Raw genomic sequence first — 72,089 nt, forward strand, 5'->3', positions numbered from 1 at the left:
CAGTCAGAAAGTAGAAAGTAAGTGTGTGAAGAGCCAGCGACAAGATACACTGCCCAAGAGCACACCCTTACTGACCTATTTCCTCCAGCCATTCCCCATATACCTACAGTTACCACCCAGTAATCCATTCCAATTATGAATCTATCAAATGGATTAATCTACTGATGAGGTTACAGCTCTCATCATTGTCTAAAAACCACACTTCTTAATCTTGCTGTATTGGGGACCATACTTCCCTAACATTAGCTTTTGGATGGGCAATTCTAGATCTAAACCATACCAGGCTTCCTTGATGATGTAGCATTGGTCTCCTCACATGAAGGTAGAGTGGCAAAGTTTCTTCTACTGACAAAAGCTTAATGTCCTCAGCTTCATCATGATTTTTTTGCAAGTCCACATACTAATTTTTGGAATCCAGGGCTTTGGCAATCACTTCTCTTACTTTAACGGTAGACAATACATGGAGCTTGGAATTCAATTTGCATGATAATCCATCCACTGGCAGGATGAAATCCTGAGTTTGGTTTTCAACAATCTTAACCCTATGACTATAGGAAATAAAAGTCTTTTAGGACAGGGATGGTTTTTAGGTGATTTATTCAGTGCTGGAATTAAGAAGTTGAATTTCTGTGTTCATTCTTTTCTTTTCCTACTTTGTCCAGCAACCTTAGGAATAACCATCTAATTTCATAATATTCATAAGTTTTAGAAAAATTTTCACAGGTAACGTGTATGGCTTCCCAGATTCTTTTTTCTAATAGGTATTTGATTATGAGAATCTTGAGGTGATATTTGAGCTGTCTCTATTGTCACTGTTATTTTTAGATTGTATTTAGAATTGCTACTGTCTTTAAATCAGACAAGATTAAACAGCTAATCCAGAAACTCCAGAACCAATTCAGAAAACTCATTGTGAAGGTTAATTTTAATAGTCAACTAGACTTAGCAGAAAGGTACCCAGAAAGTTGGTAGAGCACTAATTCTAGGTATGACTGTGAGGATGTTTCCAGAAGAGATTGGCATGTGAGTTGTTGAATTTGATATGAGTCTGTGCATTTGGATTTAAAGACTTGAGTTAGCAGTTCCTGAATTCTTAAGCATTTGGCCTTATAGTGAGTGGTACACCATTAACTTCACTGCTTCTGAGATCTTTGGACTGGACTCAGCCATGCTGTTGACCATCCTGGTCCTCCAGCTTGCTGATGGTCTATTGTAAAATGTCTTAGTCTCCATATCATGTGAGTGGATTCTATTCTTCTTTATCTATCTATCTATCTATCTATCTATCTATCTATCTATCTATCTATCTATCATCTATCTATCTATCTATCTGATTGATCCATCTGCCATTGGTTCTCTCTGCAGAGAACCCTGACTAATGTACTCATACTTGAGATTTGCATTCTCTAGAGGCACTCTTGATGCCAAAAACTGCTTTGGTCATGCATATTACCTTGATAGATTCTTTTTAGGGACTTGGTTCATGAAATTACAGAGACTGGAAAGTTCAAAATCTGCAATATAAGCTGGTATCCTGGAGACTCAGGAAGGAGCTACTGTTGCAGAATATTTGAGGTCCATCTGATGACAGAATTCTCTTTTGTTTAGAAGAGGTGACTGCTTAGTCGACTGAGTTCTTCAAGTGATTATATGAGGCCCACCCAAATTGTGGAGGGCATTGTGTTTTACTCAAGATCCTCTTATTTAAATTTTAATCAAAAATTTAAAAATAGTTACACAGAAACATGCAGAAAAATGTTTGACCAAATATTTATCTGTATAGCTGAGTCAAATTGACCCATAATATTAACCACTACATATAAAGTAAAATAGGACCATGAAGCTAATAACATAAAACTTACTTTACATAATTTATTTCACATTAACTTTGCCTTCTGCTTTTGTATCCTTCATATCTATTTGTATTTATTTACATTTTTATTATTTGATAACTAAGTTTTCTGGTTTATAAGGTGTCTTCCTATCGATACTCATGGAGATTATAACTTTTTTCAAGTCAACTCTGGGTTTAGCAGTCAACATTTGTTATTCTTGCCCAAAGCAATCCCTGAAGTAACATCACAGAGATTGACACCAATCTGCTGGAGTCTGCCCTAAAATTTCCACAAAGGGTTTGTGGTCTTAATAGGTCATTGACTAAGACCTGGTGAAATTTTAAAAGGGCAAAATCTTTATATCTAAGGAATATCTTATCTTAGATTTTAAAGTCTACACATTTTAAAGGATTCAAAATTATTTGAATTTTAACTTTTTCATTAGTCTAGTTTGACAGTATTCCAACCTACTATAAATACTGTATTAAAAATAACTAGAGTGAATTTAACATTTTTCCATGTAATGATTTCCTGAGTTCATTATCTTTTACTAGAGTTGGGCTTTGATGTAACAGAGAGGTATAAACATCTAAACATCTAATATCAACATCTCCTGGAGAAATGATTGCTTTCCTGGTGATAAACAGGTTTATCAAACTTTCATCAAAGTTCAAGGTATAGTTCAAGACCTCAAAAGAAAATTGTAACTTCCAGCCTTATGGAGGAGAATTTCCTGCTCTTTTAACCATTTTTTTAATTTGTCTTCCTTTAATTCAATCTTTATAATATCTTCAATTGTATGATTTTGTACTACAGAACATTTTAGAAGAAAGTTTCTAGGAAATAACTCTACCTGTGGCACTGAATTATAGTATTTTCTCAGTCATATCACATCTGTGATGCTGCCTAACACCTGCACCATACTTATACTAGTGAATTGCTGTTGCCTGTTCTGTGACTTAATAGTACAGAATATACAGCATATGTTGGTAATTCTTTTATAATATGTTTGAAAATGTGCATACAAACGAATCCTCTTCAGGTGCAAGAGCATGAATTTATAGTGCAATTAACAGTTTGAGCTCACACCTGCTTTAAATACCACATAGGCCTGTATTTTAATTACAAGGTATGCAGTGAGACCATCCAAAGTCTCTATTCCATATGTAGTCTAAAGAACTGGTGCAGAATTCAATTCCAAGTTTTGAGCTTTGTTTGCAACGTCTGTGCATTTTAAACTTTAAAATAGTCTTCTTATAAACAAATCAATTACCTAAGATTAAAAATGAAATGGTAGAGGAAGGAGACAAAGGGAAGGAAGAAGGGGAGAGTAAGGGGAAGTACTAGGAAATGAAATTGACCAAATTACATTGTTATATTGTGTGCATGGACAAATGTGTAACAATATATCCCACCATTATACTTTTCATGCACCAATGTAAAATGAAGGTAGAGGAAAGTTAATTGAATGATTTAATGTTAAATGTTTAAAAATATGATAGATTTCTTCACCTAGGAAGTATTAAATTGTACTTTTGAGTAAAATATTTCTTTAATTTGTCTCTTATTTGTCTAGTTCAGCATATCTTACCCGGATTTTAGAAATCATCTCATACCTGGCTATCTGAACTCTTCTTTATTAAATGCCAGCAGTGTATTAAAGATATTATTGTTTCCTATTTTAAATGAAATTGAATATTTAAATGTTTGAAGAAGTATTTCATACTCTGCATACTAATTATTTTATGGTTATGCTAATTGCAAGTATTTTCTCATAGGTTATAACTAGTCATTTAATTGTCACTGTAGAGTCTTCTCATGAATTAAAAGGTAATTTTAATATAGCAAATTTATTAATGTTTTCCTTTAAGGTATATGATTTTGATTTTTAATGCAAAATATTTTCCTAACCTAAAATCCATCTAATAATTATATTTATCCTCATCTTTTCTTCCTTGATACACCTGAAATTTACGTATTTGTTAGGTCTGAGGCAGTGAACCAGTTTTATTTTCCCCTTTAGACAGGTATTCAGATACTTTCTTCAGTACCATTTATGAATTAGTTGCTCTTTTCCAGAATAAATTAGAATGTTAAATATGTTCTACATATGTCTGATTAGATTTCGATCTAATGATCAAATTTCTACACTTGTACTAAGACCACACTGTATTACTTAGTTTAAAAAGTCTTATTAAAAACATTTTGATATTTTATAAAGCAAGTCTCCTTACTTCATTATTCTTTCAGAGTTACTTGGCTATATTTGATATTTGTCATAATGTAACTTTTGTTATTTGTCTTAATGTAAGCCATTTAGGGTTAGCTTGTCAAATTATTAAAGATATTTATTTTTAATTTAGCTTGAACTAAATCTATACATATCAGTTTGTAGATAATTGCATCCTTATGGATGTGTCTTTTTGTGGTTAATATCTTTTAATTATAAAGTTTTATGTTCATTTGTGTTTATTTTAAAAATTGGGAGCTCTGATTTTTGTGTATACATATTTATAATTATTATACATTCTTGATGAATCATTCCCTTTATCAATATGTAATGATATTGAATTATCTCTTCTAAAAGATATTGGCTTAGAGTCTGTTTGGTCAGATATGAGTATATAGCTACTCCTGATTGCTTTTGGATTCCATTTACTTGGGATATCATTTTCCTGTCTTTTCATTTTGTGTACGTATTTGCCCATGAGATGAGTTTCTTGCAGGCAACAGATTGGTGGGTTTTGTTTTTTTTAATTCGGCCAACCTGTGTATTTCTTTTAATTGAAGAATTAAGATCTTTTATGTCCCAGATTATTATTGAAAGAGATGTACTTGTTCCAGTCTTTTTGTTACTGTTATTTTGTTTTCCTCCTAGTTGTTTTGAATATTCTATCTTTTAAGCTCTCTTACTCATCTTATAGGTTTGGTGGTTTTCTGCACTAATTATGTTTGATTCCTCTTTAATTCTCATTTGCTTCTCTACTCTTTTAGTGATATTTATTCTTTCCAACACTCTCATGATTGTGTTTACCATTCTAAGTCTTCTGGGTGTAGAAATTCCTGAACTATTTTCTATAATTCTGGTTCAGTTGTCCTGAATTTCCTTAGTTTATTATGAAAGATCTCTATTTCTTTTTCAAATTGTGAAGAATACTTTTTGATAAATATTACAATCTAGGTTGACTGTTGGATATTTTTCCCCCAGAGGTTTGAAATATATCTTTTTGCACCCTTCTTGCCTTTAGATAGTCTTTTGAAATTTTTTTCTGTTATTCTTATGGGTTTGTCTTTAAATGTAACTTGGTTCTTCTATCTTGTAACTTTTAATGTTCTTTCTTTTTTCTTCCCTTTTAGAAGAGGTTCTATTATGATCATATTTATGGGGAGTTTTAAATGCATCTTTATCAGATCTTTTCCAAGATTTTGGAAATTTTCTGCAATTATTTCATTCACCAGGTTTCCTAAGCATTAGACATTAGCTATTCTTCCTTTTATCTTCCAATTATGCATGTTTGGGTTACTAATGGTGTTCCAGAAATCTTGAAATTCTTATCTGACTGAGACTTTCTTTCCTAAGATTTGTTTGGATCTTTTTCACCATTTCTCCTTGTTGAATTTTTCATTCACATCCTGCATTGTCTTCCTTAACACATTTAATTGATTTTCTGTATTCTCATGGGATACATTGATTTTTTTAAAAATCATTCTTTTGTTCTATTTATCTGTCCATTTCAAAATCTTTGGAAACTGTTACTAAAAAATTTAAGAGATTTCATATTAATTTTTTTCAAATTCATAAATTTTAGATTTCATATTAATTATTTTCTCATATTTCTCATGTATGTATGCTGAAATCTGCACTTCTCTTGTAACTGATGTCTTCCACTTTTATGAGAGTGCCTTTTTAACAAGTGGGCTTTTCTTAATGATGTGTCTTAGAGTACTGGTATGTTGTGCAGTATTGAGTTGAATTCCAAGTGGATATCATCATGTAAACTTCGTGTGATTTCTTTATCTGTGATTAGTTCGGCTTTGACACAATGTGTACTATATCAGAACCTGAGAGATCTACTTTCTCTGTAACAACTAAAAGTGGTATCCCTCTGATAATTCAGGTTTTGCAGTGCAGATTATGTGGATGCTCCCTCTGTGCTTATTTCTGTAATTACTTGAAAGTAATTCTGATACTGGATGTTTTCACTGAATAAAGGTTTGAAATAGATGGGAGCTCTCCTTACTTTAAATAGAAGTGTCTGCCAGGATTTGAGCTGGGCTGGGATGTGTACTGATGTGGGCTTCACTCCTTCCATGTGTGTTAGCTGTGTACCTCAGAGACAGAGGACCTATCCAATGTGCTTGAGGCCTTGGGCTTGAGTTCTAGCAGCTGAAATAGAGAGAAAAGGAAGAAGGCAGGAACAGAAGGTAAAGAATAAATAGAAGGTAAAATAAAAAGAATAAATAGATAAATAAAACAGAACTGAGAAATAAGTAAATAAAAGAAAATTCCAGTTAAGTAAAATATGGTAAAATTAAAGAAAAAAATAATGAGAAATTAAAAAAATAATAATAAATGATAACAAAATGTATGAAGAATTCTTTCTGTCCAAGGTGCTTAGAAACATTTTTTCCCCGGGTCTTCTAAAGTTGGAATCTTCCAAGTATAGGTGTGTAGTGGGTAAGAGCTGCTGCTTGTTATAATTCCTCTCAGCTCTCAACAAATGAGTTGGGTTAAAGAGCAGGCTATGCTTCCTTTTCTTATCGAACTAGTTAAGGGAATATTGGCCATGCAGGAGGTATATTCTCTCCAGACATAGATTGTGGCTCAGGGTGTAGCAAATTTCAGAGCTGCAGTGAACCCTTCTCTGTTACTGGCTCATTGTGGAATTGGCCATGCTAATTGGATGTATATTTACTCTGGAGGATTTTAGATTGCACACATGAGAGAATGGTAAATTTCCAAGATAAGATGGATTGCCACAATGCCTCAAAGGACAGGGAGAGTAGTTGAACCATTGAGTTTTGTGCTGAAAGACAGGTTAAGAACCAAGTGATTTGCTACTATTGGTCTCCACAGCCTCAAACCTGGTCTTCATGTAAAACTATATGTGACTGATGTTGTTTTACATTATAGATGGCAGAATCTCTGACCCACTATCCCATCCACTCCCCTCTGCATCATAGCCCCTAGTCCCTGCAGCATGCTCAGCAAGCTTGTGTCTGAGACATTTCCTCAAGCCACCACTATCTCATGTGGCTACCAGGAACCCACAGGGACCCTGAGGTGTGATTATGCTTGGTTTTCTGGACCCTAGAATGGTTTAATTCCTAACAATAGTATTCTTCTTAAATTGGTCCCAGTCATAGCACTCTGAGAGTTTGCTGAGAGATGCTTGTGCATACTCTAGGCCACCTACCTATTTAAACTCTTTCTGCAAGTTGCAACCTTCTGCACCATGCTGTGACTTTATCTCTCTTGCTTTCTCATTCCCCCTGTCTCTGGAATTCACCAGGTCTTGTTTTCTGGGCTTATCAGTTCCCAATGATCACCCAGAGTCCCTCAACTTTTTGAGAATTTACACACCTTTTGCTTTGTTTCCATCTTGTTGAGGAGCAAATTAGTGCTGGCTATCTCTGTTCTACCATCTTGAAAAGTGCTTTAGCAGCTTTTAAACGATTCAATAAAATCGCCTTAACCACATAATACTTTTCTTAAACAATGAATAATGTTTGAATTTTGTCAAATCCATTACTGTTGAAATTAAATTTTTCTTCTAATTTTATAATATAATGAATTATATTTCATAATTTTTCTAATAATTTCCAAAGAATGAAAATTACTCTTACCTGGAATAGTAACCCAGTGGTAGTATGTTTGAATAAAAATAACATCAGAAACAGCAAATAAAATATAGTTTTAAAGAAGTAAAAATTAATTTGTATAATTAAAAATAAATAATGTATTCCAAAATACTATAAAATATGGAAATTTTGTTATATAGTGAATATACAAGTTAACTTTAGATATTCATGTTTAAAGATAAATAAATGTCAAAATTGCTACTATATTCATAGAAGAATACCAAGAGTACATAATTTCTAAATAGAGGAAAAGTGGAGTAGAACAGGGGAAATTAGTAAGAAATAAGATGATATATATTTCAGTAATAATACTTTTTAATTAGTGTAATCTTTATGACTTTGTTATTAATGCAGAGTGCTTGTAGAACTATTTCAAATGAATGAGGAAGACAAACTGCCTAAAATAAAATATAAATCAGCAAAACTACCCCCCAAAATCTTTATGAGTAGCCATTTCATAGAAGAGGTAGTGTGAGTAGCTAAAAACCAATTGTTCAATCAATTCTTCATCCCATTTAGCATTCATCCCATTAACTATTATCGGATAGAACAAAATAAAACATTTGGAAGTTCCAAGTGCTGGCAAAAATATGGAGCAATTGTAACTTGCACATTATACACCCAAGTGCACACCCAAGGACTATTCTATTCATGGAAATTCTCCCTAGAGGAGTTCTTATATATGTATATCAAGAGACATACTGAAGGATATCCAAAGAAGAATTATTTTAGAATAGCAAAAAATTAGAAGGAAAGAAAATTCTAAAATTTCTCAGCAGACACAATTATAAAAATGTAATGGTATTAGAGTACAACAAAATAACATTTAATAGTGGAAATGAATCAACTGCAGCTGTATGCATCAACATGCATTTCTCAAAAAATAGGTTAAATATGATAAAATGAATAGCCCTGAATAATCAATTTAGTATTATATCAATCACATAAAATTTTGAAAAAAATGTGCAACTTGAAAACTGATAAAAACAATTCACACATATAGAGAAAAATCTATAATAAAATAAAGAATGGTAACATAAAATTCAGAATATTCATTACGTTGTGGGCAGAAAATGCAATCTGGGAAATGCTTAGAGAAGGTTTGAAAGTATTATTGGTATTTTATATTTAAGCTTTACAAACATAAATATAAAATTCATATATATTTTATAATCTTCATAAAATCTTATACATTGTTATATAAATTATTTCTTCTGTTTTTATTTGAAGTAAAGTAAAATCTTTAAGGATATAAATATTTATTCTGAATCAGGTATTATACTGTATGGTATATATGTGATAGTTTTTAAAAAATTCCAATTTGGCAAATAATAATAGGATGATATACCAATAAATAAGTTTTTGAGTATGCCAAGGCAATGCTGACAACAAAGAGATAACACAGAAGCTGAGAAAAACCAAGAAATGGTGTAATGCAATATTTAGAAACAGATTTGGCCTCTTCACACTTGACTGTACTGGGAAGAATAACAGATGGTTGTATAAAACGAGTGATGGTGGTAGGAGCCCCTGCTGTTCTGTATGGACTGGGACTTTTGGTTCCATTTTAACAGCATTTATACAATGTCAGCTGCCAGTATCTGGACACTATATTTTAACATTGACTATATCAAGTAAGTAAAACACACTTTAGGTAAATAATATTCTCAGTTTAACAACTGGAAACATTAATACTAAAATTAAGTTACCAACCCCAAGTGACATTGTAGGTAGTAGTCGAGTCTGAATTTCAGCCTCCTCACTCTCTCAGTTCTCTGATGTTGTAACACTGAATACAGAGACAGGAATAGTGAAGATGAGTATCCAGAGAGAATTTCAACCTTGGCTCTTTAATCCCTATCATTATACCTTTATCATTTTAGGTATTACTCTTTCACCCCAATGTTCATTTTAATTGGCCCTTAAAGTTCTTCAAAAACATGACCAAACCTTTAGTTTAACATTATAAACTATCTAGCTAACTGTCCTTAGCACATCCTACCCCACTTTATCATAATTTTATTTATGGAGATATCAAACTACACAAACAAAAGAAAAAGTCATATGTGTACCAAAAGTGAGATTTATCACCAGTATTGTGGAAGAATTTGAAAGAAGACTGAAAAAATTAGTTGATCTTTTAAACACTTTTATCCCTACTTTGACACCTTAAAAAAATTAAAATGAATGGATCTAATGAATCTTACTAAGATATATAGTATGAAGTTACCTAATATGAAAAAATTGGGAATGAATTGTGGCAAACAGAAGTAAGGGGAGGATGAGAAGGTTAAGTGGGGACTAAGGAATGAACCAAACACATGCTGTACTGAGTGCAGTAGTATTTTTCCAATACTCATGTCTACCCTGAACCTGTGACTGTGACCTTACTTAGAAAGAGAGTCTTAGCAGAAACAATTGAGGCTGGGTAAGGTCCTATTGTGCAGGGTTGAATGTGACTCATGCCTTTATAATAAGAGTGAAATTTCAAAACAGAGACAGAGGATAAGGTCATGTGATGATAGAGGCAGAGATTGTAATTATGAAGCTACAAGTCAAGGAAATTTCAGGCAGCCATCAGAAGAGGTAAGAGGCAAGGGAGGATGATTCCATTATGCCTTCAAAGAGAATATGACTTTATTGAAATCTTGATTTCGAACTCCAGTTTCCAGAACTGAGAGAGAATGAATTTATCTTATGATTATCCCAGTTTGTTATCACTGGTTATGTCACTCTAGGAAACTAAAACAAATGACATACATAAATATTTTTACATAATACAGTCCACTCTTTTTTATTTAATTTATTTCAAAGATTTATGAGCCATTTTCAACAAATGCAAGGCAGATGAAACTGAGGAGACAAATTAATTCAGAAACACAAAACTCATCATTGCTCTCTAGCAAGGCCACCATCCTGAAGGTAGGACAACAGTTCACTTGCTTGTTCCTTCAGTCTCTGCCTTATCTTAGGGACACAAGTTCTTGCTCAAGTAAAAGTTTTTAGTACTTTTCTGCACTTTTTAAAGAAGGTAGGCTATTTGCTTTTTTTTCTCCCTGTCATCAGTGATATTGTTTTTCTATTCATTCAAAATTTTAATTCTAAGTAGGATTTAAAGATATCCAGGGATGGGAAAGCTGAGTTAGGAGCAAGAATATTATTGTGTGAGCAGGTGCAAAGTAAAAAACTTGTGATATAAGATACTGGAGTTGTTGGGTGATTTGGGTCTTAACAGGTAAAATAAAATGCGTAAGGATGGGAAAGAATTAGGAAGAGTTCTTCCAATCAGGGCACCTGAGAAATTTTCATTGTTAAGGAACTCTGTCCATTTGGTCTTTCAGAGGAGCAAGAAGATGGGTATGATAATACATCGATTTTGATCAACAGAAATGATGGTGAAATTGGGCTAGCAGCTAGTTATTTCAATCCGACTAAAAATCTCACAAGGATTTTCTAATATCTGAGTATGTATTGAGTGGAGGCAAAGCAAAGTCACATCACCTACTTGTTGGTAAATATAGGATCTGAAGAGATTAATGTTTGTCCTGGAATGAATAATAAGCTGATGATAATAGTTAATATTCATAATAGTCAAGAGAACCAATTAAACAACAAAAATATGTGTTTTTCCATGTATGGTTCTCAGAATTTCCAAAAAATCCAGTCAGGCTTGATGATTACTATGCACAAGCCAATTCCTACCAGTTCCAATGAAGACCACACTGAGACTGCAGCTGTCCATAAAGATTAGATTTTGAATGGCTGATGCTGGGCTTCAAGCTGCATGGCTGCTGCCCAAAAGTCAGACACCCCTACTGTTACTCCCACCAGAATATCCATTCTGTGTGGAACCTATCACCTCATTTAGCCAGTAAAGTTTATATTACACACCTGTGCCATGTATTCCAGGCAGGTTGGAGGTATGCAGTTTTGGCTAATTCCTTAAAAGATAAATCACATGGTGGGAAATTTCTTAATCCACAGAAATGTGGTCAAAATATAAGAGTGAACACAATCATAACACATGTACATCTATTACATCTATCAAAATGTACATAAATGAATAAATGAATGCTATGTCCTGAGGATTCACAGAAAGGATCCAACTCTGAAAATAAATTATTGTATTATAGAAACTAAAAGGAAATTTAAAATTTTTAAAACAAAGATCTCAATAGTATACAAGAAAATGTAGCCTCATTTAAAAGATATGCAAGGAATTGTATAAAGAAAAAAATACAATCATGATAATTGGTCTAGAAAAAGAAAATTTGCAAAAAAAAAATTTGACAACATCAAAGTTAAACTTACCACTAGTAGTCAAAAAAGTAAAATTGACCTTTAGAAAATTAAAAAAGGAATAAAAATGACATTATCAGTCATTTGTAGTAATAAAGGTCAAGTATACTCAAATTGATAATTTGAAGAGAATTTAGTAAAGCAAACATGTAATCATGTATAAGGAAAACAATACAGTCAGAATACAGTCATAGCCTAGTGCCACCAACATAGGGAATTGTAGCTATCTATGGCCAAGGAAGAAAGAAAATAGGGTGACTATTGCAATCTGTTAGCCACACCAAGTAGGAGCTACAGGGCAAGGGAATTCAATGTTGTAGGTTGCATAGGCCAAAATTCTGAGATGCAGAGCAATTGGCAAAGGGTGGAGAATGAATTTGTAGAAATCCACCACAGCTACACTCTATGAAGTTTCTTTCAAAATGTTGAAGAAAGGGAACAAAATAAGTAATAATTACTAATGTTATAGAAGATTCAAAAGGTAATTTCATCAATATTTTTATATGTATTATTTCAATTTATCAACCCAGGAACCCTGAGGGATAGGTAGCATTGTTCCAATTTAATAATAATGATAATAATAATAATTATAATAATAATAATTGATAATACAAATAATTTGAATGGTTTTTCCAAGGTCACATGTAATAGTGGACAATCTTGGTCATCTCCTTAATATTCTTTCTCCATTCTTCTGTTTCCAAAAGAATTAATTTATGTTAAAAATATCTATCTGCCCTCCATAATAATGAATTTCAGTAGAACTTCACTTCATTATGAAGTTCCAGGAGTTGGAACTGATGAATCCAAGTATAAAGCTAGCCCTTCATGAAATTTCCTTGCTGACTTATTCTGACATAAGTGTGGGTGTGTGTCTAAAGATGGCTGCCACAGACCAAAGAAATGTTAATTAAATTTTGGGGCTGGGTTTCATTTAGTATATCTCTTGGTTTTGCTAATCACAGGTTATGGATACATCATAGCATAAAGTGTAAAGACAAGTTTTAAATAGACATGGGTCTTGATTTCTGAGCTTTATGTGATAGTATTCAACTGCAGGACACATTCTCCAGTCTTCACATTGATCTGATCGATAAGGAAATGAATTATCTTATATAACTAGATGTCTATGGGTAGAACATACTCTGGGTGAACTTAAGCACTCAATGATGTTCTTGAGGACCCAAGATCTTTCTGTTCCTAGACTACACAGATATCTGCATTATTTTCATTATAAGAATATTTTCCTCTGTGGTTCTCATAGGGCTGAGAGTAGTAAGTGGAGCTATATAAGTACGTGGAACTATATGTTTTTTTTATTTATGCACAGAAGAGTGTCCCTAAGGGACTTTCTAAGAAGAGTTGAGGGGATGGTTGAAGGGATGTTGGAACCAGGAAACAGGGCACCTTCTATGTCTGGAAAGTCACTTACACTGGAATTCTAGTTATGTGAGGTAATTAATTTCTTTATAGACTGATACTTTTTTGGTCTATATTTTTCTTACTTGCAACTAACAGTGTGCCACAAACACAATTTGTTTGCTATTCATAAATTGTGAAAGGGGCAAAGTCAGAGATCCAAGTCCAAGTTTATATTCAAGTTTATTTGATTTCTCTGATTCACTTTTAACCATTAATGATTTGACAAGTGAGAAGAATATAGACAGGTAAACAGTTCAACCTAAGAATTTAAAGTAGTCCCAAAGGAGAATCCAAAATTATTAGAACAGGTGCAATGTTAATATTTAAATCACGTTTTCCTGAGTTTTGGAAACCTTGACATTTAAAGAGACACACTAAGTAATAATTTACTTAAAAATTTAAGAAAGTATGTAAGTAATTTATTTTTAAATTTTAAGTATCTAAAAAAGTGACAATATCTATATAGGAGAATCAGTATATATTTATATGTAACCCTATGCAAGTGTGAAATGAACTGTCATTTAAATTTAAAAAAAGTCAGTTTAAAAAAATCATTTGGTGATTTACTTTTTTATATATCTTGAGGTAAAATTGGCATAGTATGTTAGTAGAACCTTAAATAATAAAATAAGCTCTGTGAATATGTCAAAATTAAACTAATTTTTGCTTAAAATGAGAGGATTTCCAATTAGAGCAAGTACTTATATGGAAACCAGATATTAAATGATGATGATCAACATATTACTATATTTGCCAAAATATTCATGATGTAACCCATTTTTTATTTAACTAAAACTGATTTCCTCATTTGAGGTGATTAGTACATCAAAAAGTTTTTCATTACTATTGTTGTTGCTATTTTTAATTTATTTTCAATTTTTCCTTATAAAGTCTGAATCACTATAAGACAGCAACTGTTGTTAAGGCAGGAGGACATTTCTTTCCCCTGAAAATATGTAATCTAGCTTGTTTTTCTAATAATTCCAGTTGTCAAAGCCAGACATCTGAGCATCATCCTATGCTCCTACTTTCTTTAAAGCCTGCAAGATACCCATTCATTGTACTTTGTTTTGTTTTGACTTCTTACCTCTCACATTCACCTCTTTCTCTCTAGTTGTTTGTCTATATTTAGGCTTTCATAAAATTAAATCTTGTGAAACTGGCTCTCCAAGTGTCCAGACTGACTTTATTTTGCCTCTTTATAAAATGAATATCAGATGTCATTCTTTTTTTTAATGCTTCAATAGATTCATATAATTTACATACGGAATAAAGTAATTCAGCATTCTCTTTACTTCATTCTTCATTAAAAGAGTAGGAAATTAATGAACTGAAGATAAATCTTTTATGACCTTTGGCAAGGGTTATTGTCCCTTGTAGAAAATCTACTCTCTTGCAGGATTTCCTCTCTGCCTACTTGGCTAGTGCAGGGAGAAGGGTCACAGGTGGCTCCCATGAGAGACAGTCTTCTTGTTTTGGATGATGTAGCTCTCCCTCTCTCTCTCTCTATCATTATTATTAATAGTGTAGAAAGATACTGCTAATTGAATTTGGGGTTAAGATTGAAGTTGAGAGCCACCAAAGAGAGCCTTCAATCAACACTAATTATAGGGTTATTGGACCACTATCAGTGCAGGTAAAGAAATTCTTCCAATATCCTAAATCAATCCAGAGAGTTAGTTGGAACTCTTGGTAAAGATCTTATTCTAATGAAATTGAAAATATGCTTTATATTTGCTATAGGATAATATCCCTCAGAGACCTCTGGAGAGGTAGCCTTGATTGCACAGGATTCTAGAATTCAGAATTTGTTCCATAGCTAGAGTCTCACTTACTATACTAACTGGATTAACATTGAAAGAGGAAGTGAAGTCTTTGGTTGGGTTTTGTCCATCACTAGTCCTCTTCTCTCATAAATCCATCCCTCCATTCTCCTTACCTATATTCCTATTTAGTTATGCCTCATTTTCCAATATCTGTATTTCAACCATGCTTTTCTTAAGGCTGTAGTCATTTTTTTAATGAAGTATATTTTTATTTTTATTGATTCCTTTTAGTTATATTTAACATGTTTTAATATAATCACAAAAGCATGGAATATAATTTATTCTAATTCACTCCACAGCACTTTCCCTCCCCCTGGTTTCCTCCTCCTCTACTGATCCTTCTTCAATTTATTAGTAGTCTTGTTGTTTTCTTTAAAATAGTGTCTTGTGAATATATTTGATATTGGAATTCACTGTGCTATATTCCTGTACATACAACTTTGAAGGCATCTTTCCTGTATAAACCTCAAGCAGCCTGCAAACTCTTAATCCTTAAACTATCAATGTAAAGATCATTCATTTTCTGTTCTCCCAAAGAGACCTTATTATAAAACACCTAAAAGTTAATTGTATCTTCACTATACTGTAGACCTTTGTATGTGATTATTGTGTTGTATTGTCTGTAATACCTAGTAAAGACCTTGACAGTTAATACACTTATTGTAATAACTCAAAAAACACAGGCCTTGAGCTGGGTGTAGAGGTTCACACCTATAATCCCAGCTAGTAGGGAGGCTGAAGTAGGATGTTCCCAATTTCAAGTCTAGCCTCTGCAATTTAGCAAGACCCTGCCTCAAAATAAAACTTTAAAAAGACCTGGGGATTTAGCTACTTACCTAGCACATGTAAGTCCCTGAGTTAAATCCCCCATAGCACAAATTAAGAACAATAATGCTGATGATAACAAGCACAGGTCTTAGAACCAGGAATACTAGATTTGAGCATTTGTTCTGTTATTGTTACCTTAGAACAAGTTTGTTCTTGTTTGTTCATTTCTTTATTTGTTTTGAGTCATTCAGTCATCTGCCAAGTATATTGAAAACTCAGTCATCCTGATTAGGTGGTTATACTTATCAGTAAACAAAGATAAAATTATCTAGCATATGTGGTAAAATAAGTGGAAAAGTGTAGATCAGAGTAAAGGCTAGTAGAAATCTTGGGAGGTGGTTCAGTGAGATGGTCAGTCCAGTCTCGATGACATGACAACTTTCAATCAATGATTTAAAAGAGGTGCAGCTTACTTGGGGTACAGCCATTTGTGAGAGAGAGTAACCAACTGGAAATCCCTGCCTGGCATATGAGTCCTACACCAAGGATACCAGTATCTCTAGAGTGGGTGAGGAGAAGAGGGCAGAAAGCAAAATGGGAACTAGATTGTGAAGTCTTGAAGACCATTAGGAAGGTTTGAGTTCTTACTGTGAGCAGAATGAGAGGCCATTGGAAGGGTTAGAGTTTAAGTGGGGCTAGGGGAGGGCATCATATTCCAAGTTTTTGCACAAAAGTAAAGACTCAAGAGGACTCAATGGCAGCATTTCAGCTAAGAGATGATGTAGATTGAATTGAGTCATATGCTAGAGGTAGAAAATAATTGGTCATAATCTAAAGACATTGTGAAGGTAGATCTTGGCAGAACTGTGCCTACCAAGTCTGAGAGATCCACCAGACAGATGAGTAGAGATTTCTCTGGGGTGTCAGATACATGAGTCTTTACTTCTGTGGAGAGGCCAAGGTTAAAACAAATTGTAACCAAATGGATGATTGGTAAAGCTATAAAACTTGATGATGTTACTAAAATAATCATTGTCAATAGAGAAGAAAAACTCATGTAATAGTCAAGGAGTCATGTTAACATTAAGAATTCATGGGAATAAGAATAAGTAAAAAATACTGAGAAGAAAAGAAAAAGGTGAAGAAGAATCACCCACATATGGTACACCAGAAATTGAATGAACTGTTTCAAAAAATAAATGTTCAATACTACTATGTGTTATTGCTAAATCATAGAGCTAAGACTGGTAATTGAGTTGGGGATGTTTTGCAGAAGAAGAACATTTGCCTTTCATGCTCAAGACCCTAAGTTCAAAACCCAGCATCACCAAAACAAAAAACAAGAAAATCTGACCATTGACTATCAAACTGTCAGATATAGGAATATGAAAGTTATTGTTGATTTGTTAAGAGTTAACTGTTGTGAAGTGATGAGAGACAGATGAAATGATAATGAGCATGAAATGTTTAAGAGATTAAAAATTAGCTTATATATTACATATATTGATATATATTAAATATTACTATTATCATTTATATCATATAATATTATATTAATAATGTTATATATACATGAAAAGTTACATGGATTATTTTTTTTTTCTTTTTTTTCTTGTAAACAAATGGGATACATGTTGTTTCTCTGTTTGTACATGGAGTAAAGGCATACCATTTGTGTAAACATAAATTTACATAGGGCAATGTTGTTTGATTCATTCTGTTATTTTTTCCCTTCCCCCCAGGATTATTGTTTTAGTCAGCTTTTTTGCCACTGCTACTAAAAGTCCCAACCAACAAAATTGTAGAGAAAGAAATGTTTATTTGGGAGCTCATGGTTTTAGAGGTTTCAGTTCATGGGCAGCAGACTCCATTCCTTGAGGCTTGAAGTGAGGTAGAACATCATGGCAGAAGAAAGCAGCTCATGTGATGATCAGAAAGCAGAGAGACTCCACTCACCAGATAAAAAATATATACCCCAAAACCACACCTCCAATACTCCACTGCCTCCAGTTACCACTCAGTTAATCCCACCAGGGGTTTGATTTACTGATCAGGTTAAGGCTTTCACAATCCAATCATTTCTTCTTTGTACTTCCTTGTGTTGTCTCACGTGAGCTTTTGGGGGACAACTCACATTCAATCCGTAAGAATTATGGATATATATATATTTATTTAGGTCATAAATATATCTTAATATATATGAACCTTTTCAAATTTGTGTGCTGTTATAAAGGAGAACAAAGAAATGAGTCTATAATAGGAAGGCAATGTGGATTCTAGGCATACATACACACACACACACACACATACACACACACACACATATTCACACAGGGCATAACATTCTTGGGTAGCTAAAAGACTTGGTATGTAACATACTACCTTCAGATATGTTCCAGAAAAATCCATGCACCGTTCTAAGAAGAAAGAAAACTAGATGAGTTCAGAAACAGTTAGGTTTGAATGTGGGATTGAAGCCTGCAGAAGTAACCACCTATATTATTTTTCTATTGCTGCATAACAAATTACTTTGACTTTGACTGTTTAGAATAATCCATGTTAATTTCTCATAGTTTCCACAGTTGTGGGTACATATAACTCAGCTGCATCTAGTGCTTAGAGTCTCAGAAGGTTACACAAGATGCTAGTCAGGACTGGGTTTTATCTAGTTTTGGGGTCTTGCTCCCAGTTCTCTTGATGGTTGAAGCATTTATTACTTTGCATTTGTAGAACTCAAGACAGTTTGCTTCTTCAGAGCTCAACATGCAGAGAAATGTACTATGCTACTTTGAATCTACCTTGGGAAAAGGTTTAGGCCTCTTTAAGTCTCTTCTGATTAGGTTAGACCCACTCAGGTAATTTCTCATTGAATTAATTAAAATCAAGTATTATCACCACAAAAAATGATGAATCTATAAGGTAATGCATATGTTAATCAACTCAATTTAGTCAGTATACTACATATATATATTTCAAAACATTATGTAGTATATAATTAATGTACACAATGCTTGTCTATTAAAAAATACAAGTGAATTAGGGTACAAAATTTAAGTGATCAGGGAACTCAGCTACAACTGCTAAATCCCTTCATCTTTTCCATGTAATGTGATGGATACCCCATCCCCTTCCCATATTTTTATGAGTTAGGAATAGATCTCTGGATCTGCCCATAGTCAAGGTAGGGGCCTATATAAGAGTGTAATTAATTGGTGTGTTTATCATCTAGTTGACTTTTCCATTTCCCTTTCATATAAGTAAATAAGAAACAATGTCAACCACTAAGGAGTCAATGAAAGTAAAAGGGAAAAAGAAAAGTTTAGAAGACAATTTAAGGAGGAGGAGGACAGAGAAGACTGGATGTTGTATGCTTGGTAGGCAGTGTTTGGCTCCCTTGAGATGGACACAGTTAGCATCATCTCATGTTTTTCTTCAGTCATGTTAGGCAGTGTGAGTTCTGTAGAATGGAACAAGCAGAGGGTTGGATTTTAACACATGAGAGTACGGCAAAGTAGAAGAGGTAAGGTAGTTTGAAGATGAGGAGTTAGAATGTTAGTTAATGGAATAATGAACTAAATTAGTTTTGTGTGCTCTGAAATGCATAAAATAGTACTTTTCCCTAGTATTCATTAAAAACATATTTACTGAATTTATATTATGTATTTGAACCCAGAATAGTACTATAAACCCTCTGAGTATTCATTGCTTATTTTTAATAATCACCAATTCCTTTGCCTGTTGAGGAAAATCTGAAAGGGATATTAGATGTGTCTAAATCATTAATAAATATGTAACATTTACCTTTATCTCTCACTGTATATGAAATGCTCTTCAGTATTTAATGGCTTCCCTTAATAAACAAAACACAGGTTATTTTTATGACTTTCAGAACTTTTCCTAGTCTCAGAATACTTTTGAAATGCAGATATAATGAATATGAAATATAATCAAAATGTCTTAAAATATACTTGTCTATTTTACAAAGATGATATTAAGACCCTCCACTATACTTCATGTCCTAAATGAAGTTGAATATTGTTATATATAAATTTGAAGAGCTATCTCATTTCTGTACACAGTAAGTCATATTCTGAACTCATCTTTTATATGGAGTCCAGAGGTGTCTTACTCAGAGTGCCAGTAGGTTTGGGTTCCTTTGGGCAAGCATCTCAAGTGACTACACAAGAAATCATAGGATGTCACGATGAGAAGGAACAAGCAATAAGAAGGATTTTGTTTGTTCATTTATTTGTTTTTCCTATTAAGAGGATCAGAACTATGTGCTGAAAATGAGATAAGAGATGAAATATGAGTAAAAGCAGGAGAAAAGCAAGGTCGATTTCAACATATTCTTTTATTACTAGTAAAGTTACTAAAGATTAGCAGCTTAGTCCATTATTAAGTTAATGACTCTGTTTTGAACTTGTGTTGGGTAATGTCTATGTTGTTGCTTCTAGAAGAAAAACTTTCTAAATTACACTCTACTCTGTATCCTGAAAAATTTATATTCCACAGTGTTAGTTCCACATTATTACTTAATAGTATAGAGTATTCTAACTGCAAAGTCCTGAATTCACCTATGTATGAAGTGTTTTCCTAATGTCCACATTCTGTAACCATTATTATTTTTTGTCTAGTGTGGACACTACATATTGTTCCATAATAAAGTGGTGACTTTGCTTATATATGCAATAATTTCATTAAAATTATGGAAAACAGAGAAGTTGATAATGGCTAACATTTTAAAAATTCCTGATTCCTGGGGAAAAAAAGGCAAGAATCTAACTGGAAAAATGACATGGATGATGAAGTAATTGCCTTATTTAAAAATTATGACACTAATGGGAGCAAAAGGAAAAGTTAAAGGAAGAGAAAGCAAAACCACAGTGATTGTCTCTTTAAAGAAAGGCATTAGAAAAATTATAGGCAAAGAACAGATTTCTTTTCTGCTCTAAGAATTATAATTTATATGATTTGATACCATAATTTTTTAGATCGAGCATACTTGATCATTTTCCTCATTTGTACTTTTTCTGCATCCTTGCCTGATACTTTTTATCATTTAATTACCTTATCAATCACTTCCCCCCTTTAGTTCTTAAGTACTACTGAAAATCATCTTCACAGTGTTGGAAAGCAAAATTGATTTGCTCTCCCTCCATCTCACTCTCTCGCTCTCTCTTTTTAAGTAGCAGGCACTACGACTGACATAGTTCAAAATTATATATTAGATTTTAACAGGTGGTTAAGTGTTTATTAAGCTTTTGCCCTTTTATCTTATAATGGTAGGAGTCCAGTGGAAGTAATATAATTAAAATAACAAAAATGAAAATGATATATCAGAGCAAACAGAAGAAACTGAGTCTGCCTTTAGTTGAATTAGTTCCTTAAATACAGTGAACCCAGGACAAGCTAATATGGAACTCAAGATAGACAGTCACACAAACATACACACTTTTTTAATGATTCTGGAAATTATTCCTGGTTCGTTTGCTACGGTGATTCACAGTCATGTTTAGAAAGAAGTACAAACTGATTTTAATACTTAATATAACCACTCACAAAAAATTATGTTACATTTTTCTGTCACTATTCAATATTGAAAGATATGCTCTTAAATGATTTTAGGCCAGAAGTGTTTCTAAAAATATGCTAAAATGATCAAATTGACATTTTATTTATGGGGTTTATTTCAATAAACATTAAGTTCTTAAAGGCGTCATGGATTTGCCTTCACAAAGTACTGTGATATCCCAGATACTACCTCAGAACAGAAAAACAGATATTAGGAATAAATTTGTACAGTCTGAATCAAGCACTGGTTTAGTTAATGTTAACATAGCAATGTCAGATCCCAGTTGTGACAAGTGTACTATAGTAAAGTCAGATACTAACACCAGGGAAACTGGGTGAGAGATGTAGGGAGCTCCCTCTTCTGTGACATTTCTGTAAGTCCAAAACTCACAGGGTACTAACATATAAAGTTCACTTATAAAACGTTCTTAGTGTCTGTGAAATGAGCTGGCATGCTATTAAATGGCATATATTCAGTGGCATTGTCTTCTGCAATTCCTTGGGAATAGAAAGCGTACCTATTACACTCATAGATATGACTGAGGAAGCTTCTAGACCTAATATAAAAAGGTCTATCTTCTTGAGCTCCATATGATTGAAAAGAAGAGAAAATGTACTAGAAAAGGAATGATTTCAATTTTACAAAGACCTTAGAGTAAATAAAGAAGGCCCAGTGGTTCTTTCAGTTAGCAAAATTGTTCTTGAGTGGAGAACTGGTTTCTGGAAAAAAAATCAAACCCATGTTAGTGAAATGTAGTCTTCACAAAACTTAAAATAAATCCAAGGACCTCAGAAAGTATAGTGTCAATTCATAAACACTTGCAGTCAGACAAAAGCCTTGTAAGATGTTTAAAGAATGCCTAATTCTTTAATTAGGCATTCTTCATTAATGTCTAATGCCTAAGGATCCCTAGAAGATTCCAAGAATCCATGTAAGAACAAGTTAGAATTTTGACCTTAAATCCATTGTTCCACAACAGCTACACAGTGGGCTCAATGCAGAAATTACCCTGTCTTGAGGAATTTTTTCAGATGTGATTATAAAGTAGACAATGATTTTAAAGATAAAATGTTCACAGGTGTTTTGTTAAATGAATTATATATCAACTTTGAAAGGGACAACTGCAGGAATACAAATTTTAAAAAGGCCTATAGATCCCCAGGACATGAAGGGCAGGAAGCAGGGTAAGAAAACTCAATGTCAATTGATCACTCTTTTTGGGAAAAGAAAGATGTTTCAGAGGGAAGAAGCAAGAATTTGGAAGACATAGTTGAGGTATGATAATTTCCCACAGGACATTAATAAAGGATTTTAGCTAAGAAACTAATATCTTGGGGCCTGGTAAATTTCAGAATTGCTATGAGCCAGTGACCACAACAATCCTACCATTTTACCTTTTGTGGATGGGAGTGTATATTAAAATTATTCTATTCCTTATTGCCATTATCTGTTGCCTATCTGAATAACAAGTAACTTGTCTTTACATCACAGATCTTCAAACTGAGAAAACTCTACCAATGTGCTTCGTCAACATTAGGACTTTATTTAGATGACAATATCCTGGGCCATGAATCTGAACTCATGTCTTAATAGAATAAAACCTCTGGTATTTTGAGAGAATGTTAGTGTATTGGTTATAAAAGAAAATGTAAATAATATGTGACTAGAGGGTAAACAGTAACTCTGTCAGCTCACTTGATAAAGCATGAGCATCTTAAAAATGGTTGATTTGTTTTTTCGTTGCTTTTCCTGTTGAGTGGGGCCTCTATTGTGCATCCCCTTAAATCTGGGAAGGTTTTGTGACTGTCTTCATCAATAGAGTATGGTAGAAGTAAGGCAATAAAAGGTTCTACACCTGGCTTTAATAGACTATCATTTTCTACTTGCTGTCTCTCAAATCACTGATTCTAAAGGAAGCAGGACATCATATAGAAAGTCCAACTTTGCTGAGTTTGGCTTGCTTTGGAAGGTCCAAGCTAGTAGTATGGGAAGAATGCCAGTACTCCAGCACTTCCATGCCTGGTAGCAGGCAGGTAAGGGAAGGAGATACATGGCGACCTCAGTAGTATACCTATAGAGAGGAAAAATAGATCTGGGACTGTTAAAGCTATTTCCATTCTTTAAGGTATTCCAGACAGCCTGGAGCAGAGAGGAGCCATCTTCACGGCAGTATACTGAAATTCCTAACTCAAAGAATCATGAGCAGTACAAAAAGTGTTGCTGCTTTGTGCCACTGTTTTGGAAGATTTTTTCATGCAGTAATAGGTGGAGAAAGCATAATATCATACTATGCTAGATGACTAGGATATTGTTTGCTGCATAATAATTATTTTATAACACTAAAGTAAAATAATTTTGCCCTCTTTTCCTTTCAGTGTTTACATCTTAAGGCAGGAAAGAGATTTTGGATGGTCTTTGAGGGGGCAAATAGCTTTAAATTGGGTTCATTTAATAATTGTTATATGGTTGATTTAGATTCTCTCTGTTGAGCAAAGTTGCCTGTGAGACTTCCATCCTATAATCTTACAACTAGGTAAAGAAAGGGAAGAATATCCAATTAAACACAAAGTTTCCTCAGTGAATTTTAAAGATCATTTTTAAAGGGCTAACACAGTATCAGATTGGGAAAATAATGAAGGACGAGAGCCTAGATTGCCAATTTCTCTCACATAATTCCTTTTATTGGTCGGGGGGGAATCTCACCTTCCCATTTCTAATCATATGGATTCAATTTAGAGGCTTATGTCAGAAATGACGTAGGAAATTGATTGGAGAGGATTTGAGTTATATTATCCTACAAGCATATAAAATGCTTGTGGAAATCTCTGAGTAAATTTTCATCAGAAACTTTTGGTCAACATAAGGATTAGGCTTAACATCATGCAAGACAGATCTCATGTGCCAAATGAGATTGCCTATGGTTGTATTATTCAAAAGACCTCTATTTTATTTCAACAACAATAAGAGGCCAAGATTCTGAGAAATAGAGATGATTAGTTTTAGAAACCATATCAGATCAATAGCATTTGGTGACAGGAGACTTGAGTTTACTCCATAGTGTTTGAAGAAGAGAACAAGATATGTTAATTTGCAGGAACAAAACTTTTCAGACAAAACAGGACTTGGTGTACTTGGAGAACTGCAGAGGGATTCAATGTGGCTGGAGCATAGAGATTAAAGGAAACAGATCTTATACATCAGATAGAATTGGTGACATAAGCCAAGTTATGAAGAGACTTGAAGGCTAAGGAAAGGAGTTTTATTTTACTTAAAGGATAGTGGTATATCTATCAGTCAGATATCTCTGTGTAACACATGAATTTCTTGGTTAAAAACAATAAATGAATGTATCTAGTTCATAAGCCTGCTGGTCTTCTGGGTTGTGCAGCTGATCTTGTCTGGACTTGCTCACATATTAGTGCTCAGCTAGTGGGTGAGTCTGGGATTGGGTATTCCAGGATGTCCTACATTGAAATGATGAGGCTGTAGTTCTTTTTGTCTCTCAGCTGCTATAAGACTAAGTTTGTTCTCATGGACCAGGTAGGGGCTTAAGAGTGAATACAGAAACCCAGAAAAATATTAAAATATGTCTTATTACATTCTATTAGTCCACAGGAAGTCAGAGGTCCCAGATGTAAGGAATAGAAAAATGGATTCCATTTTTAGGTGACAGAATCTTCAAAGTTATACTACAAAGTGTATGGAAGGATGGAGAATTTAGACCACTTTTATATTCTATTGACAGTAGCATATCCCAGGGAAATTGAGGAAGAGACATTGGAAGAAAGGATACATTTTATTTTAAATGCATGGAGTTTGTGATTTCTAAAGTGATTCCAAGTCATAATGTCTGGGAGTTGGTTGGAAATATAGTCTTGGATTAGGGGGAAGAGTCCTGAATTAGATATACTTGGACAAGAACTAGAGAAAGAGATTAAGTCTCTTCTCTTTTCTTTTTTTTTTTTTTTTTTTGCTTTTTATTTCAGAATAGTAATGAAGATTATTAGGATCAGTTTTCTGTATCATTTTTATTCTAATATTATGGGATTCTTATTTTTCTATGTATGTTTTCATTAAACAAAACACATAAATCTAAACTTTTTTACATGAAGACAATATTTGTAACCTTTCAACATTGCTTTGTCTGGTATCCTTGAGGTGTCAGTTGTCAAGACTCTTAATCAAAAATATGAAAAATCAATCTCAATAAATATAGACTCATGTATACACAGCACATTTTTACAAACAAATTGTGAAGGTACTCCAAATGTTGCATTGCTATATCCTACAAATTTCTCTATATGTACATGATTGGCTAAAATAGGATAATTATCTAGTTTTCTTCTACCAGAGGTATTAAGTATAAGATGATGATTCCTTGTTAGGAATTTGTTGCTGGTAGATATAACTTCTTTATACTGGAATAAAAGGGATAAAATGTTTTAAAGAGAAAAACTCATCATAAGACATTGGCCAGGCATATAAAGTGGCTTAGAGCATGGAAATATAGCTTTTGATTTAAAACAGGGTATATAAACAGTGGGTGAATATAATTAGCAGTAATGTACTATGTATTTCAAAATAGCTAGAGAAGAAATTGAATATACTCACCACAAAAAGTGATGAAATTTTAAGTTGATAGGCCCTTCACCTGATTTGGTCACTACCCAAGGTATAATAGACCAAAACATCATATATAGATATGTAAATATGTTTCCCATAAAATGTACATAAATATTTATAATTATGTTTAATTAAAAAAATGTTCTAAAGCATTTAAGAATGTCACACACCAGTATTTTAATTGTTATTTGTTTCTATTTTATTCTTTTTTTTAAATTTTTTAATTTTTATTATTTTTTTTTTATTGTATACAAATGGGATACATGTTGTTTCTCTATTTGTACATAGAGTCAAGGCATACCATTTGTGTAATCATACGTTTACATAGGGCAATGATGTTTATTTTTTTTTCCTTCCCCCCCACCCCTCCCACCCCTCCCACCCCTCTTTTCCCTCTATACAGTCCTTCTTTCCTTCATTCTTACCGCTCTCCTTATCCCTAACCCTAAACCTAACCCTAAACCTAATGCTAACCCCTCCCACCCCCCATTATATGTCCTCATCCACTTATCAGCGAGATCATTCGTCCTTTAGTTTTTGAGATTGGCTTATCTCACTTAGCATGATATTCTCCAATTTCATCCATTTGCCTACAAATGCCATAATTTTATCATTCTTCATTGCGGAGTAATATTCCATTGTATATATATGCCACAGTTTCTTTATCCATTCATCAACTGAAGGGCATCTAGGTTGGTTCCACAATCTGGCTATGGTGAATTGAGCAGCAATGAACATTGATGTGACTGTATCTCTGTAGTATGCTGATTTTAAATCCTTTGGGTATAGGCCAAGGAGTGGGATAGCTGGGTCAAATGGTGGTTCCATTCCAAGCTTTCTGAGGAATCTCCACACTGCTTTCCAGAGTGGCTGCACTAATTTGCAACCCCACCAGCAATGTATGAGTGTTCCTTTTTCACCACATCCTCGCCAACACCTATTGTTGCTTGTATTCTTGATAATCGCCATTCTAATTGGGGTGAGATGAAATCTTAGGGTAGTTTTGATTTGCATTTCCCTTATTACTAGGGATGTTGAACATTTTTTCATATATCTGTTGATTACTTGTAGATCTTCTTCTGTGAAGTGTCTGTTCATTTCCTTAGCCCATTTGTTGATTGGATTATTTGTATTCTTCGTGTAGAGTTTTTTGAGTTCTTTATAGATTCTGGAAATTAGCGCTCTATCTGAGGTATGGTTGGCAAAGATATTCTCCCACTTTGTAGGCTCTCTCTTCACATTTCTGATAGTTTCCTTTGCTGAGAGAAAGCTTTTTAGTTTGAATCTATCCCAGTTGTTGATTCTTGCTTTTATTTCTTGTGCTATGGGTCTATTTTATTCTTTAAGCAATTTGGAAAATGCAAGAAAGTATTATAAAGATGAAACTAAAATTCACACAAGATCAAGCACTCCAGTATATAACTTGATGTATTTTACACACATAATCACATAATTTGTAAAATTGAGGTCATATTACTTATAACATATTTATCTTGCTTCTTTCAGTTAATATTCTTTTAGTAAATTCAGTTCACAGTTATCATTAAGAAAAGTATTTTCATTCTTTATTATTGGACAATAGAGGTACATTTTCATGGTTAGAAATGTTTATTTTTTCCAGTTTGGGAACTTTTCCTTCTGGCTTTATGTCTTCCTATTTGAGTGATGTCTAATTGGTTAATTATAATATATATATATATTAATTACTATATATATATATATATTTCTAATATATATATATTATATATTAATTACAATATATATATTTCTAATATTTAAATTACATATAGTAATATTTACAAATATACACAAATATATGTTTTATTTTGAAAGAAAATCTATTTCTCCTTTTAGTCCCTTAAGACAAGTTCATTTTTCAGCTGTTCAAGACAAAAACCTCATAGTCAACCTTTATCTGTTTTGTTTTATATTTTTCTCACTATATGTGTTAGTCAACTTTTGGTCACTGTGACCAAAATACCTGGGAACAAAACTTGAAGGAGGAAAAGTTCATTTTGGGCTCACAGTTTCAGAGGTTCAGTCCATGGCCAACCAAATCTATTGTTCCAACACTGAGGTGTGGCACAGCATCATGATGGAAAGGCATAGTGGGGAAGTTGCTCAGCTTGTTGCAGTCCAGAAGCAAAGAGAGAGGGACAGGAGCCAGGGATAGGATACAGTCAAAGGGTGTGCCTCCATTGACCTATTTCCTCCTGGCATGCCCTACCTGCCTACAGTTACCACCCAGTAATTCATTCAAATTATTAATTAATAAAATGTATTAATCCACTGATGAAGTTGTAGCTCTGATAATCCAATTTTTTCAAACCTCTAAACATTGGCGCATTTCCTTAACACATGAGCATTTCAGAGAATATTCCTAAATCCAAACCACATCACCATACTTTAGTTCTAGTCTGCCTTCCAATGTTGTCAATTGTATCTTCAAGATGTATTCAGAATTCAACCAATTCTTGCAACATTGCTTCCACATCTGACTAGCAGTTCCATCTGATCTCATATCACCTTTTGTCGGGTAAATGTAAAAAAGTACCCAAAATGCCCTAAACTTTTGACTCCATACTTACTTCTTCACAGAGCCACTAAGTAAGCTCTGAAAAAAAAAAGAAAAAAAAAAAAATGTCATTCTTATGCAAAAATCTTCCAATAATTTCACATCATTCTTAGAGTTAAATTCAAAGTCCTTGGTTTGTGCTACAAGGTCCTGTGTGACCCATCAGCAGGCTACCATTCTGACCTCAAAATAAAATGACTCTATTGACAGTGTATCTGTCTTGAGTCTTTCTCCTCCCTCTACTCCCTGTCTGGGAAGATGTTCTCCTTAATTTGCATATGCTTACCTCCTTTCACTGATTTCATTCAGTTCTCAGTACAAATCAGGGACCTTTCCAGACATCATGAATACATCCTTATCTCCAAGCACTGTCTGCACCCTAATCCAACATTTTTCTGTCATCACAACATTTATCATAAAGTTACCTAATATATATTATCTGTCTTTTATTTGTAATTGCACTATTATATAAACTCTGAGAATCACTGCTACAGCAATAACACCTAGAAAGGTACAAAATAAATATTAGTTGAAGAAGAAAATGAACATATTTAAACAATCTTCTATATAGAAACCATGTAATTGTTGTATATTTCCATTTTGTTTTTGTTGAAAATTACATTTTGTATATATTTTCTCTGAGTAAGTTCACTCATTCATTCATTTAACAATGTGAATGGTCTTTATTTATAACAGTGCTACATTTTAATTTGTAGCTATAAAATATTTAATTAACCCTCTTTTAAAGGACATTGGAGGCATTTACAGTTTTGTGTAATGACAAAGAATGCCTTATTTCACACCACAAAATTATTCCTAGAAGTAACATTTCTGAATTGAAATATATTGACAAATATATCCAGATAGCCCTCATGAAAGTTCCATGGATTTACACCCCAGTTTAAGAATAGATTGAGAGGGTTTTGTTTGGATATTAAAAATCTTTAGCAAAGTGATTTTTAAAGTATTTATTCTTTTATCATTTTACTTTGAATTTCCTTTTATTTACAGTATATAGTTGCTCTTTTCTGAATTGTTCATTTGCTTGTGAGATGCCTAGAGTTAGAATCTAAAGATACCATGGTATGGAATAGACAGGCTGCTATGACTGATTAGTCTTCAAAGAGTTCTTGCCAGTGTTTCAGAAAATTAATAGAACAATTATAATAATGGATAATCACTGTTGTGCTAAGAAGACATCCATGGGAAGTTAATAAAAGGTTTCTAAATAGAGCAATAATTAAGAGAAAGAATCCTAAAGAGGAGTTGGTGAAAAACAGGGACAGAAAGAAGAATTTAAGACAGAAATGTGTCTAAACAATTGAAAGTCTAGATGAAACTATGGCATGTTAAAAAAAAAATTGAACAATGTCTGGTTGGCCAGGGGAGAGTCAAACAGAACAGGCAGCAGCTCAGGATGTAGAAGGGCCAGATCAACAGCCTCTTCAAGATGAGTTGCTGCTGGAATTTTGAGTCTATAAACTCTATGCCTTGATTCCCTAGGCAGTTTCCTTCTTGTTAAGTTTTTCCAGGGCGAGGAAATGGAAATAATTTAGAAACTGGTGAGTAAAGGACTTCCTTCTGTTCTCATTTCCTGGGAAAGTTGCTCCAGCAGCAAAGGCAGTCACACCTTTCAGCTTCATTTTGCCTTTCCAGCCCCAGCTGTGGTGTGTCCCCTCAGATATCTGAGCCATAACCGTGGCAAAGCTTCTCTCTCTTGTTAACTTCTCTTCTTTAGTTCACCTAGCTTTCAGGGTGGTAGCAAATACTTAATTACTAACATCTGGATTACTTTAACATCTGTTTTTAAAATTTTCCATGTTCCTATAACTGTAACCAATTGTCATTTGAATATCTTCCACTTGAAATATTTTCCAGTTTCTAGCCTATTGATTGCTATTTTTATAATTTTTGCTTTCCATTTCCTCAATTCTTATTATTTTAGATACTGCTCTAGAACCCCTGACTGGTGATTGACCCTAATTTTCAAATGGAAATTTGATTAGTGCTACTTAATTGTGGCAGGTAGAATTTTGTGTTAAACTCATAGGACTTTCTAAATTTTCTGAACTTATAAACATTGCTAATGGAAAAAAGCAGAAACTAAGCAGAAGTGTTATGGAATATTCAAGACATCTAGAAAGAATAGTTGAGAGAATCATAAAGCCTGGAATAATGTGAAAGTTTGCTTCATAAATCTCTTTAAATTCATGTCATATATTTAAGAACCTTGGTATAATAGAAGACTTGTTATGACCATTGTTTGTACACACACACACACACACATCATATGAAACCCAAAGACTGGATGATAGTAAAAGAATAGTTCTGAATTTTTTACTTCAAAATATTCAAGAAAATGATGAACATTTTTTAAGATTCAATTTTCCAATCAGTAGACCAAATATGTACATAAGCCAGAAAATGTTAAATAAGGGATTTTGTTATATATTCAAAATAATTTCAGTATCATTGGAATCTCAATAGGCAAATTTAGAGGCTTTTTGATTTTTAATTTGTAACAGATTGAGAAATCAGTATTGGCCTGGATGAGACATATAGAGTAGAAACAGAATCCTATTTTAAGAAATACTTTACTCTAGTTTAAAATTAAATTTCAGAAGTAAATCGTGTGACTTTTGTGAGAAAAGCAATTGCCATAGGGCTTCTTTATAATTTATTTCTCTTATTCCAAGAATAGAAACCCAGGATCCTAAAAGCAGAAGAATTATTAAAGATCAAAATTTGGCTCAATACTGATTGCTTTTTGATTCTTTATGAGACAATAGCTGTCAAAAATACAATCCTATGTCATCATCAGATATTTCAGTATTTCATAATGCACTTCATGTTAGATTCTGAAAAGTGGGAAAAAGGGTTTTATTTTGATTCCTATACTTTTTTTAAAAAAAATGAAGAGTTATAAGGTAAAACATGGCCATTTATTTATTTTTATTTTATTTTTTCCTTTAAGATATATATGATAGTAGAATCCATTTTAACATAACCTTAAAAGCCTGGAATATATCTTGTTCTAATTCAGTCCCCAGGACCTCCCCTTCTTCTCCCCTCTCCCATCCCCTACTCCATTCCCTCTACTCTATTGATTTTTCTGCCATTTAACCATAGTTATTTTTTAAAATTTATTTCTTGTGGATGTACACAATGGTAAGATTCACTATGGTGTATTCATATATGCGCATAGGAAAGTTATTCATTCCACTGTCTTTCCTTTTCACACATCCCTTCCTTCCCTTCATTCCCCTTTGTCTCCCCCAATGACTTTATGACATTTTCTGGTAAAGGGATGGATCTGAACACTATCATGCTAAGTGAAATAAGGCAATCCCAGAAAACCAAAAGGTCAAATGTTTTCGATGATAGGTAGATGCTAACCCACAATAAGGGGGCAGAGGAGTATAAAAAAAAAAGTCCAGTGGAGTAAATATGGCATTTAAACAAACCTCTGTCTCTCATCTGTCTATATATGTAGTATATTCCATTTAATATATATGAAATTGTGTCTATTAAATATTTGTTATATAAAATATATGTGTAATATGTTACATATGCTCTCTGAATTAAAAATTTAGAAAATGTTATTAATTTAACCTCTTTGTAGAAATTATATAATTAACAATGGGATGTAGATTAGGAAATATTTACTTAAAAGAAAAGGTTTAGGAAGTTCCCAAACAAAATTCACAATTTTAGATTTAAAAAAATGTAAGAATGTCATTAAAACATACTAAATGGAATCTAATAATATCTTGGTTGTATCATGATTACTTTAGAAAATCAGTGAATTAGTGTTGATTTATTTTTTAATCTGTGTTGCACAGATCAACAACATGGAACTTTCTAAAAGTTGTTTAGGCTAGAAAACATAACCTTTATGGATAGTGGAGGGACGAAGCTCAGAGATAAAGTAACCAAGAGAGAAAAATCAAGAATGGGAGCCAAGCAAGAAAGCTGGAAAAGCCTGGCAGGGCCGGAATTCTGACATTTGGAAGATTGAGAAGCATGGATGGAAAGGTATCAACTCCATAATAAGTTTTCAGACTTTGAATAAACATAGGTAAGAATAAAGTAAAAATGGAGCTTCAGTTAAAATGTTTCACATATATACTTTACTAAGAAAGAGTACATGTAAATGAATTGGATAATTGAGGACATGCATATAAATTGGATAATATATGATTTATACACATGTGTGTATATATTTTAAACATATTTACATAATATATTTACACAATGTACTTTATATTTTTATATAAATATCTATGTATTTTTTCAAGAATAAAATACTTATATATTTTATACCTATATAATCTGAAATCAATGGTTGGCAAATTCTTCATACTTTCACTGAATATGTATAATTACCAATCAAACTGAGGCTTATATTTTATTTTAAAAATACTCCTGATTTAAATTGGGTACAACATTCTTTCATTTCATGTTGCATCCAATGAAAATATCTATTATATACTTCCCAGCTCTAATAGGACAATGAAAATTGATGCATGTGAGAATAGCTGTGATGTCCTCTGAACTCCTACAGTATGTTCAGAATGACAAAAATAATGGATGCATTTACATTTTGAATGTTTTGAATTGCCTTTGTATTCAGTGTATTTTATTATCCTCTGAGAGTATAAAATTGATAATCTGAGTATAATGTATACTAATTTTCTGTCAACTAAATTATATTGAGAACATACCATTTCTTGAATATGCTTCTAAACATCAAAGATTATAGATTATAGTAGTCTTTTTTTACTGCCTCTGGTTTTCTCTGTTCTATTGTATATAAAAGAAGGGAAAAGCAATTTCTCTATAAAATGAAAAAGTAATATAATTCAATTGTCAACAAATATAACCAAAATTATACATTCAAATAAGTACTGTCCCCTTCTAAATTTAGTGAGGAATACAGAGAGAATAGGGTTGGATTTTATGTGTGGTTTTTATAATAATCTAGCTAAGGCTTTAAACACAAACTCTGGAATTATTTTTTAAACTTTGTATATATTTTAAGTATAAGCAATAACAAAAATCTCTATACCTTTGCAATGAATTTGATTTTCAGAAACCAAACAGCATTATTACCTGAACCTTCCAAAGAAATGATTAAGAAAGGTGATTAATAATTTTGCCAAAAGGGGACATAAGATTGAAATGAGTTTTTCTCCTTAAAACGACAAATTTATCTAAAAATATTTCTAAAATTGTTTAGAGGTATAGTGGCATACATTAAGATACATGAGTTAAAAATAGTTTGCTGTTTGATTGATAGCTTTTATAAGTTGTTTGTGTATGTTAATTGATTTGTTTCTAACTGAAAGGAAGACTAACTATTCAATGTCTTTGGTTTTGGTTTCACAGTATTACAGGGGGCCTGACCACGGAAAATCAAATAATTTTGTGATAAATGTAATAAATGTTAAAACCCAGCCCTTTTCCAAGTCATTCCCTCACATAGAGCGTTGCTCATTAGAACACCTTTTCCTAATGGGCATCATGCTGCCGCTGTCCAGGGTAGCTGTAGTCCTGCTAACACCACTGTCAGACAATTGCTATTTCCTTTCCCTGGCAGGTTTTATTTGATTATCCTTAATAGCAATCAAATATGTGAGATGTATACCAAATCAAAATTACTTACAAAACATAACAAGCTAAGCAGTTTAAATTTTTAAGATTAGCATTTTTATATTACAAAAAAAATTTTTAATAGTGTCATTTCCAAGGTGTGAGGGTGACGTGGCATGATGACATCAAGTTTTATTATGACTTCAAGACTGGACAGTTCATGGAAATGAGTACTTGGAAGGTGGTGAGGAGGTGTGCTTTTATTCACCCTCTTTCTACTTTGCCATATCTTCACACATTTGTACTCAGATAAGAAATTCAAACTTCATGAGATTTGTTCTGCTGTGACTAATGGCTCAGGCTCTATCAATGTGTGATTTCTGCAACAACTGATACTCTAGAAATCCTCTTGCACTGCAGAGGATTCCTAGAAAGCAGAATGGTGTCCTAAGAAATACAGGCTTCAGAACCCTTCAGATTCTGTGGCTTAATCCTTCCTCCACCTCCCCGTGTAAGCTACTGTTGTATATGTGTTTCTTCTTTTATATAGAGAAATATTTATTTTTAACAGACAAGATTTTGCAAGATTATTTTGGCAATTTAATGAGAGAGCACCTCTCACACTGAAGATGTTCAATAAATACAATATGTATCTCCAATAGTGAGATCTCAAAGGGACATCTCAGTGAAAACTTAACTTTTGTTCAGTTTTTGTTAATTCAGAAATATTACCTGAGTACATCCTGTTTCAGGCACTCTTCTAGAGACCATTGACTCATTAGCGAAGAACTACAGAAGTCTTTAAATTTTGTGAGACCCATATTCTAGAAAGGGACAGCAACAAATATTTTTACAGATAGTGATATTTCTGTAAAGGAAAAAAAAAACATATGGAGTATACAGTCCAACAGGAAGGGAGTGAACAGCTAACCAAGAGGCATCAGAAAAGACTCGAGAGGAAAAAATTTGAGTAGCTGAAGGATTACATCTGAAAGTGGTTGAAGAAATGATTCACAAAAATTTCTACCTACAGGTTGTTCCAAGCAGAGGGAATAATAAATAATCAGGCCCTGAATTAGCATAACTGATAAATCTGAAGACAAGAAAGTAAGGGTGGCTGGAACAGTGTAGGAATGGTTAAAGAAATGGGCAGGTGGCAGAAGGCAGTGCGGGTGTTTGCAGACCACTGTAGGGACTTTAGCCTGTTTTACTTATATGGAAATCTTAAAGGGATCAGAGAACTGGAAAACAATCCGATTTATGTTTTGTCCAGATTATTTTGGTCATTATATTGAGAATAGATTTTAAAGGCGGAAGTATAGAGACCAATTAGGAGACTGTTATGATAATAAATAATGCGGGAATTAGGAGAGTAGTTTAAGTGGTGAGTTACTAAATTTTCAATATAATTTGATGTTAGAGACAACAAAATATGCAGACATGATGTGACTCTGAGAAAAGAACAGTTTATAGTAATATGTTAAGGTTACAAATATGAGCAATGCCAGATTTGTAGTTGTCATTTACTGAGATGGCAAAGACTGAAATGACATGAGAGTCAGAGAACTATTAGAAGTTTGTACTAATTTCATCTATAGAGCATTTCCCCCCTGTGTTTGATCATTATGCAATTGTTTCTTCCTTAAACTTCCATTTTTAATCTTCATTCTGGTATTATTATTTTATTGCTCATTTTTCAGTTGATCTTATTCTTAGTGATTTTAGTCCCTTTTTCTGTTTGAAGGTCAAGTAAATAACTGCCAAAATTTATCAACTAATCTCAATGCTTTTCTCTGTATATTTTAAAAAATCCTGTTTTTGAGATAATCAGGGTAAAATCTTCCTAATTCTAGAATCATGAAATCATAATTCCATAAAAAAGTGCACCCTAATTTTGTATGACTAGTTTGAGAATTTAGATTTCTTTGTTTTTGGTACAGAACTCAGTCAATTCTGAATTAAAATTACAAAAAATAATTAGACCCCTATAGAAAATCAGGAAGTAATAATTTTTCTTGGATACTGTCTCTTAACTTGTCAACAAAATTCTTTTGTCATTTTTGTCATTTTTGTTGCTGTGGTTGTGGTTGTAGACCAGAGTCTGAGGATAGGAGTCAAAACGTGATTGGTTTTAAACTAGAACAGTATAGTCTTACTTATAAAGTGGTATGGCCATACGGATCAAAGTTTGGCCTATGAACTTCAGCATAAACTGTAGAGTGTCTTTCTCCTCTAACTAAATACAGCCATTCAAATGAAATGTTGTATATTTTCACCTACTAGCAAAAAACTATGGAAGTGAATGAAGCATTTATTATACTCAAAGGATGTATATATGATCAATCTCTTATTAGCTAGAATCTAAAGGCATTTTTGTTTAAATTAGCAGTAGTAATAACACCAATAATCACAATGGCAGAGTATTTAATATTGCATAATATTGTGCTAAGTTCACAGTACTGTGCATACAAAATTGCATTAGCTTAGTTCTTGTCCTCTCAGAACTTAAAAAAGTCACTAAAAATACTTCAGAAATTCAATGGTGGCAGAGATTTTTAAATAAAATATTAGAGATTTCATTAAGAACATTGAAGATGATACCCAGGCATTCACTATTTCAAAAGACATCCACTAACTGTTAATTGCATGACAGCAAAGAAAATTTTGTTGACTAGATAGAACAATGAAAACACAGATCTTTACTTCCCATTGTGGAAAGTCATATGAGTTAAGGAAAAAAATATGGTTGAAGAATCATTTGCAGAAGTGTGCTGTGAGAGTCATGATAGCAGGAAAAATGGGAACCCATATTCAAGTATTCATTTTCAAGTCCTTGAAGTTAAAACATTGCCTATGAAAGCAAGAGTCATCTCATACTGGGAATATTCATAAATAAACCAACTGCTTTTAAAAATATCTTCATTATAATATGCTGTTCTATTGAACTTTAAACCAGTGATGGCATAGTTATTAACCAATTAACCAACCTCAGTCAAAGCAATGGGCTGGGCTGTGGGAGCCCTGTGCTGGGCCAAAAATTCCCATTCCAGCTACTTCATTATAAGAAAGCTTGTGAGAATCAGAGTGGAACTGGGGTAGTGAAGACAGCAGCACCTGGGATTTTTCAGGCTTCAGGCGAGTGTTTTTTTTCTTTACATGTATAGATGTATATCTATAATTTAACAACTGATATGGCCCAAATGGTGTTTATTGGTTGAATATTAGCCCTGCAGCTGATACCAGATATCTTCCCCATTGCATTGAAATCTCAATACATTTATTGTTATCTGTTGTAAATATCTAAAAATAATGCAATCACAAAGGCATGTAAAAGCCTTGTAAAAAGTGAAGGATTTCATAAAATTCCTGGAAATGATGTTGGAGAACTACATTAATCACTGATAATTATTAACTACATTAGTCATCAGTAACTATTAATTAATGCTGCTAAATGCAGTTAATATAGTTAATGTAGATTAATGTAGTTAATGTAGTAAAAAATACTGCAGCATTTTCCAGTGCTGGAAAAATGAAAAAGGATTAAAGTTTGGCTCATCATTATAGAACTTGATTTGATAATGTGTAAGATAGATTTTAGGACAAATTCACAAGCACTTGTTATTTATGTATGATCATGTTGTAAAAGTTAGATTATCTTTAGGTGATCTTTGTAATTTTGCTTCAAAATTAGATTTTTTATCTGTTTCAAAATTTAGCTTTAGATATATATTCAAAACTATATCCTTTATCATGTTTTATTAAAAAAAGGAATTTAGTTATATTCATGAGCTGAATTTTCTTGAATATCAAACTATATACATGTGTATAGAAAATTTTGTTTCAGTTGTCAAGATAAATTTCTAATAAAACATTTGACAATATTTTATATTTTAAAAATTTGCTTGAATTTAATTGATTGAATTTAATTGATTGAATCTTGCTAGGGTTAAGTTTATTATTAGGATTCATAAGAGTAGCACCAAAACCAAACTTTGGCATGGTCAGAGAATATGTTCCAGACATTCAAACTGAAAACTGAATTTGAGAATTAATCACGTACAATACAAGTGTTGTGTTTTCTCTTTTAATAGTCACCTTTTTCTAATACATTTTTATATGTTCTCTGAAACATATAAACATATAAAAATATTTCCCCTCCCCTCTCATACATACATGGGCCTCTCATATATTCACTGCCCATAAGTTTTGAAATTCCAAAATTGAAAGTTCCTTCCCTGTCCTGACACTACTAAGTGAGTGCTGATCAGGGTCAGCTATACATTCATTTACTTTCCTGCATTTTGATTTTCTCTTTAGACCAACAAAATTATGGTTAGACTTGGTGGTAGGATCCACATATGAGGCAAGAGAGTGTGGAAAACAGTCCCACTATTCCAGGTCACACAGGATCTTTTCTCAAATCCAGACAGTGATATTTGGGGTGTGGTTGTGCTAGTCAGTTACTGGCAAGCAAGTGTGACAATTAATGCCTACTCATTAGCTACTGTGGACTTTTCAAAACCCCATGTTGGAAAACAGTTGTGAGATAATATGCTGTTTCTTTAGTATTCAATAATACAAAATCATTTTTAGGCTCAATTCCACTTTTAGACTGTGTGTGAGTTTTCAGTGTATTTTATTGTGACACAGTGGTGGTTAATAGTGTGTTCTCTGGAATCGGGCTATTTCTGTTTAAATCCTGTTTCCACTAAACATATCAATGTAGTCATAATCTATAAGTGGCTTAATAAATCTGTTCCTATTTTTTTCATCTGTGAAATGGAGATGATATTAGTGTTCTAGTTTGTTTAGAACTGCTCTCACAGAATATCGAAGACTTTATACTTTGTGAGAAAAAGAAATTATTTGACTTTCAACACTGTAGGTTAGAAGTCCAAGATTGGGAGCTATGTCTAGTAAACTCCTTTTGTTGTGCCATAACGTCTCAACCTCGTCATATGGTTAGGGCAGATGAGAGAAAAGGAAGACCGGCAAAGTTATCCTTTTACCAGGAAGCCACTCGCATTATAACTACCCCATTTCATGGTAACACTAATCCATTCATGGGGCCAGAGCCCTACTGACATGATCTCCTCATAAAAGTCCCACCTCTCTGCACTGTTGCATTGGGGATTAAGTTTCTAACATATGAACCATGTACACATTTAAATCATAACAATAAGCATCCACATCATAGGGCTGTTGTGGATTAAGTTAATTAACATATGTCAATAGAGTTTTGAGGTGTCAGTCAGATGGCACATACACAAAATAGGTAACCTATTATTGCCTAAGTAAATAGTTCCTTTCCAGGATTCCATTCTTTTACCAGTGATGTGAAAATAGAGATATCTATTTTGTTTTGAGAATTAATAAGTTAACATCAGTGACAGAATTTAGTACACATGTGAGATGGGCAAAGACTTAAGGGATTTACCTCTCCCTCCATGACCTGTGGTTAAACAAGCTTGTCTTGAACCCAGTTGCCATTTAAGGAAGTAGACAGAGTGACAGAATGACAAATAGCACTGACAGGGAGCCAAATTTTGAACTGACTACCCAAAGTAACTGAAATAATTTGAAAAAATATATTTTAAATTGGACACGAGTAAAACATCTTTAATTGGCAAATCCTAGAACCTTACCTGCATTCCTAGAATAGGCACTTAAAAAAAATTAGAAATCAAAGATAGTAATTATCCCAAAGTTTAGTTAATTTTAATTATAACATGTAAAATTCGACTTCCCTCTTAGAACAATACTTATGGAACTGAAGAGTTTCTAGAAGTAAACATTTCTTGGGCTTTTTTAAAAATCTTTCCTCGTACAGTGTATAATGTTCTTTAACAATTCAACTGTCTAACTTGGTTTACATCTTTGGAAGTGTGAATTTCTATTAGCACATTCTTGAAAACACGAACAAAAAGATATGTAACAGTTGTAGGCTAGCAGAATTTTGATTTGTTTTTATTCTTCCCTGTCTTCATTGTGCCATCTGAGTCTCATTTCCAATTGTGCGGAATCTTGCTAGGGTTAAGGCTACATGCTTGACACTTAGCAAAGCATTTTTTTTTCCCACTCCGATTCGGTGTTTTTGTTTGGTTAAATGCTTCAGGCTTACTTGTACTTTTACATTTTGCAAGGGGCAGAGTCAATCTAAATGTGATAACTTCCAGACTGAAACACAGAGAAAGCATCAATAACAAGATATTTATGCCATCTAAGAATTAAGCAGCAATTGGCCTCAGCGATTACTCATTAAAGTGTAGCATTTTGCCATTCTCTTTGATACTAAAGGATGTTCATATGCTTGTAATTGACAGATAGGTTTAATTTGTGCTGATTATACTGCAAAGAGCAAAGCAATGAAATAGGTTCTGATTTTTTTAATTGGACAAAGGACTTTGCTTAGTCATAAATACAGGAAGTTTCTGAGATTACAAAAAAAATCCCTCAGATAAAGAAAATTATTTCTTTGATTTTAACTAAAATTTTTAAAGTATTCATTGAGGTAGAATCATTTCAATGCAGCAGTCTTTCTAGAGAAATAAACAATTCATTTGTTATCTCACACCAAACACCAGAAATTACAGAACTGTATGTATTTTAAAAACGTTTTTACCTCTGTCAAATTTTTTCCTGAAATTTAGTGTAAGTTTTAGAAAACTGTTATGGGTAAACTACAAATTATGATGTGAAAATTTTCTTCTAACAACAGAGAGTCTTTCATTACTCCCATCCAGCTTAAAAGAAAAAGACAAAGTTCAAAATTACTGGTCTTATCCTGGAACTTAAGTTGCCCAGACTGTAGCTTTAAGTTCAGGAAAGAGTAGTTTCTAGTGGAAATGGCATTTGAATACTCAAAGTTTAGGAGGCCAGGTCTCCTGTCTGTTCTGGCATTCTCTCACATGACTCACCTTTGCAGAGCTCAGGATCAGTTTTCTCATCTATTGGCTAAGAGAGTCAATTCTGTCTGGCTTTTAAACATCACCCAATTATTATTATTATTATTATTATTATTATTATTATTATTATTGGTATCAGGGATGAAACCCAGGGGTGCTTAACTACTGAACCACATCCCCAGCCATTTTTACTTTTTATTTTGAGACACTGTCTCCCTAAGTTGCTTAGGGACTAGCTAAATTGCTGAGGCTAGTTTTGAACTTGTGGTCTTTCTGCTTCAATATCCTGAACCACTTATATTACAGGTGTGCACCACTGCACCAGGCTAATTCTTTAACACAATATATTAAAATGACATAAAAATATTAGAGAAAAGATGATTGCCCCATCTAATAATTAATGATTTAATGATAACTGTATTTTCAGTACTTTCTACACCTCATCAGTTTTTTCCATTCAGTGTTCTCTTTTTGTATGCATTCTTGAACTTACATAAGACAGCTACTTAATAGATCACATTGGATAAATTTGAATATTAAGTATAAATATTCAATTCATTTAAAGATTTCAGAAGCATTCATCAAAGTAGGATTTGATGACATATGGCTACAACAACAAAAATCCCCAAATAAATTTTATAATGCACACAAAGCCCTTAAGTTTGAATATCTTACAAATATACCAGATTATAAAGAAAGGAAATATATTTTGTAAAACAGTACTAAGAATACAACTTTTTTAATTACAAAATTTACTGGAAACTAGGAATAAATTTAAAAAGAAATGCACTTTATGTATTTGGCCATATCTCATTTGAGTAGACTAAGAATCACATCATGAACTAGACTATAAAACTACCTGGTATTCCTCACATTTGTATGAAAAGTTAATTTGCTATATGCATAATATTATTTAAAATTATTGCTTGTCATAAAAGCCACCTTATTTGCTTATCCAGAATTCAAATAAATAGCCTTATGATCGAATATGAATTCCTTTAACTAGGATTATTTTATAAAATCTAATTCAACTAGAAAACTGCAACATGATAGTAAGGCAACTGAGTTAAATCTCCACATTTTAGTAAAATTCAGGCATATTTCTTTCACTATCAATTGTAGCAACAATCTGTTTAGTATTTAAAAAATTTTGATGAGACACTAGAATCTGTAACTGTCTAGAAAATTTACATTGTATTTATTATATGCACAGTAAAAAGGAAACAAGTGCATTTTTTTTTTAATTTATTTATTTTTTCAGGGCCAAGGACTGAATTCAGGGCCTTGCACGTGCTAGGCAAGTGCTCTGCCACTGAGCTAAATCCCAAACCCTGCATTTTATTTTTAAAAACTCAGCAATGATAATGTTCTTAATCAGAAAACCCAATAAACCAAAACAATTTAAGAATTCTAAAAGAACTTTCATAACAGGCAGAACAATACATGAGAGAAAAACAGTTCTGTCTTTCATTGTAGAGAATTTGTAAAACTTCTTCATTCTACTACCCCCAATTCTATAGCAGTTCCTGCCACATAGTGTCAGCTTAATTAATGCTATTTATGAAGACTAATAATAATAATATTATTGTTATATCTAGAGATTAATAAATATTCATTGAATGAATGAAAATTAAAATTGATATTTTTATGTAGTTTACATATTTGTAGTCCCATTTTCTTATATAATTGCCAAAATAAACCCTCAAAGTGATGCTGATTTGATATTATCTGGTTCTCACAACACAGTCAAAAACATATGTGGTTATAATTTCCTAATGGTTTGAGTCTAAGAAGACAAATCCTGAAACAGTTATTCATAATTTTGAAGTGCTTTCAACTGCTTCATGTAGATTGTAATCATATTGCCATCATTCCTTTAACGTTAAAAATCTTTGGTTCTTCTACTAAAATGTAATTATTTTGGCAAAAACCAAAATGACATTGTGTTTTGTATATATTTTTATTGTCAAATTATGTGTCTATGTAGGAAGTTGCATATAAATTATGCACATATATATGCATGTGTTTGTATGGATATTTATTTATTTATCTAGTACAATCAATCAGATTCATATCCTTGTGCCTTAAAGGGAAACACAATTTTGGAAATCCAAAAAACAAATCAATAAACAGAACATGCTCTATAAAACAGTTAACAAACACAGACTGAGCAAAGTCATGCACCTTAGTAAACCCATTTTAATATAATAAATTCCGGTCATTGATTTATAAGAAGTCATGTTATTTTAATGACTTATCTGCAAATAGAAGCTTTTAAAAGATTCATTAACCATTTGATCTTCTAAGTAACTTATTACACAAAAGAAATTACTAGAAGTTGGGAAGTTTCAGATGATATGAAAAAGGACATATATTTATATATACTATAATTAAAGTGATAAGTGTATTACATACATCATATGAGAAACAAATCTATAGTACTTATTTCTTCATTATTTTAAGTACCTGGAATGTTACTTATGACCAGACTTCAGCAATATGAAGTTGACAAAAAAGAGTTATCTCTGTTCTAATTCAGTCTCACAATAGATTCAGAGCCTGAACTTGACTTTGAATATTTGATCTTCTAAAAATTCTCTCCCCCTCTTTTCTAATTCTTAAAAACTCACATCCTCTAATCTATTTTGAAGCTTTTCTCAATCCTCTTAGCAAAGAATTCAATTGCTATATTGAAATCAGAAAGAAAGAGTTAGATTTTATTTCTTATTCTCTAGTTACTAGCCAGGTGACTTTGTACAATTAGTCATACTGTTTCATCTGAATTTCTTCATCAATAAAGAAGATTATGATTGTTTTCTACTAAAACAGTTACAAAACTTAAGAGCTAAACTGTAAAGTACATGACAATATACACTGTAAATATCATAAACCTTTCCTTCAAACATTTTATATTCGTCTCCTTTTGATATATACTCTTCTACATCATTATATAGTTTATATAACTGTATTCTTTTTATCATATTATTATTTTCTAACAAATTAGGTTTTCTTAAAAATCCTTGTCTTACTAGTGTTTAGACATACCATAAATGCCTAGTAATCACACACATACCCACCACAGAACACGTGTTTTTGTTGTTGTTGAATGCATAGGTGATACAATTGATTGGAAACTATAGAAATTGAACCTGTTTTCAGAACTATGAAAAATTAAATAAAATAATACATTAAATGCATTTGGAACTCTGCCTGGCATAGAAAGTACTCAATAAATCTTAATTATGTTATTGTTGCAAAATGATCTGTCGTATGTAAACATTCATCATGTTCTAAGGGAATCTTAGGTAGGGAAGATTACCTTTGTGGGTTAGAAAAGGGATGGCAGATGGGTTAGAATATAATCTGAGTCTTTAAAGAGGAGCAGGAGTTTACTAGGTCACATAGCATGTCACTGAAAACAAACATCACATTTTTAAAAAACTATGAATATTTCAAGTGGCACATAGTAGATTTTTTTTTTTTTAACACTAAAGATTCAACACATAGAAAGTCATAAAATGTGGATGGGAGAAAACTCCCTCAGAGACATTTCATTACTGGATGATAAAAATACTTCTAAATGTGGTTAAAAAACATATTATTTCTACCTACTAAACTATGGGATACAGACAATTTAGCTAATAGAATATTTTCAAAGTCAATCTTCATTTGAATTTTCTTACTGAAGTTATTCCTTAATTCTGGTTGCATGTTTTGAATCCTATCAAGCCATTATTGGAGTCCAGTGCTAACTAATTTTCTTTGACATGCAAGCGAACTATCAAAATTGATCAAGTAACATCAAAAATCATGATAGCAAAGCACAAATCGGTACTATGTAGAATCTGAAATGAAGTCTATTCTTACCATATCTTGAAATAGATTGGAAAAGATTCACCCTACATCAAATTAACGAGAGATTATAAAGATTATTAAAAAGTGTAGGTAAGTAATAAATTAATCAGCATTTGTTTCTGTAATGATAAAAAATCAATGGTAAACTATTATAAAGATTGTAGTTAAGTTCTTAGTCATTACAAAAAAACAGCATTAAACACTAACAGCAGCAATAAACAACAATAAAAATCGATTGTGGCTTATTCATTGAAATATTTTGTATGTAAAATTTCAATATTAAGTATTCAGAGACACTTTTCTCTATGAATCATAGTCCCATGCCAAGGAAAAAAGTTCTAGGTTTGGTCAGGGCACTTTGAGATTCATTTGGAAATTTTGTACTCCAGCAAAATGATATCTCAGGTTCCTTTAAATTAAAAAAATCTATGCTATTAAATGAGAAAGAAAAATGAAATGGCAGTTGGCCATGCCTTAATGATTTAACTTGGCATCTGGTCAAATGACCTGGGCAAATGTTCTTTTGAAAAATGTCATAGAATTTTTATTAATGATGAATATTTAAGGTCTCAAATCATACTCATCTTAAAGAAGACTACTTTAGCAATCTAGGTTCTGTCAAACCTGGGTTTTGAATGACTTGACCCTCCTAGTAATTGAACTAGTTCTGCATGTAAATGCAGTCTAAATCACCTTTCTCTCAAGCATCCAAATTCTTTTGTAGAATGTGAACAAACCATGCACCAAGAATTAAAGAGATAGACAAACATTTATTTCTTCAGGCAACTGGCAGTTGCCATTCAGTTGCTTACTGCTATACTGAGTTTGTGATACATAAGTTCTGAAGCACTACTTTCATAGACTATAATTTTTAGAAGTTACTAATTTCCCAAAACAGCCCAATTCTAATTGTACTAATATCAGTGAATTGTACATAATTTTTAGGAATTACACATTTTCCAATATAACCTGATTCCAATTATCCCAATGCTAGGGAACTTTAAGTAAATGTAAATTAGGAGATAGAAAACATTAATAAATTTGTCCTCAAGTAAATAAGCCAAAATTTCAACAATGATTAATAATGCAATTCTTTATGTTTTTATTTTATTTATAGCTATCATGTACTATATTAAAGGAATTTTAAAATTAATTTCCTCACATGGAGTCTGGACGAAACTTCATGCAGGATAAAGACACAATGTCATATAGTTAGCAAATGATAGAATCAAAATTGAGTGGAGTTACTTTTTAAATAAACTTTTCAAAATTCTCATTGTACTACAAATTCTGGAATGTGAAAGATCTGGATTTGAATACCAATGCTACCAGTTATAAGTAGTGAAATTCCTGCAACTTATATGAGTTCATTGTACCATAGTTTTCTTAAATATAAAATGGGAATAATAGTATGTGTCCAAGGGAGTCCTTTAATACTTAGATTGAGGGCACATGTGATGCCCTTGGAAGATTGTTTTGGCACATATAATAATACTTTACTATTACTGTTATTTCATCATTGTGTTCTATTTATTACTTTGTTTCCCTTTGACAATGACTTTTAATTATAGTGTTTGCATTTTATGTATGCTACAGGGATATGATAATTTGGGACTTATCATAGATTTGTATAATTTCAGAAAACTACATTTATAGAATGTCAGATATTAGGCTATTACTGTCTCACTAGGTTACTAGGAAATATCTAGAATATATTCATGACTATATCAAAACAAACTTAGTCTAAACAATAATAGTAATATTATGTAAAAATTTAAATTTAAGTTTAATAATAAAGAATATTTGTATCCAAAACTTTTGTTGATTCTATATATACTATAAAAAAGAAGCAGGGGGGTGGGATGGAATGGTAATAGAAAGCTACTGAGTAACTTGTAATGTGTATGATTCTAGACTAAATGGTAAAATATACATTCTTGGCACTTTAATTTTTTTTATTATTATCAAAATGACATATAACTAAGATTTGCCAATTTATTCTGAAACCCATTGATTTTTCTACAACTATCACATTTAATTTAGTCCCAACCATCATAATTTCTCATTTTTCTTAATATAATGACCTTCCAACTAGTCTATCTTCATCACACTGGCCACACTCTGTTTTGTTCTGCATATGCACAAAGAAAAAAATTTTGAAGAATAAATCTGATCATGTCACCCTACAGTCTTCCTTGATTCTTCTGAGTCTTAAAATCTTTCAATGTATTTCCTTTATATAAAGATAAATGTGTGACCATGCTCTGCCTATCTCAACAGGCTCATCTGAGACAACTCTCACTTATGTCCTTTTCCTTTAGCAAAAGGCTATCTTTCACATCAGTTCTGTACACTGACAGTTGCTTGTACTGAAACAAGCATTACACATGATTTGTTCCTCCTACACTTTCTTCTTGCATTTATTCACCTGGATAACCCAACTCATCCTTCAGATTTCCACTGAATCATCAATTGGTTTATAAAACTCCTTTGACTTTTGTGATATAGCAAGATTCACTTTGTAGGGTCTGAAATCAACAAGTGCCTCTCCTTCATAATTGTAAGTTTCAAGTTCATATTTATTTGGGTTTATTGGATTATTATCTGCCTTTCCTCTAGATTGGATTAATAATATTTAATTTATGCTAAGTGTTTACTAGGTAACATACATTGTTTTAATGCATATTATTTATAGATTCATTAATTAAATTTGTAGCAGCAACCTGAAGAGTAAGCCCTATTATGAAAAATATCATTTGACAAATGAAAAACAATATAAGGCACAGAAAAGATTAAATACATTGTTCAAGGTCACAAAATAACAGGCAGGATTCAAATCCAGACATTATATTCAGAGTACATTCTCTTAATCGCTTCATTTGTTACCTTTTAGGAGCCGCAAAAGGATTGATGTTACTATTATTGTAACTTCAGAATGAGCACAGTGATGGAATGTAAATTGGTAAAAAAATCATTAAGTCATTTTGGCATTATCTATCAAAATGTAAAATGCACTTAGGATTTGAACCAGCAATTCTACTTCTTATGGTTGTCTTGCAGCTAATGGTACATGAGCCCAATAAAGGTAGGAGGACAGGTGTTGCTTTCCCATGTGTAGTACAATAAACTAGGAACCATGGCACAGTCAATCACTAGAGATAGAATCAATGCATCATTATATATCTAGATGAATGAATAATTAGATGAGTTTAATGTTGAGGGAAATGATACCCAACATATAAGATTAAGACAAAAAAAAAAGGTGAGGAGCAAAATACTATGTAAGCTTATTACCATTTTTAAAGTGGTAGTATAAATAAATGTATGTATACATTGAGAATATCTAGATGTATACAAGAAGTTGTAACTATTTTTGCCTTTGGGAAGAACAATAGGGGCCAGAGACATCAGCATTACAGTGACATTTCAATGCCTATTCTATTGTATTGTTTTCTTCTTTCAATAGTATATATTGATTTTTTAATTTTTAAAAACTACATTGAACTCAGGAGATGGAAAATAGAGTTCAACAGAGTTTCAAATAAAATTGTAAAGCTAACACAAAAATATCTTTTTTGAAAAGTGCACATTATTCTTTCCTAATGATTACTTCACTGGAAGTGCAGCAAAATAAGTTAATAGTCTTAAAATTGATAGATAAAAGTGTAAACATTGTACATTCTGGGGGGGTACATTTTCATACATATGTACATTGTTTAACATTTAAATCAGGTTAAATATATATATCTCCTCAACATTTTTAATTTTTTTGATTTGAAAACATTCAGAATTCTTCTGCTAGCTTTTTCAAGTACATATATCATATAATTGCCATCACACCAGAACTTAAGTAATTTTTATTTAAAGTGATCTGTCTGCATAACGGAAAGGGCAATAAATTCCTGTCATTAACAAATATTTGAAAAAATGACTGGGGCAGCCACTATCATGATTAGATAAGTCATAATTCATCTCGGGAAAAATGGTTTTTCTTTTAGCAAACTACATTCACAAAAGGGCATTTGGGGATATGGTAATGAGCATCCCATTCCCACATCTTTATCCCTAGGAAAAACTCTCCTGAGAAAGTAAAGTTAGAGCTCAATTCCTATGTAGAAAATATAAAAGAATGGTGGTCCAGATAGGATACTAAGTATCAACTGCAGAAACAGGAAGGATGGTTAAGAATATCAGCTGCAGGTTAATAAAAAGCAGGCTGCGGAATAGTCTATATTAAGAGATATGTGATGTCCTTATTTTTTTTCTCTCATAAGACTAAATTTTACACATGTTGGATGGCTTCTAGAATTTCCACACTGAAAAATTAGAGCATTGAGCATGTCTTATAAGGCTGAAGAATTAAGATTAATGTTTGGAGAATTTGGATATATGTGTAATAAGGAAAACACAAATAAAAGAGTACTTTAAATTATATCACATACTCTAAAATAAAATACCAGTATTTTGCCGCCAAAATTTAAAGCTACCATAAGTTCACTAAACCATGTGCAGTAAGTTTGGGTGTTCCTTCATGAAACCATGTATAATGAGTTTCCATATCCTAAAATAAATGAAGGGATTTTTAATATTGTTTTAAGAATGTGAAATATAAATTATCAACAGCACTAGTTTGATCCTAACTTTGTCCCCAGCATCTTAACACACGTTACATCTGTGTTAAGGTAATACCTATGGTAATAAGAGCACCATTTGTCCTTACAGGACTAGGCTAAGCATCTATCCTATATTCCAACAAAGTTTTTCCCAATTTTTTACTGAGTTATTTGACTTTTGTTGTAGATGTTGATTTATATGTATTCTTTATGTATTAACCTCCTTATCAGATATATGGTGTCTAAATATTTTGTTCCACTCTATAGGTTGTTCCTTTGTTCTGTAATTGTTTCATTTTTATACAAATGATTTTAAGTTTGTTATAATCCCATGTATTTATTTTTGCTTTGGTTACTGTGCTTTTGGTGTCACATCCAGGAAATCATTGTCAAATCCAATGTTATGAAGTTTGATCCCTCTGTTTGCCTATGGATTTTATAGTTGCCGATCTTAAAGTTTTGTCTTTACTTTTGAATGTGGTCCAACTTCACTGTTTTGCATGCTTTCCCAACATGTTTATGGAAGAGTTTACTCTTTCCATGTTATGTAACCTCAGCATCCTTGTTTGAGGATCATTTCACCACATCCATGCGGTTTATTTCTGAATACTCTCTTTTGTAACATTTACCTATTTGTATGTGTTTATGCCAATATCATGATATTTTGATTATTGTAGTTTTATAATATATTTTGAACTCAAGAAGGTTTTTAGCTCTGGTTTTTCTGTCTCAAGATTATTTTAGCTCTTCAAGGTCCTTTGAAACTCCATACAAATTTTAAGAATTTTTGTTTTGTTTTGTTTTACTATTTCTACAAAACATGCCTTTGGGATTTTGATACGGCTTGAATATCTACATTGTTTTGAACAGAATATACATTATAGTAATATTGAGTCTTTTGATTCATAAATGTGGGGTGTATTTCCTTTTATTATGTCTTTATAAATTTCTTTCAGCAGTGTTTTGTTGTTTTAGGTTTACTTTTGTCTCCTTGGTAATGCTATATCTATGTGTTTATTCATTTTGATATATTGAAAATAGGATCATTTTATTGTTTTCTTTTTGGAATATTCATTGTTAGTATATAAAAACAAAACTGATTTTTGTATGTTGATTTTTATCCTGCAACTTTGCTTACATTATTTATAAATTCTAATAGTATGTCAGTTGAATCTTTAGGGTTTTCTACATATAAGACCATTTCCATGAAAAGATATAATTTACTCTCCTATTCATATGGGTATTTTTGTTTATTCCTCTTTCTTTCTTAATCTCTGTATCTAGGTCTTACAGTACTATAGTGAATAGAAAAGTGAAGAGGGGATATTCTTGCCTTGATCTTAAAAAAAGGTTTCAGGTTTCATTGACTATGATGTTAGCTGTGATTTTTTTTCCATGTGTGGTGTTTATCATGTTGAGATAATTTTCTTTTATTCCTAGTTGGTTGAGTGTGTTTTCTTCCTTTTTTATCTTGGTAAAATTCTTATAATTTAAATTTTACTATTTTGGCCATTTTTAAGTATAATTCAGTTAGTATTAAGTTCATTCATCTCCTATACATCCATCATCAACCATAAGTCTCTAGAATTTATTTCATTTTGCACAACTGAAACTCTATACCCATTAAAAATAATTCCCTGTTTTTTCCTGCCTATAGCTCTTGGAAACAACTGTTCCACTTATTTTTTCTGTCGTTTTCTTTACTGTAAGTACCTTTTATAAGTAGAATCACACAGTATGTATCTTTTTGTAACTAGTTTATTTAACTTACTGTAAGGTTCCCAACATGAATCCATGTTGTACCATGTGTCAAAATTTCCCTTCTTTTTAAGATTGATGGAAAGGGCTTTCCTGTATTGTTTCTTATTTAACTTACAGTTTCTGTCCTCATTTCCTGCACTTTTGATTTGTTTTGTGATTACTTAATATTTTTTCTAATGAAATGCTCAAATACCTTTCTCATTTCTTCTTAAGTATACTTTCCGTATGTATTAAAAAATGATTATATTTAACATCCTAAAGGTATAACATTGTAATCTGGAGTTATATCAACTTGACTTCATTAACATACAAAATCTCTGATCTTTGCATCTTACCTCCACTACTTTTGGTTGTTGATGTCCTAAAATTTTATTTTAAATTTTATGTATCCCAAAATGTAATCTAATAATTTTTAAATGCATTAGTATTTTTAAGGAAATATATGCAAAACAAAATGTGGAGTTATAAGTCAAAGGTACCATCATAACAATTTTCAGAATAATTACTGTTTTAAAGAAATGTTTTTGTCTTTAAATTCATGAAGGATAAAATTAGTTAAAAACTATGGCTACAAAAATACTTTTATAATTTCCCATGTATTCACTTTACTGAGATCTTTATTTTGGTATATGGCTCCAATATACTGTCTGTTGTTTTCATTTCTACTTGCAAGACTCCCTTGAGCATTTGATGTAAGGTCTACTCTTCTTTTTCCTTATGAAGATGTAAGTCGTGTGTTGGGAACTTCTCCAAAGTTTTATGATTTGTGCCAGCTGCATGAGGGGTTATCAGAAGTAAAATGAAACAACATTTCTTACTTGTTTCAGTGAGGTCATTCTTTGCTTTTAACTTACCTGAGGTAATACAACTTCTTACTAGACTTCTAAAATCCATGTAAATCTTTTTGGACTGTGTATTTTTGTTCAGTCAGTGTCTCCCTGGGCACACCAAGATCTAGGACTTCCCATTCTGCCATCTTGCTCAAAACAGAAAATGCATTTTATATTATGATGTGTTTCATCTACAGTTTCTAGATTCTCTTTGTCTTTCAGCAATTTGATTATAATGTATTTCAATGTAGTTCTCTGAGTTTACTATACTAAGAGTTAATTGACCTATTTGTATGTCTTGATTCATGTCTTCCATCAAATATGGAAGTTTTAGGACTTTATTTCTTCCAGTCTTTCTGTGCCATTCTTTTCTCTCTTCTTCTCTGGGACTCCTATTATAAATATGTGGGTACACTTAGTGGCATTCTAGAGGTCTCTTAGGATTTGTTTAGTTTTGTTCATTTTTCTTCTTCTTTTTTTTTTTTTTTATTCCTCAAGCCAGATAATCTCTATTGACCTGTCTCTAAGTTCTCTGATTTCATTGTTCTGCCAAGTTTGCTACTGATACTTGTTGGTGACTTTTTCACTTTACTCATTGTGCTCTTCTCCTCAAGGATTTCTATTTGTTTCCTTTTCATAATTTCTTTATTCGTTCATGACTTCAAGTTTTTGAGTACATTTAAGAAAGTCAATTTAATGGATATATATGGAATATTCAATGACTGTACCTTCTGTTTTTGAGACTTTTTAAAAATTTATTTCTTTTTTCTGTGCATGGGTCATACTTTCTTATTTGATTGACTATCTTATATGTTTCTTTAAACTAGGCATTTTGAATATTATGTGAAAAATCTTGAAATCAGATTTTTCTCTCTCCCCAGGTTTTATTGTTGCTGCTTTTTATGGATTGGTGTTCTTGTTTAGTAACTTTCCTAAACTATCTATGTAAATACTGTATTGTGTTTTATGATCAGTCACAGAAGTAACTTCCTCTTTCTGAGAGTAACACCTAGTGATTTGACAAAGATTTCCTTAAATTCCTGGAAATAAATATGTATTTTTAAACGCATTAGTATTTTTAAGGAAATATATGCACTGCCCAGTACTGCCCCAGTCATTGTAGACTGTCATGGTGTTCCTGTGCTTCTTCATCCTTAGCCTCAGCCTTCACAGCTGGAGTCAGCTCTCACTTCCTATTTGCTTGTGATCTAAAGATGAACCAGAGGTAAAAGATTAAAGTCTTGCTAGTTTGTTTGTTTGTTTTTTCCCCTGACCTGACATCTAGCCCTGGCCATGCAGATGGGGTTTTAGATTACTTGAGAGAGGTTTCTAAGTCCTTACTTCTCCAGTATCTCTTTCCACAGCCTCTTCCTTCCCAGCTGATTCATTCTGTGTACTGCTTGCTCCAGCTGGTCTCCTTTATTACAGGCAGATCCTTATGATGTGAACAAAATTCTCTATAGATTTATTATTATCATCATTGTCTCTGTTGGTTTTTGAAAGATGAGAAAAAAATAAAGTAAAATGCTTTAGTACTTTTGTGTTTTTTAAAGCATTACCAAATACTTCTTTAAAATGTCTTTTTTTTTCTACATTTGGAAATAATTTTGTTCTACAGGTAAAAGTCACTGACCATCTTATATTTCATTTTGAATTAACTTGTTTTACAAACATTAAATTTCTCTATCATAATGTGTGTTTTCTCCTAAATTCTACTTTGTATGGTATCAATTTTTGTCTCACTGCTTTTTTCTCTCATTTGCATTCCAGTGTATACTTTATGATTATCATCCAAGAGTTATTTTTTGTAGATCTATCTCTGGTTACAAAATAATATAATATTTTAACAAAATTATTATTTTTTTGCCTTTATACAGAAGTGCTTGACATATTTGCATTTAGTTTCATGATATGTATGTGTATGTTTCTTATAAAAAAAACTTCTAGTTTATTTCAGTTTTAAAATAACTTCTTTATGCATAGGTCTTACTTTTTGATACTATAAGGGAGTAGGTCCTAATCTGAAAACACACATCAGGAGTCTTGGAAACTTGTGTGTATGCTTCTCATAAGGTATGGAGTGTACAAGACCATTTCCAGACATACTGACTTTGCTAGTCTTTCCTGTCTTCACTGTGGACAAAGTGTAACTATAAATGGGCATTCCTATAACCTAGTAGGAACAAATTCATGTATCCTTATGAATTTTCACAGCTTTCAATTCTCCATTAAATGGAGAATTCATGACTTGATCATCCAGAATTCATGTACCATTCTTCTGATGGGAACACCCTGATGCTGTTGTGGGTAATGTGACTTTTTCCCACTTTAATGTTGTTTGGATACGATTTGTATACTTTCCCTGGTATGTAAGCAAGTACCTTAGCCTGGAGCAATCAAAGCAATTCTTTTATTTCCAGGACAGTGAATGGAACAGAAGTAGCCAATTGACCCAATCAAAGACGAAGAGAAACAGTGACTTTTATAGAAATCACCCAGCAGATCTCTATTTTCTGGGTCTAATGAGATTAAGCTCGTGATGGCATCTCATTGGCTTCTTGCTGTGTGACTTGCTTATTCATATACAGGAAAATAAGTGCCAACATGTGAATTCTAACAATGTAGTTTTATTTCTGAATTAAGTTGTTCCTTAATAATAACCCAATACTATGAACTAATCAATTCTGTAGCAAATACAGTGTTTTAGAAGACAATCACTTTTACCTCCTTCATTCTCATCATTTAGAATTTCTAATAGTCACATAACAATATAATCTTATTCTCACCCTGTTCATGTCAGCCTTGTCCATACTTGTAGGGCAAACTTCTTTCAATCTATCTACCTACCTCTCTCCTTATTTCTTTTAGTCACTTTTTCTTATCTACCTAGTTGAAATCCTGAGGGTTAGATTAAGTATCCCACACTTCCATCACCCAGTCACAATGCACTTGTCAACTTGGAAACTCAAAAATATTGATTTAATTCACTTCTTTTCTTTTCTCCTAGGAAAATTCTAAGAAGTCATTTTAATTCTGGACTATTTAAGTAGCCATTCCACTGTGAAACCTTGTATATTACTCCATGTGTCACACAGAAGTAAAGAGGATCCATTAAAATACCTGTTTGAAATTCTCTATTTCCTCCCTGCAGCCCTTGGAATAAGGTTCTAATTCCAGTTTATGAAGTCCTTCCTATGGATTTGGTTTCTTACTGCCCTTAGTTTCACTCATGGACCACTCTTCCTCTCTCTTGCTCTGCTCTAGATAAAAAGGGCACTTCCTTTTCTTCCTTAATCCTGTAAACAAGATGCTTCTTTTGCCCAGAAGACTCTTTTTACTCTGGGATTTCCAAGGTTGGCTCCTTCTTGTTGATCGGAACACAATGGAAATGCTGTGTTCTCAGAGAAGCTTTCAATGACCTTTGAATTTAACATATCTCTGAAATTCAAATTTTTTGCCAGAATAGCATATTTTACCATTGGGTGGTTTTTTATTTATTTGTTTATTAAAATTCTTCCAGACTATAACTTAAGTTCATTATGTCTGTCACAGTTTTAAGGTTTTTTAAAATTCTCCCTTATACTTTGTTGTGTAAATGATGAAATAAATGACTAAGTGAACATGTGAATATTCCACAAATTTTTTTGGCAATCTTCATGTTAGAATTAATTTCTTCCTCTTTACTCTTAACATGACCTCTAATCCATGCTGTTGTAATGGAATTTTTACATGTCCTTCTCCTCCATTATATATCACATGAAATTTTCTGAGAGCAGTGGTGAAGTTTCCCCTTCTTTATACTTCTGAAGTAAGTGCCTTGTACAGTGCCTTAGCAACTTAGACAAGATGGTCATTCCCAAATGTTCATCTAAATGAATTATGTTACCTTTACCAAATCTTAAGAGTCTATCATGAGCATTTCCAACGGAAAGAATTTTCTCTTGTAACCTCTCATAAGTCCTTAGACCAAACTAAAATGTTAGTCCCTAATTCTATTGCAGGTGTGCTAAGTGCTTTTTAAAAATTATTTATGTTGTAGACATTTGTCAAGATGTCTATTTCTAGCAAGACTAAAATAATGTTAGCATTGTTTCTTAAATATACTAAGCTTCAAAAATCATATAAGTAAAAAATTGAAGAAATATTCAATTATTTACCTATTCCCATTGAAATGTTGGATCAACAGTGCAGCTCATTGTTCCTGTGACAATCTAGCAGTCTTTCCAGGTGATCATTGTTAAAAAGGGAAAATCATGCATAGTTCTGGAGAGGCCTTCACAATGGGGAACCACTGCTTAGTTAACCAAGCACCTTGCTTTGAAAAAATAAAACTGAAGTCAAAGATAGCCCGTAGATTAGTTTTCAGTAAGGAAGGAGTATGATACAAATCTTATTTATCCTTCATTTTTATTTCTGGCTACAGAAATGAACAAATTTTTTCAGGAAAGGAGAGATGTTTAACATGTATAGGAATTTTGGTCTTAATCTGATGAACCTTGAACTTGTACTATCAAAACAAACATGTCTAACACAAAAGGATGCACAGCACCAAAGCTGGACATCTGAAAAAGTATCCACATGATGGCTGAATATTTATTTATTTATTTATTTATTTATTTACTTATTCATTTCTTTGTTTTTGTGCTACTAGGGATTAAACCCAGAGATGATCAACCACTGAGCCACATCCTCAGCCCTTTTGCTTTTACTTCTTTATTTTGAGACAGGGTGTCACTAAATTGTGATACTCCTGCAATGGCTTACTTTGTAAAAGATCATGTTCTGCCCAAACCAACTACAATTTATTCAGATGAAACAGGGATTTGTGCCTTTGAAATATGGAGTTGCACTTGAGGAAGCCCATCACTCTTTTATGTCCCGACTCTGGTAATGGTCTCAACATTCATTCATTCAATAGGTTTTCTCTTTTTTCTTTTTTCTTTTTTTTAATTGTAAACAAATGGGATACATGTTGTTTCTTTGTTTGTACATGGAGTAAAGGCATACCATTTGTGTAATCATAAATTTAAATAGGGTAATGTTGTTTGATTCATTCTGTAATTTTTTCTCTTCCCCCCCACCCCTCCCACCCTTCTTTACCCTCTATACAGTCCTTCCTTCCTCCATTCTTGCTTCCCTCCCTAACCTTAACCCTAATCCTAACACTAACCCCTCCCACCCCTATTATGTGTCATCATCTGCTTATCAGTGAGATCATTTGTCCTTTGGTTTTTTGAGATTAACTTATCTCACTTAGCATGATATTCTCCAATTTCATCCATTTGCCTGCAAATGCCATAATTTTATCATTCTTTAAGGATGAGTAATATTCCAAGGTATGTATATACCACAGTTTCTTTATCCATTCATCAATTGAAGGACAGCTAGGTTGGTTCCATAATCTGGCTATGGTGAATTGAGCAGCAATGAACATTGATGTGGCTGTATCTCTGTAGTATGCTGATTTTAAGTCCTTTGGGTATAGGCCAAGGAGTGGGATAGCTGGATCAAATGGTGGTTCCATTCTAAGCTTTCTGAGGAATCTCCATACTGCTTTCCAGAGTGGTTGCACTAATTTGCAACCCAACCAGCAATGTATGAGTGAGCCTTTTTCCCCACATCCTCACCAACACCTATTATTGCTTGTGTTCTTGATAATCGCCATTCTAATTGGGGTGAGATGGAATCTTAGGGTACTTTTGATTTGCATTTCTCTTATTACTAGAGATGTTGAACATATTTTCATATATCTGTTGATTACTTGTACATCTTCTGTGAAGTGTCTGTTCATTTCCTTAGCCCATGTGTTGATTGGGTTATATGTATTCTTGGTGTAGAGTTTTTTGAGTTCTTTATGTATTCTGGAAATTAGTGCTCTATCTGAGGTATGAGTGGAAAAGATATGCTCCCACTCTGTAGGCTCTCTCTTCACATTACTGATTGTTTCCTTTGCTGAGAGAAAGCTTTTTACTCTGAATCTATTCCAGTTGTTGATTCTTGCTTTTATTTCTTGTGCTATGGGAGTCCTATTAAGGAAGTCTGATCCTAAGCCAACAAGTTGAAGATTTGGACCTACTTTTTCTTCTATAAGATGCAGGGTCTCTGGTCTGACTCCAAGGTCCTTTATCCATTTTGAGTTGAGTTTTGTGTAGGGTGAGAGATAGGGGTTTAATTTCATTCTGTTGCATATGGATTTCCAGTTTTCCCAGCAACATTTGTTGAAGAGGTATCTTTTCTCCATTGCATATTTTTGGCCCCTTTGTCTAATATGAGAAAATTGTATTTATTTGGGTTTGTGTCCATGTCCTCTATTCTGTACCATTGATCTACCTGTCTATTTTGGTACCAATACCATGCTGTTTTTGTTACTACTGCTTTGTAGTAGAGTTTTAGATCTGGTATTGCTATAACCCCTGCTTCGTTCTTTCTGTAAGGATTGCTTTACCTATTCTGGGTTCCTTATTCTTCCAAATGAATTTCATGATTGCTTGCTCTATTTCTGTAAGGTACATCATTGGGATTTTAATTGGAATTGCATTGAATCTGTATAGCACTTTTGGTAGTATGGCCACTTTGACAATATTAATTCTTCCTATCCAAGAACATGGGAGATCTTTCCATCTTCAAAGACTTTCTTTAATTTCTTTCTTTAGTGCTCTGTAGTTCTCATTCTAGAGGTCTTTCACCTCTTTTGTGAGATTGATTCCCAAGTATTTTATTTTTTTCGAAGCTATTGTGAATGGGGTAGTTTTCCTAACTTCTCTTTCTGAAGATTCATCACTTATGTATAAAAATTCATTGGATTTTTGAGCATTGATTTTGTAACCTGCTACGTTATTGAATTCACTTATGAGTTCTAAAAGTTTTCTGGTGGAATTTCCAGGTTCCTCTAAATATATAACCATGTCATCAGTGAACAGGGATAGTTTGAGTTCTTATTTTCCAATTCGTATCCCTTAATTTCTTTGGTTTGTCCAATTGCTCTGGCTAGAGTTTCAAGGACGATATTGAATAGAAGTGGTGAAAGAGGGCACCCCTGCCTTGTTCCAGTTTTTAGGTTGAATGCTTTCAATTTTTCACCATTTAGAATGATATTTGCCATCGTCTTAGAGTAGATGGCCTTAAAATTTTAAGGAATGTTCCCACTGTGCCTATTTCTTCTCGTGTTTTGAGCATAAAGGGGTACTGTTTTATTGAATGCTTTTTCTGCATCTATTGAAATAATCATGTGATTCTTAACTTTAAGTCTGTTGATATGATTAATGACATTTATTGATTTCCGAATGTTGAACCAACCTTGCATCCCTGGGATAAAATCCACTTGATCGTGGTGCACTGTCTTTTTAATATATTTTTGTATGCAATTTGCTAAAATTTTGTTGAGAATTTTTGCATCTATGTTCATTAAGGATATTGGCCTGAAATTTTCTTTCCTTGATGTGTCTCTGTCTGGTTTAAGTATCAGGGTGATATTGGCCTCACAGAATGAGTTTGGGAGGGTTCCCTCCTCTTCTATTTCATGGAACACTTTGAGGAGTATTGGAATGAGCTCTTCTTTAAAGGTTTTGTAGAACTTGGTTGAGAACCCATCTGGTTCCATACTTTTCTTTGTTGGTAGGCTTTTGATGACCTCTTCTATTTCATTGCTTGAAATTGATTTATTTAAGTTGTGTATGTCCTCCTGGTTCATTTAGGTAATTCATATGTGTCTAGAAACTTGTTGATGTCTTAAAGGTTTTCTGTTTTGTTGGAGTACAGGTTTTCAAAAGCTTCTAATTATGTTTTGTATTTCACTTGTATCTGTTGTGATATTTCCTTGTTCATTCCGAATTTTAGTAATTTGAATTTTCTCTTTCTTTCTCTTTGTTAGTTTGGCTAAGGGTTTATCAATTTTGTTTATTTTTTCAAAGAAACAACTCTTTATTTTGTTAATTTTTTTGAGTGTTTCTTTTCTTTCAATTTTGTTGATTTCAGCTCTGATTTTAACTATTTCCTGTCTTCTACTACTTTTGGTGCTGGTCTGCTCTTCTTTTTCTAGGGCTTTGAACTGTAGTGTTAAGTTGTTTATTTGTTGATTTTTTCTTCTTTTATTGAATGTGCTCCATGAAATAAATCTTCCTCTAAGTACTGCTTTCATAGTGTCCCAGAGATTTTGATATGATGTGTCTTTGTTCTTGTTTACTTCTAAGAATTTTTTTATTTCCCTCCTGATGTCTTCTGTTATCCATTCCCCATATAATAGTGTATTATTTAATCTCCAGGTATTGGAGAAGTTTCTGTTTTTTATTCTGTCATTTATTTCTAATTTCAATCCATTATGATCTGATAGAATACAAGGTAGTATCTCTATCTTCTTGTATGTTCTAACAGTAGCTTTGTGGCATAAAATATGGTCTATTTTAGAGAAGGATCCATGTGCTGCTGAGAAGAAAGTGTATTCATTCGTTGTTGGATGGTATATTCTATATATGTCTATTAAATCTAAATTGTCGATTGTGTTATTGAAGTCTATGGTTTCTTTATTCAATTTTTGTTTGGAAGGTCTATCCAGTGGTGAGAGAGGTGTGTTCAAATCGCCTAGTATTATTGTGTTGTGGTCTATTTGATTTCTGGAATTGAGAAGGATTTGTTTGATGTACATGTTCGATCCAATGTTCAGGGCATAGATATTTATGATCATTATGTTTTGCTGATTTATGCTTCCCTTAAGCGGTATGAAATGTCCTTCTTTATCCCTTCTGACTAGTTTTGACTTGAAGTCACATTATCTAAAATGAGGATGGATACTCCAGCTTTTTTGCTGTGTCCGTGTGCATGGTATGTTTATTCCCATCCTTTCACCTTTAGTCTGTGGGTATCTCTTTCTATGAGATAAGTCTCTTGCAGGCAGCATATTGTTGAATTTTTCTTTTTAATCCAATCTACCAGTCTATGTCTTTTGATTAATAAGTTCAGGCCATTGACATTCAGGGTTATTATTGTGATATGATTTGCATTTCCAGTCATTTGACTCATTTTTGGTTTTTGACATGATTTGGTTTCTCCTTTATTTTCCTATTCCTTTAGGCTAGTTCCTCCCATTGCTGATTTGCGTCGTTGTTTTTCATCTCTTCCTCATGTAATATTTTGCTGAGAATGTTCTGTGATGCCGGCTTTCTTTTTGTAAATTCTTTTAGCTTTTGTTTATCATGGAAGGAGTTTATTTCGTCCTCAAATATGAAAATAAGTTTTGCTGGGTATTGTTGCAACTAATGACATGTTAACTAACTCAGGCTGACTCCTTACTCTCTGGCGAGTGAGCAAGATCAAAGCCTCAAAGGTGGTTCAAAGGTTAATGACAGTAAATCAGACCACCATCAGGGATTGGTTAATAACAGTTGGGCGAACATGATCAGCACGTGCTTGCCATATAGTCCTATGGTACTCTCACCTGCGTGAACCCCCCATGCCTTGCCTAGCTCCCACCCTACATAAAAGCTGTGTGACTTCCTCAATAAAGGAGTTCCTGCTGTGACTATTCTCCCTGACACTTCTGACTGTCCTCTGCCCAGAGGGCTGGGAGCGGGCAGTCAGTGGGCCCTACCTTTCCTGGTCTGACCTTGTTGGGGAGCGTCCCCTTCCCTTGTTACTGATCGAGAAGAGCAAGGGGGCATAAGACCCCGATAGGGTATAAGATTCTTGGTTGGCATCTGTTTTCTTTCAGGGCTTGGTAAATGTTTTTCCAGGCCCTTCTAGCTTTTAGGGTCTGGATTGAAAAATCTGCTGATATTCTTATTGGTTTCCCCCTGAATGTAATTTGATTCCTTTCTCTCGCAGCCTTTAAAATTCTGTCTTTATTTTGTATGTTAGGTATTTTCATAATAATGTGCCTTGGTGTGGGTCTGTTGTAATATTGTATATTTGGAGTCCTATGAGCCTCTTGTACTTGGTTTTCCATTTCATTCTTCAGATTTGGGAAATTTTCTGATATTATTTCATTGAATAGATGGTTCATTCCTTTGATTTGTTTCTCTAAGCCTTCCTCAATCCCAAAAATTCTTAAATTTGGCCTTTTCATGATATCCCATAATACTTGTATATTCTGTTTATGATTTCTTACTGTCTTCTCTGTTTGGTCAATTTTATTTTCAAGATTAAATATTTTGTCTTCAATGTCTGATGTTCTGTCTTCCAGGTGTTCTATACTATTGGTTATGCTTTCTATGGAGTTTTTAAGTTGGTTTATTGTTTCCTTCATTTCAAGGATTTCTGTTTTTTTTTTTTTTTTCAGTCTCTCTAACTCTTTATTGAAATGGTCTTTTGCTTCCCGTATTTGTTTTTTTAACTGTTGATTGGTACTATCATTTAATGCCTGCATTTGCTCTTTCATCTCTTCCTTCAATGCCTGCATTTGCTCTTTCATCTCCTTGTTTGCTTCCCTGATTGTTTTAATTATGTACATTCTGAACTCCCTTTCTGACATTTCTTCTGCTGTGCTATCATTTCGTTTTATTGATATAGTATCTAGGTTTGTTTGGGACATTTTCTTCCCTTGTTTTCTCATATTGGTCAGATATCAGTGGGACTCTGAGATATTGCAGATTTCCTCTATTGGCTTACAGTTTCCCTGCAGATTTCCAGTATATTACCTCTCAGCCTTCAGTAGCCTGAAGTCTTGGATGAACTTGATAATGCAGTGCTTCCGAAGAAAGCTACCCTTAGCCCGCTACTGGGTCCAGGGCTGGGGGCTGGTTCTGCGTGGAAATCCTCTCACTGGGCAGTCCTGCTCCTAGAAGCTGGCTATAGACAGGGCCTGCCCTCGCCTGAGGGATCCTGGCTGCTCTGCCGGGGGAAAGCCTCTCCCTGTCCTGTCTTGGTCCCAGAAGCTGCCTGAGGGCGGGGACCCACAGCTGGGTCTGGGGCTTGGGGTTGGCTCTGTGTGGAAAAGCTCTCACTGGGTGGGCCTGCTCCAAGAAGCTGACTGTGGACCCCGCCTGCAGCCGGAGGGAGCCGGGCTGCTCAGGAAAGCCTCTTGCTGCCCTTCCCTGGTCCCAGAAACCACCTGCGGGCCGGGACCTGCTGCTGTGTCCAAGGCTTGGGTTTGGCTCTGTGCGGAAAAGCTGTCACTGGGTGGGCCTGCTCTGAGAACCTGACTGTGGACTCGGCTTGCCATGGGTGGAAGCAGGGCTGCTTGGGGAAGCCTCTTGCTGCCCTGCCCTGGTCTGAGAAGCCCCCTGCGGGCTGGCCTGCCACTGGGTCCGGGGCTTGGGGTTGGCTCTGTGGGGAAAAGCTGTCACTGGGTGGGCCTGCTCTGAGAAGCTGGCTGTGGATCGTGCCTGCCATCAGAGGGAGCAGGGCTGCTTGGGGAAGACTCTCACTGCCCTGCCCTGCTCCAAGAAGCTGCCCACTGTCCAGGCCTGCCACCCGGGCCAAGCTTCACCCTGTGGGAGAGACTCACCCCGAGGCTCTATGTTGGTCTGAGTCTCTCAATACCTCCTCTTCTTGGATCCTGAGTTCTCAATAGGTTTTCTTTATTGTTGTTAAATAGGTCACTTTTTGCCAGACATTATTGTCTCTGGGAATTCAGCAATAATCAGACAAGATATGCCCTGACTTTCAAGTGTTTTCATTCTATTGAAAGATCTGAAAATTCCAGATGCACTAAAAAAGTAGGCATTTTTCTTCAAGTACTTTGTCTTTTATGTCCTTTTTAAAATGAAGTCACCAAAAGTGTATAATGTGAACTTGTCACTGGAGCTAGACTAGCAGATGACAGCAAAGGCCATTCTTCCCATAGAAGTCCTCAGCCTGATAATTATGTAGCCATCTGGACCTCATCTTATTGGTCAAAGCAATCTAACAAGGGTAAAGAATGCAGTAGCCTGGCTGAGACCCCCGCTTGTCCAGGTAGTAAGTAACCCTTACAAAACTGGGTGATCCTCCAGAATCCCAACAGTGCACCACATTAGGGATCGAATTCTTATTCTTTTACCATGATACCATCCTGTGGAAGTACCAGATTATCCACAATACTGACTTTGGCCTATAATGAGAACTTCTTGCAAGATGTTCCCAGTCCTATGAACCCAAATGATACTGTCGAAACCAAAGAAGTCCTAGCATTTTAAAAATATCATTCCATCAATATTTTATCCTGAAGCTTTTTGGTCCACAATAATGAATTTATTTTGAAACTTGAACTTCATATGACTGTGGTGCCTATCTCAGTGGTAGTCAATACTTTTCCACTAAGAGGCAATCTTAATCCCCTATCCATTCATACCAGCCACCATTGCACAGCTCAAATGAAGTTTCCATTTTCGCAGAGATTCAGAAACCAAAGACCTTATTTTTCCTCATACTAATTTACTAAGTCAAGTATTCAGACAACTATATGTCAATCTGACATGCTTTTGTCTGAGGAAGAAAAAGGACCAGAGGACTATTAATTGGATCTTCAAAGAGTTCTTCAGACAATTGGAACAGTTGCGTCATCTCAGCTTTGCAGACTTTGCTTACCACAACTGACTACACTCTGCATTACCCGTGGCCCTCAGTCCATAACATGCTACAACAATTACTTTCCCAATACTACATGAATACCTGGAAAGGCTACACAATTTTTGCAAACTACATTATTTTGGGTCAAGGATCAGCATGATATTTTCATTGACTGTTGCTGGAAGTTGCAAATTGTTGCGTTCCCTGCCCGCAGAGAAACACGACACCTGGTTGAAGTTTCAATGCTTTATTGCGCGCTGTCCTTCTGCTTCTATTGTTTCTTTTTCTTATCCTATTTCCCTCCTCAGCAGGGAAGTTAAAGACCTTATATAGGTAAAACCACCAATCAAAGGAGAGCACACGAGGGAAAAGCGTGGAGAGATACAGAGAGCCAAGCAGGGCATACCGAGATCATGCGTTGTGTTTATGAGAACCAGTCATAAAGACTTCCTTAAAATGATGTCAGATGTTTGTGCAAAAGTTAACTGCTCTGGCTCACTGCCAGGCGCCATCTTAGCCACACCTAGGGCCAGGGGTCCCGGGGACCCAGACAGTTCCCCCTTTTTTATTATAAAATTAAAGCTCGGGACCGTGCCTGTCTTAGGTTGAGTGGTCAGCATATGTCCTTACCCGTCATCAGAGTCTGCAGAGCATGCTGCAGCTCCTGTCTTAGGTTGGTACATAGCCACCTCCTTCATTACCCGTCTTTGACTACCGGTCCAGCATCGAGAGCCACACTTGTGGGGAGCTGCCAGCCTCTAGGGCGGTCATGGCCTGATGAAAGATAATCCGATCCCTGTGTTGGCTGACTCGTAGACGCACAAACAGACGAGTGAGGAAAAGGATACCAATGAGGAGAAGCAGTCCCAAAGTGCCCAGACCTGCCCACTGTTTTACAAAATTGAAAGCAGAAGAAAACCATTTAGCCATCTCAGATACAGAAGCAATATGTACCCCAGTAGAATTAACTTTGACAATTTCGGCTCTAAGTTGTGAGGTAGGATTATCAAATTGAGATGACCAAGTAGAAGTAAGGTAAAGTGACAAATTACTAGATAACTCAGCTGCAGTGCTGAAATTATCATATACAATAGGGGTAACACAAACAGCTCTTAAAGAGTAAACACATCCCAGTCCCAAAAGTTCTTGTAATATGTCCACTTGTTCTTGTAATAGGTCCACTCTTTGATTCACCAGGAGTAAGCCTGCCCTTAAATGTTGGTTTAAAGTCTCTTGAGTTTGTAAGGCAGTAGCTGTGTTTTCAGCTAAACGGTTGACTGCAGTCGCTGTCTGTATAGTAGTTGTCAATGCAGCAGCTGCAGTTGCGGCGGCCGCCGCCGACGCAACAACAGCCGCAACCACAGCTGCCACGATGCCAAATTGTCTTTTATTTCTTGATAGTAGCACTGGTAATTCTGCATCTGTAACAGAGACTGGGATAGGTAGGAAGGTAGGGATGCGCATTAAGACCGCGCGGGAGAAATTGGTAGCATTCCAACATTGAGAAAGTTAGCAACTAGATTGAGAGCAATCAAGGGTTGTGTTATTGGAAATATTGGTTAGTAGAAACATAAAAGGAGGGAACACACAGGCTGGAGTGGATGAGAATGTAATGTCTCTAGTACAGTTAGTAGTAGTCTCAGCTCCAGCATTTTTTCCGCTCCACGCCGAAGAGTTCCATTCTCATTGTCTAAAAGATCCTCCTTTAAGAGCAAAAAAAGGTTGTAAATTAGTATATCCTGAAGTCGAGGTGAATAGCAACCAGCTATCAAAAGGATTAACGCACTCCATGCCCAAGTTGGCGTCATGATCAGCAAAATTATCAGTGGTACACTGGGAAGTAAAATTTGGTGTGAAGAAAAATCCATGTTGAACCGGGGTCGCTCGCTTGGCATTTTGACAACCTGTCCAAATGGGAGGTGTGGAAAATTTTGGATTACATGGAGGAAAATTTCTGGGATTTTTAAACCCATTAGTGGGAAGAGATAATTTGTAAGGTACAAATCCTGTGATCAAAGTAGCTTCCCCTTTCCAGTATGTCCTTGATATGGTTATTAAATTATTATTGACATACTGAAGACCAAGCGTAGCATAACCCTGGAGCGGAGCATAAGGGGATTCCATACTCTTATAAAAGAGACCCTGTACCTGCTTTTGGAGAACAATACAAGGGCTAGAGTTATTATTACTAATAGCATTATCCTCAGGTATATCAAAGCATAAGGCTCCAGGGAGGGAGATAGCGGAAGAATTATATGGTTGAGTCTCTGGATCATAAAGTGTAGTGGGTAATCCTGTAGCCACATTGGTGGTGAACAATGGAGGGAGTAGAGAGGAAGTATTAGTTAACGGTAAAGGATATGGCCAAGCTTTAACTATTGCCCACAGGTTCCGGGTCTGGCTGTCCGCTTGTGTCTTTGCAGTTATGGGAAGGCTCACTATCGTGAGGAGGAGTAGTATCACTTCCATGTTGTATAGGTCTGGTCAGTCTTTCAGTAACCCAGATCGGAGTTTGTTGATCTTGTGGAAAAATACAAACAGACCCTCGGACCCAACGTAATACTGGATCTGGTCCTTTCCAGCAACCTGTCAATATGTCTTTCCACTTGGCCCATGTTTGAGGGACAGGGGAAGGGTTGCTATGGCGATCAGCCGCAGAGTGTCCATAATTGTCTATAGTCAAAAAATTTAAAATAAAAAGAACCAGATTAATTTTGTCCTTGGGAGATTTAAAGGAGGCTCCTATTCCCCCTTTTTGTTTATTAAGACAATTTTTTAAGGTGAGATGCGTCCTCTCGACTATACCTTGTCCTTGTGGATTATAGGGAATACCAGTAATCAATTGAATATTAAATGTTTGTAGAAATAGCCGGAAGCTTTTGGAGGTATAAGCAGGACCATTATCTGTTTTTATAATTTTAGGTATGCCCCAGCAAGCAAACGCTTGTAGGCAGTGTTGAATGACATCTTTTACCTTTTCTCCAGAGTGAGTGGAAGCCATGATGACCCCTGAAGCAGTGTCTACTGACACATGTACATACTTTACAGTACCGAATTCAGGAATATGAGTTACATCCATTTGCCAAACATGATTAGGTAACAATCCCCTGGGATTGACTCCAAAAGATTGTACTGGGATCAAAGGAGCACAGTGTTGACAATTTTTTACTATTTGCTGAGCCACACATTTAGAGATAGGAAATTTTCTACTCAAGGTAGTGGAATTTACATGGAATTTCTCATGAAAGAGTTTTGCTTGTTCCTCTATGGAAAAAACAAAAACGGATTTGGTAGCCATATCCACCAAATCATTTGCTCTAGCCAAAGGTCCCGGTAAATTAGAATGAGCCCTAATATGTCCTATATAGAATGGATGTTTACGCTGCAGAATAAGGTTTTGCAGTGTAGTGAAATAGGAAGCCACGGTGGATAAAGAAGAAATACATGGCACAGTTTTAAGAACACTTAAAGCATTAACAACATATGAACTATCAGATAGGAGATTAAACGGCTGATTATCTGCTACTTTAAAAGCCAACACCACAGCTGCGAGCTCAGTAACTTGTGCCGAGTTGGATTGAACTATTATAGTATGAAGTTGATCATGAACAAGTGCAGCGCCTACTCCATTTTTAGATCCATCAGTAAATATAGTTATACAATTTTTAATAGGTTGGGCACTAGTCACTTTTGGAAAAATTATGGGAGTAACTTTACAAAACTGAATCCAAGGATGTTGGGGATAATGGTTATCAAACTGAGCTGAGGTGGAACAATATAATACTGACCAATCATCATCATTATTGTTTAGCCATTTAATTTGCTGAGTGGAATAAGGGGTTATAATGATAGAAGGATGGATTCCAAAGACAGTAATGCAAGATTCTATTCCCTTAAATATTACTTGAGCAACAGCTTTGGGATATGATTGTAATATTTTAGCTGGTAGGAAGGTAGGAATAGGCATTAAGACTGCTCATGAGAACCTAGAAGCATTCCAACATTGAGAGAGAAGTTTGGAGAATAGCAGCTTGATAAATACCCTGCTTTAAAACTTGTATACTTGGAAAATATGAATACATTTAATATACAAGGAATGACCATTTCACAATTACCTTGACACTTTAATCTTACTAAATTTAGTTTTTAAGAAAAATTTAGACTCTGTAACATAGTACAATACTCTTAACAGTTGTTTAACCATAATTGTATAAACCCCAATTTTTAAGACTAATTGTTTTAAAGAATAAAACTTAATAGACACAAAGTTAAGAGTAAATTAGTGTTTCTAAGAAATCCTTGTTATTTTACCATGTCATTTTACCATATAGATTAAACTTTGGCTTATATCAGAACATTAGTATTTCACCTTAGGAAAAACCTTAAATAGCTTTAGCTGTTTTACATACATACAACCAACTTAGTTACACACAGACTTGTTGAAACTTGTCCTTTACTTACACACAGACTTTTTTAGCACTTATTTAGACCCTCATGTATTTTATTATATAACACTTTTTTATCCAGAAAGATTTTCTTCTTCACTAAATATAGTTGTATTTTTAGAACCTTTTATTTTTTCTTTTTTATGTGTTGACCCCCTTTTGTTCACATTCTGAAACAACTCTTATGAAATTTCTGAATTTAGATAAATTACACCATTTTAACAAGATAAAATACTTTGTTGTTTATAGTACTCTAACTGAAACACAGTTGAAACCTTTAGAACCCTTTGTATATAGAATTGTACTTGTTAAGACATAACTCTTAGTAACCTTGTTTTTAGTCAAGATATTAGACAAGTGTCCTGAACAGTATTTGCTGTCTCTTTTCTGTTGAAGAAAGGTCCTAGAAACAATTGATATTAGACATTGTTTAACATCAACATTCCATTAGTTTGACCACCTAGAGACTTGCAAGTTATTTTTAAAGACTTTTCACTTTTATTAGTTTACTCAATTTAAATTGAACCTTTTAAAATCACGTGAATAAAAGTATTTGGATCCATTTTTAAATTTTAATTTTAGGAGCGCTCAGTTTTGATACAGACAAAACATGACATTAGACAGCACAACATACACACAACACAAAATCAAAGGCCTTGTAACTTTATAGGTGAATCTCCATTGCAATGTAACAGATGTTCAAAAACTCTAGTTAAATAAAAATAGAACTGATCAAAAAGAAAAAAAATCATTAACCTAGGTATGCAGGATCAAAATTATGAGCTCAAAAATACAGCATTAAAGAAAAACAAAACAAAACAAGAATCCTGGAAAATGAGTTAGTTCTGTGTAGCAGCCCAGAAGTTTAAAACGGACACCTTTTTTTTTTTTTTTTTTTTTTTTCTTATCTTTAGGTTACCCCCCTTTCCCGCTGAGACTGCTGCAGTTTACATTCCAATGCAGGCTTCAGCAAGACCAGGCAGGGGGGAGGGAGGATCACCCAGGACTTTTTAACCCTTTTTTTTCCTGGTTGAGAAATCAGGTTAGGTTTGAATGCAGAAAATCACAAAACATTATTTCTTACTACTTTTGAGGAATGGAGCTGCTGAGATCTCTGCCTAGGGGGATTGGACTCGGGGGAGGACTGCTTCAAGAACACGGGTGTTCCCTCCCTAGGTGGCCATGGAGCTGCGTGGAAGGGATCAGGAGGGGGGCCTTTTTCTGTCTCTTGTGATAGTTTCTCTTGATCCAACAATCTCGCATTTAAAAACCAAGGGGCTTTATCTTCTACAGTTTTTAAAAACTTCCTAGTTGAGGAAACCTTTAAAGGTGCTCCATTAGCCTTTAATAAAGCCTTCAATAGGCCTTCCATGCGAACTCTAGACACCTCAGAACCCATGATTAATTTACTGCAATCACTTTTCGCATACCAGTTTCAGTTCACTGGACCGCCTTCCACTTGGTCCAGGTTGATTGATGGCCGCCTTTCGCGCACCACTTTCACTTTAATATCTCCAATGTGGACCGCCTTTCGCTTAGTCCAGGGTGTGGCCGCCTTTCGCGTGCTACTTTCACTTTAATACCTTTAATGTGGACCGCTTTTCGCTTAGTCCAGGGTGTAGCCGCCTTTCGCGTGCTACTTTCACTTTAATACTTTTAAGGTGGACCGCTTTCCACTTAGTCCATCTGTTTATTACCTTTTTATCCCTTTTTTAATTATGGACCGCCTTTCGCGTGCCCCTCTGGTTAGTACTTTCTAATATTTATTTCTTTTTCTTTTGGTGGACCGCCTTTCGCGTGTCCCATTAAGTCGCTCAACCGCGAACGTCGAGGCTGCCTCCCTTTGATCCCTTTATATCTTTTTAATTATGATTTACTTACTTATTCCCAGGTTTCGGCACCACTTGTTGCGTTCCCTGCCCGCAGAGAAACACGACACCTGGTTGAAGTTTCAATGCTTTATTGCGCGCTGTCCTTCTGCTTCTATTGTTTCTTTTTCTTATCCTATTTCCCTCCTCAGCAGGGAAGTTACAGACCTTATATAGGTAAAACCACCAATCAAAGGAGAGCACACGAGGGAAAAGCGTGGACAGATACAGAGAGCCAAGCAGGGCATACCGAGATCATGCGTTGTGCATGAGACCAGAGAACCAGTCATAAAGACTTCCTTAAAATGATGTCAGATGTTTGTGCAAAAGTTAACTGCTCTGGCTCACTGCCAGGCGCCATCTTAGCCACACCTAGGGCCAGGGGTCCCGGGTACCCCGACAGCAGATGATAGGTTGGATAGGAAAACAGGAATGGAGTTGGGTTTGGGGTATATTTCAGAAAAAAATATTACATAACTCTCTTCCAAGTGTGTATATCAACTGGCTTTACTAAATACATAAGAAATTTTATAGGAAGTCTTTCAGTGTAATGAAAATTGAATACCTATTACCTTACAACTTTACCTCCAATCAACTTTATCGTTGGTCACTTTCTGGTGTGCCATAAGGAATTTTTAGACAGTAATGCATTTATATGATAACTGAAGCCTGAACCTCTAAGGACATTGTGGTTAATGTAAGAACATACCCATGACAAGAATATTACCTGTCACTCTTTCCCCTTTTTTCCTATGCTTTCAGTGGTTTCATCCTATCCATCATAGGTTAGAATAAATTCAGAAAGACTTAGGAAAATTATTACTGGGTGGTGCTTATTTTTAACAATTGTTATTGAGAAAAATAGCAGTATCATAGGCTGTCATAATTAATTCAAATGTACTTAGCACATATTCATTCAAGGGGCCACTGCTTCTCTGACAGGAATATAATATTT

Source organism: Sciurus carolinensis, chromosome 4, assembly GCF_902686445.1.
Source record: "Sciurus carolinensis chromosome 4, mSciCar1.2, whole genome shotgun sequence".
Taxonomy (NCBI): domain Eukaryota; kingdom Metazoa; phylum Chordata; class Mammalia; order Rodentia; family Sciuridae; genus Sciurus; species Sciurus carolinensis.